Source organism: Hyaena hyaena, unplaced genomic scaffold, assembly GCF_003009895.1.
Source record: "Hyaena hyaena isolate Hyena2069 unplaced genomic scaffold, ASM300989v1 scaffold_280, whole genome shotgun sequence".
Taxonomy (NCBI): Eukaryota; Metazoa; Chordata; class Mammalia; order Carnivora; family Hyaenidae; genus Hyaena; species Hyaena hyaena.
This window is the reverse complement of record NW_024080912.1, coordinates 1,674,512-1,745,601: the sequence shown is the minus strand read 5'-3', so window position 1 is coordinate 1,745,601 and position 71,090 is coordinate 1,674,512. Positions and strand designations below refer to the sequence as shown.

At 48.7% G+C, this 71,090-nt stretch overlaps 1 protein-coding gene across 2 annotated transcripts; it reads left to right on the top strand.

The window, feature by feature from the left end:
* The first annotated feature begins 11,195 nt into the window (after positions 1-11,195).
* On the top strand, positions 11,196-48,891 carry NCF4 (neutrophil cytosolic factor 4). Of its 2 annotated transcripts, XM_039246166.1 has the most exons (11): positions 11,196-11,280; positions 13,360-13,564; positions 36,329-36,413; positions 37,034-37,187; positions 38,882-38,952; positions 41,931-42,058; positions 43,180-43,237; positions 43,900-43,998; positions 46,885-47,015; positions 47,242-47,307; positions 48,636-48,891. In XM_039246166.1, the coding sequence occupies exons 2-11, from the start codon at positions 13,467-13,469 to the stop codon at positions 48,829-48,831; spliced, it is 1,086 nt and encodes a 361-aa protein (XP_039102097.1). In that variant the 5' UTR covers positions 11,196-11,280; positions 13,360-13,466; the 3' UTR covers positions 48,832-48,891. The 2 variants fall into 2 exon arrangements, with proteins under 2 accessions (XP_039102097.1, XP_039102098.1); XM_039246167.1 differs by lacking the exons at positions 11,196-11,280; positions 13,360-13,564 and adding an exon at positions 30,565-30,716.
* The last annotated feature ends 22,199 nt before the right edge of the window (positions 48,892-71,090 follow it).

Below are 71,090 nucleotides of genomic sequence, written 5' to 3'. Positions count from 1 at the left end.
TCCAAAGGGTCTACGGGGTACTGAGGGCCAGACAGCTTTCCAGGGCACAGATCTCCTCATGACAACTCAGCGACTCAGGCTGGGGGAGGTCCCACTGCCCGTGACTGCACCATCCAGAACACAGGCCTATTGGTTGCCACATTAGAGGAACACAGGGCATGGAGAATACTACCATGGCCCTTAAACTCTTTCCCGTAAAAGGGACACCCATTTCATTGGCCAAAGCTGGTTACATGGCCCCATCTGACTTCAAGAAGCAGGAAATGCAGTTCTTCCCTGTGACTACTACTACACTAGTGAGTAGTAAGGGTATCTACTCTTCCATCCCTCGGCCGTTCATCTTGGAGGGTCAAGACCATGTACCCATATGGCCACTGGAGGGTCACATGTATGACAGCAGGGTGTTCTCAAGGTCAGGGAGCTTCATCCACCGAATGGCCATGACATACACGCAAGACAGCCAGCTGCTGTTACCTCTCAGATAAGCTCTGGGCATTGGGAATAACAAGGCTCATACCCCATGCTTCTCATTAAAATTTTTTATGAATATAATTTATTGTCAAGTTGGTTTATATACAACATCTAGTGCTCATCCCAAAACTGTTTTAATTTGTATTTATTTTTGACTAAAATTTTTTATGCTTATTTATTTTGCGAGAGAGACAGAGTGCAAGTAGTGAAGGGGCAGAAAGGGAGACACAGAATCTGAAGCAGGCTCCAGGCTCTGAGCCATCAGCCCAGAGCCCAACATGGGGCTTGAACTCACAAACTGCAAGATCAAGACCTGAAGCAAAGTTGGACGCCCAACCGACTGAGCCACCCAGGAGCCCCTAACCTTGTTAAATTCTTATTAATAACCTTGTCAGGGAGGCATTTGATCCCCACTTTATGGATGAGAAAACTCAAGTGCAGAGAAATTAAGTGAACTATGCCCAATCCCATGACTAACAAAAGGCAGCATCAGGATTTTTTCTTTTTTATGAATGGCTATTTGTTTATTTATTTATTTATTTATTTTTTAGAGAGAGAGAGAGCGTGAACTGGGGAGGGTCTGAACTGCCTGTCAGCACAGAGCCTAACGCTCAAACCCAAGAACCGTGAGATCATGACCTGAGCCGAAGTCAGATGCTCAACCGACTGAGCCACCCAGGCGCCCCAGGATTTTTTCTTTTAAGTGGACTTGACGCCCAGCGCAGAACCCAATGTGGGGTTTGAACTCATGACTCTGAGATCAAGACCTGAGTTGAGAGCAAGAGTTGGACATTTAACTGAGGGGGCCACCCAGACGCCCCACCATTAGGATTTAAACTTAGGTCTTTCTGCCCCCAAATCCTGTGCTATGAGATGCCACATCGCACCAGAGCCATGTAGGACCAATGAGCTGGTCCAGTACCTTGTCCAGGGGACAGAGGGGGCGGCAGGAATAGTCTCCTAAATGAGGCCAGAAATGAGCACGTCCATCCCTCTGTGAACCAGGACCCGCCGGTGTAATGAGGCTCCAGTGTGTCCTTGCTGATTATCATTAAGAATCTTTCCCAAGCACTGTCTCCTGGGATGGAAATAGACTTGTAACTGTCACATCGATGGAGCAGGTATAACGAGAAAGCAATTTTTCTCCCCCCACCCCAACCTGATGCCACGGGGCTAGACCCTGTCCTGCTCCTAGAGGAAATTGTCCCACTCATAGGTGACTGGTAGTCACCTCAAATCTGCCAGTTCAGTAACTAGCATGTCCACTTTTATTTAATAATCAAAACTCCAGGCTTGACTCAGAGGCAAACTTTTACCCCTCCTCTGGCTAGAGTGCGATGCGGGAAAGGGGGGACAGGGCCCACCTTTTTCTGGCTCCTTGCTTTTCACTTTTACTGCTCATCCCTGACTTGCTAGGAATTGAACAGGAGGGGGCAGGGAACTTCTTACCTCTCTGTTACTCCTGGGAACGGATGTTGGCTCTTCCTGAGTTTGGCAGAGGTTCAAAGCTGTCTTTCAGGAGACCCTTATGTGGGTCCTTTGGCCATGCGCACTGCTGGTGACTCCACCCCCTTATGCGGGTGATGCCTCTCAGGAAGGACAGTCCCCTCCTGATCCTCGACCCCTCCAGCAGGGGTCTGCCGAGGCCTTTTCACCCTTCCAGGCCATGGCCAATGGCAGGATCTAAGATGATCTCATGCTTGTTCGTTCTCCTGTGTGAAATAAACTCCCTGGACAGCATGAGACTTTCTGTAGTTGGGAGTACAGTGACTTGCCGGTCAGAGTCCTGTGCTCTCTGCCTCTGGCCATTTCAGTATAGCAGACAGCAATCCGCAGGCCCATAAGTATCCAGGATACTTGGGCCAACTTTTCCCACCCATCTGCTTGGAGCTTCTCAAGCCCTCCATGGTGGGTTAATCTGCAAAGAGCCACAAATAGCCCCTCCCACCTGTACATGCTGTTGATCTCAGCAAGAGATAGTCTGTTCTTCTGCTCCTTTGACGTGTGGGGATGAGCATATGACTTACTTTGACCAGTTGAAATGGCACAAACAAATTGTATACATTTTGGGGGCGCCTGGGTTGCTCAGTTGGCTAAGCATCTGACTCTTGATTTCAGCTCAGGCCATGGTCTCATGGTTCTTGAGATCGAGTCCTGCATTGGGTTCTGCGCTGACAGAGTGGAGCCTGCTTGGGTTCTCTCCCTCCCTCTCTCTCTCCCCTTCCGACACACACTCTCTCTCTCAAAATAAATAAATACACTTTTTTCTTAAAAAATTGTGCAAATGTTGGAACCTGGCCCCGAAGACACCGTGTGGAGTCACCCTTGCTCTTCTGGGATCCAGCCACCATGGACAGAAGCTCAGGCTAGACTGCCGAGTAATGAGACACCACACGAGAAAAGAGAGGGCCGGCTGCCCCCCGCCATGCCAACTTCCCCAGCTCTCGGGGTGAGGCATGAAGGGCTGATGCCCTGTGGAACAGAACTTCCCAGCAAAGCTCAACTGACCCACAGAGTCATGAGACATCATACATTGCTGTTTTAAGCCACTAATTACAACATTAGAAAACTGACATAGAAATTGGCACCTAGAAGTGGGTGCTGCTGTAACCAAACCTAAAAGGCAGGACATTGGCTTTGGGACTTGGTGGCAGGTGGAGCCGGGAGGGTGGGGAGGAGACCATAAGATCAGAGAGATACTTGCTCCTGGAGGTGACAGAAAGGGGGTCCTTTTATGTTAGCAGCGAAACTTTTAGCAACTCTGTTCCCTCCAGTGGTACAGACGATGAACACATACCTCATGAATGCGTGGGTCCTCTAAGGAGATTTTCAGGCAGAATGTTGAAAGGGACAGCTGGCTTCTTTTAGCGATATATAACAAGGGATTGCAAGAGAGGGATAATTTAAAGAAGGAACTGATCAGAATTTTGAGGAACTGAGGGCCCAGGAGAGTCTCTCCAATCTGCAAACACTTCTCAAAGTAAGAAATAGTCTCAGGATAAAGATAGAACACGGTGCGGGGTGGGGGTGGGGGGGTTCCTGCCCATAATATATGGCCTCAGGACAAAGATCATGTCAAGGCTGTAAAACCTCTTTTCAGATTTTTTGAAATGTTTAAAATTGTTCTTCATAGACCCTCTCAAGTAGACAAAGGGTTTTAAAAATCTTAAGGGCGTTTTCCCACACAGCCCGCCATGTTCAAAGTAGAAGAACTCTGATATGGAAGGAACTATGGCTGGGTCTTCACAGGCACAGAGTAAATGCCAATACGATTCATGGAAAACGTACAATGTTTTTAAGGAAAGTGTTTGGTGATAGAGCCAGTAGCCTGGACTCAGAGACACAGTTCAAGTGGAAAAGAAGTCTCTGGAATCTCAACTTTCCATAGTTAAGAAGCAAGTTGAGAAAGCTACTCTGCTGCAGATATGGGCCATTTCTTCTAGAAAATGAAAGATGACTCAGAGGGTAGAGCTAAGAGCCCAGAGGGCAGACCAAGAGCCAAGGAAAATGTGGATTAGGGAATTCCTCCCTAGTGAGGTGCCCTCGGTTAAGGGGAAGCATGTGCCCAGCTGGATTTCCAGATTTTCTATGAACCAGTGACTGCTACGTGCTTCTCTTTACTTCCCATTTTGAATGGGGGTGTCTATTGTGGCTATTTCATTGCTGTCTCACTATCGTATGCTGGGCAGAGGGAGGGGAGGCAAGAAAGTTGTCTTTTTGGTTCACAAGTCTGTGAATCAGAGGAAACTGAACTTGAGGAGCTATTTCTGAGGGTCTTCATCTGCCCTTTGGACCTGACTGAAACCATAAGAACCTGGGCTGAAAGCCTGATGTCAAAATGAGATGAGAATTTGGAGTCCAGGGAGAGAGTGTGCCTCACATGTGGGCTATTTCTGGCCAAAGGGCAGACTAGGATGGATTAAGGACAGTTGAGAACCCTTTGCATCTCCTCTCATCAAGAAGTAGAGTCTATTTCCCCTCTCTTTGATTCTAGGCTGTTCTGTGACTTGCTTTGACCAATACAATGCAGCCAAAAGCCCATCACCTCGTGTAGACATCTGATCACCCTGCTGGATTCAGTGAGAGACCTTGGCGGGTGAGAGACATCAAGGGGGAGAGAGAAGCCCAGCAAGCCCCCAGCCATTCCAGGCTGTCTTTGTGGTGCCAGAGGTGCTAGCAAAACAGCTCGGAACCTGTAACCCTTGCTGAAGCAACTTAGCCAGTACCCCATGGAGTGGACATGAGCTGTTCCCACCAAGCTTTGCCCAGTTGCATAATAATGAACATGTGAATAGTTGCTGCTGTTTTAAGACACTAGATGTAGGGCTGAACACTTATTCAACAATAGAATACTGACACAGAGGTTGGCAATAGAAGTGGGATATGAACTCAGATGAGTATCAGTTCTACTGGCAGCACATGCCTAGTGGGATTTCAAGTCACCATGGCCCGTTGGCTGCCATGCACCTTCCATTTGTTCTCTTCTCACTTTTTTTTTTTTTTTTTTTTCTAGGAGAGAGAGAGAGACAGCATGAGCAGGGGAGGGTCAGAGAGAGAAGGAGTCACAGACTGAAACAGGCTCCAGGCTCCGAGCTGGCAGTCAGCACAGAGCCCGACGTGGGGCTCAAACCCACAAACTGCGAGACCATGACCTAAGCGAAAGTCGGACGCCTAACCGACTAAGCCACCCAGGCGCCCCTCTTCTCACTTCTTAATGATCTTATCCCGGTCTCACCATTCTGCGTTCGGTGTGTGTAGATACAAGACGGGTGCAGATCCTTTTAGTTCTTCAGTCACTGGGTCAGGAAAAGATGTATCTAAGGAACCTCATCTGCCTCTGGGCCTTGAGTGGATGTCCAGATTGGATGACGCTTTGTGGGGATCTTGAGAGAGAGTGGGTGTATTTTGCCTGCTGGAGAATTGTAAACTTCCAGAGGGAAGACTGTAGTAGATTATCTCCAAATATGGCCACCAACAATTTCTCCCACCTTTGCATGTGTACACCACTCCTCCCATAGAAAGGAATCTATTTCTCCATCGCCTTGACTCTGCGATGTCCTTGTGACTTGCATCAACCAACAGAATGGGCAGAAGTCACACTCTGTGAGTTTCAGAGCCCAGGCAACAAGACGTCTTACAGTTTCCACCATTGCTTTCTTAGGATCCAGCCGCCATGTAATAGAGCTGGAATCAAACCAATGAATGAGAGCCCATGTGGAGAGAAAGAAGGAGGGAGGCCCAGCGTATCCATCCACCTCAGACTTGTGTGTGAGGCCTGCTTGGGCTTGTAGTTACAGCCAGAATCCCAGGTGAGTGTAGCCCACATGACTGACCCCAGACGACACCCCATGGAGTAGAAATCTACCCGACTACCCAATCCAAAGCATCATTAGAAACAGTATTATCATTGAAGGTTAAGTTTTGAGATGGTCTTCCCAAAATAATAGATGATCAAAACACACCTCAACAATTTCTCTTTGGGGTTGGGGCACGCAACCTTCCAAAGACTTCCTCTAAAGAGAAATCTACAATCTTCAACTTCTCTGTCTCTCTGACTTTAACCATTTTAGAGGTTCCAAAGGATAGGCTAAGAGTCACAAAACTGTTGACCTTCCCGTTTCTGTAAGACCAGCATCAGGGTCTAGTACAGGGGATGGCAAACTGTAGTCTAAATGTAGTCAACTCCTTCTAAAAAAAAACAAAAAAAAACAACAACAACAAAAAAAAGATTGTGAGCTCTGGCTCCACGAAGCCTAAAGTATTCACTACCTGGCCCTTGAGGAAGAAGAGTGACAATCTAGAATCCCACTTTGGAACGTGAAAAATAGTTGGCAGCTCTTGTCTTGAACCATCAGCTAAAAATTAGATGGAAATACTTTCATCTAATACTTACTGTTAAATTTTTACTTAAGTAAGTAAATACTGTTTCCGGTGTTTCATGAACAGAGCATTCCATGGCCCAATAAACTTGAAGAATATACACTGCAAAAGCAAAAGTTAACTAAGATTCTTTTATTGCAGGCTTCTCTCCACCAGGGCAAGATGCAGCCTACAACACACTATCTTCCTAAATATTCCAGAACTTTTTCTGCTGGGGCGTCTTACCACCGGATTTGTGTTCTCTACGACATGCTGTGGGAATTCCTGGTTCCTAATACAAAAGATGGCAGACGTCCCGAAAAACGCCATGGAGCCAGGCTGAATTCTTGATCCTATGTCTTCATCTTAACCTTCTTCCCTCTTTTTAGGGATTTATCTGGTTTAAGATTATCTGGTTGTCCGGCCCTCTGGTCATAAATAGTTTAGTAAAACTTTTGAGTTTTCAATAGTATTAGGGCTCTTCTAGAAGAGTCTAATGGAATGATTTCTGGTTATAGTTTAATTCATACTAGGCTGTGAGAGACTTATAGTTCTTTGGCAGAGATGAGGAGAGGGTTGGGGATTTAGCTTTGGAAGGATGACAGGGAAGGGCAAAGTTGAATCCAGAGATGCTCGCTTTCTCTCTCTCTCTCTTTTTTTTTTTTTTTTTGGTCGCCATCAAAGTTGTGGTTTGTCACTCAGCACCTCTCCTGTAACTGCTCTGTGATTGTCTGGAGTTCCTTCCAAGCAGATTTCTTTATCATCAGAAGGGATATTTTATGCCAGGAGGAAATGAATCTGCACAGACTCGCTGCCGATTCCCCTGACATGACGGGCTCCTCTGTCAAGGGATGTTTTAACTTCCAGTTCTTTCTTTGATTACATCTAAAAGGCCCTGGCAGTCCTGAGCCGTCATTTTGGCTTCTGTTAGCCTTTCTCTCATGTTTGCCGTCATCCCCATAACTAAAAAGAATGAGCTTGCACTGGACGTGGTAGACAGATGCTCTTCTCTCTTTGCGAAGCTAATTTTGCATTGAGGGAGATGTATGCAAGAAGATAAAAAACTTGTTGAAAGATGCCATGGTTGTGTCTATGTGTGGCTCAATGAAGAAGTGCATTTGCACATATGTCGTTTCTGGATGCTTCATGCAAAGAACCTAGACATGGAAAGTGGTCATGATTTACCCCCAAGAAGCAGGATTTTCTACAATTGGCACAAAATTTCTACCTCTGATTCAGTGAAGCACCGTGAGTAACCAGGAGGCAGCTTTATTGTCATACACTGCTCTGTATGTTCAGTGAAAACCACACCGAGTGAGGCGTGGCCATGGCGACATATGTGCACAGTGTGGTGGTCCAAGTGAGACTTCATGGTGGAAGTTGAGGCTTAACGATGGAATCCTTGGGGCGATACCTGGTCTGGGGGCCCTCTCTCTGCAGAAATGAATGATGGACCTATTTCTGTGTAGGGGACTCTGCGTGTGTGTGTGTGTGTGTGTGTGTGTGTGTGTGTTTGTTTGTGTGGTTGTCAAGTCACTGAGCTATAGGTGGACTCCCGGGCTGGTCCCAACACTCCTGTCTCAGCCATCCCTAGAGGTGTCTATGTGCCTCACCTGTCACGACTGCAGAGAGAGCTGAGAGAGGGCAGTGTGCTATGATCTTTTATAATCCCTCCTCCCGTGAGCCCACGAGCCAACACTGGCTTGCACGGTTGGCTCAGCTCTGGGTGTGCCGATTGATCATTCCACTTCTGGAGCTTTCTAGCCCTGAGAGTCAGGCCTGATCTGTGGTGTCTGCACAAGACAGCCACTCCTGCCCTGTCCTCAGAGACGAGGCAGAGCGGCTGGGGCCGAGCCCCGGGACGCAGGGTCACGGCAGGGCCCACACAAGGAGCTTGCTGGGCCTGAGCCCCTGGTTGTGATGAACGGGCTTCCTCTCTGCAGGTGAGAAAGGATGCAGTTTGGGCTGGGTGGACCTTGCTGCATGTGACAGTGCCCAGAGCGGGGAGGGCCTGGTGCAGGTCCCCAGGATGGAACGGTGGCGGCGGTAAGCGCCTGCAACACCACCGTCAGAGCTTGCATGTAGCTACCAGAGTCCCCTTAGCAAGAATCCCTGTCTGGCTTTTCCTGCGTGCAGGCTGCCAAAATGCAGGCCAAACCCCGTGAAGATGGAAATTAGATCGCTTTGCTCCCAATTCACAACCTTCCATGACTCCCTGTCACAGGTGCAAAGAAATCACTGTTCTCGCCCATGACCGACACCTACAAGTCCCTGGGTGTCCCAGCCACTGTCCCTCTGACCTCACCGCCCACCCCACGCTTCTCCTCCACCTCGCTCTGCCCTGACAGCCTGCTGGTCCCACTACACACCATGCGTGTTCTGATCTCTGGGCCTTGGCTCTAGCTCTCTCCTCCTCCCAGACTCCCCTTCCCCCAGATACCTAGGCTCGTGGCTCTACTGCTCTGTGCAAACATCGCCTCATGGGAGAGGCCTTGCTGGCCTCCATGTTTTCTACAGCATTAAGGCCTCCTCTTCTCCACTTCTCTCTTTCTCTTTCCTTGCTCTCTTCCCTTCAAGGCTTTTCTGCTACCCAGTGGGGGATCGCATACTTACCTGTCCATCATTTGTCTCCCCGCCCCCAAGAAAGAAAACCTCAATGGTTCCCCCACGCCCAGCATGGTGCCTTGTAGACAAAGTACTCAGTAAATGTTTGCTGGACGGATGAATCCTTGAGATGGGTGGGTGGAACTCAGTGAGAGTGGCTTCCTGGTGGGGGGGGAGGGGACAATGGTGTTTCTGAGGGAAGGAAGATGCTGGGAAGGACAGGGAGAGCTTGACCCTCAGCCCTCAGAACAGATGGGGCGTGGCTGCTCCCACCGCTCCTCAAAGAGGTGCATCTGATACACCAAGTTTAATTTAGCCGATGTCTTGGCTGCAAGCAAGAGCTGGTAAATTTAGTTGGAGGATTAAGGAATGTATAAGATGTGTAGCTCCTTAAAAGGAGCTGGGTGTCAGGGGAGAAGCAATACTGGGCGCACCCCTAAGTTGGCCGTGAAAGGGGAGGCGTTGCTGGGGGAGCAGACCACAAGGTCACGGGTGCTGAACCTCCTGAGGGAACAGTATCTCCGCGTGCCGGAGGGGTGATGATGGCCAGCCCAGGGACACAGCCCATTCCTGAGGGGCCTGGCAACCCAGAGCAATCCCTTCAACCCGCTGACAAGGGGGGGGGGCTTTAAAGCCATGGGGCTGCCCAGACATCACAAATAAACAGATCACCAGATGTGACCCTACAAAAATGTAAAACTTCTGCTAGGAAAAAAAAAAGCCATCAGTAGAGTCCAAAGCAAACAACAAAATGGAAAGAAACGTATTTGCCACACACACCGTAGAAAAGTGCCACTTGTCCTTATAACAAGCTTGTAATCAATGAGAAAATGATGAACAGTCTAATAGAACAGAAGGTGTCAGGACATAACAGGAGGGTAAAAGGAGAAGAGATACACGTGGTCAATAAACGTATAAAACTATGCTCAGCCTCATCTAGCATCAAGGAAACACAAATCAAAATGAAATACGGCAAAAATTTTACAAGTGTGATATCCATTGATGGCAACAAGAAGAGGAAACATAAATTTCCCTGTTAAGAGGGAAATTTGGTGATTTCCATGCAAGTTAAAAATGCAGAAGCCCTGGGATGCCTGGGTGGCTCAGTCGGTTAAGCATCTGACTTCAGCTCAGGGCGTGATCTCACGGGTTCGTGGGTTCAAGCCCCATGTCGGGCTCTGTACTGACAGCTCAGAGCCTGGAGCCTGCTTTGGATTCTGTGTCTCCCTTTCTCTCTGTCCCTCCCTTGCTCACACTCTGTTCTCTCTCTCAAAAATAAATAAATATTTTTTTAAAAAATGCAGAAGCCCTTTGATCCAGAAATTCTACCACTAGGCGGTCACCCTATGGATTTTTATGAATATGTTCCAAAAGGAATATTTCTTTCAGAATATTTTGGTAAGAGTGAAAATAAACAACTTACATTTCTGTTAATAGGAGACACTTATGGATACGATGAAATATACTGTGGAGTTTTTTCTTTTTAATGATATACGTTATTTATTTTTATTAAAAAATGTTTATGAGGTTAACCTGGATCACAGAGTGATTAACCCATTTTATTTTCTGACTTAAAAAAAAAAGCCTATTAGATGAGCACTGGGTGTTATATGGAACCCAACTTGATAATAAACTATTTAAGAAAAAAACCCCTATTATGTATAATATAAAATAGAATATAAAAACATGCAACTGCTTTGGGACAAGCCAAATTCCAGACAAGTGGTCTGAAGACTGTATCTGAATGACTTTGCCATTTGCTAGGTTGTGTGATGATTAGGGGTAAGACACACCATTTCTTTGGACCTCAGTGTTTTCATTTGTAAAATGGGAGGAATGTTCCTGTTCTGTATTGTGATTTGGGGTGAGTGATTTTACTCTCTGAGACTTGGACTTTTAATCTGTAAAATATGGATAATAATTTACTCACTTTACTGGATTGTTATGAGGGGTAAATAAATTCAATGCATGTAAAGTATTTAACACAGCATCTAAGTAGGAAGTGCCAAATAAATGGTGATGTGGTGATGTTGGTGATGAGGAGGAGGAGGAGGAAAATGATGGTGGTGATGACGGTGATGATGATGATGATAATGATGATGATGATGATAGATGATGATGATATTGGTGATGATGATGGTGATATTGGTAATGGTGATGATGGTGATGTGATGATGATGGTGATGTTGGTGATTGTGATGATGGTGATGATGATGGTGATGGTCATAGAAGAGGAGATGGTGGCAGAAGAGGAGGAAAAGAGGGAAGATCAGGAACAGAGGAGGGACCACGATGGGGAGAATGAAGAGGAAGAGGGAAGGAAAGACCAGCTGGAGACCCCTGTATGTGAGTACTTTACATTCCTTAGTTCATGCAGTTGTTCTAATTATGCTGTGAGGTCTACACACAAGCTGACCACTTGTGTGCATTTTGTGATCAAGGAAACAGAAGTCAGAATTGTGACTTGCCTAAGGCCACCCTCCAGGCAATCGTCAAGCCAGCATTTGGCTTGTAATCTTTTTTTTTCTTGATAAAGAGACAATATTTAGGGGTGCCTGGGTGGCTTAGTCGGTTAAGCGTCTGACTTTCGCTTAGGTCATGATCTCCCGGTTCGTGGGTTCAAGCCCCGCGTCGGGCTCTGTGCTGACTGCCAGCTCGGAGCCTGGAGCCTGTTTCAGTCTGTGACTCCCTCTCTTCTGACCCTCCCCTGCTCATGCTGTCTCTCTCTCTGTCTCCTAGAAATAAATAAACATTAAAAAAAAAAAGAGAGAGAGAGACAATATTTGAAGACACAACCTTGAAGGTCCTTTTGGTTCCAAGCCTCCCCATGGCACCCAGCACAGTGCTTGGCACATCGTAGGTGATCAATAAATGATACACGAATCAGAATTTATTTCTAAAAGAATTGTTATTCCCCCTAAGTTATGCTGTGGGAGTTGTCCCCAGGGCTGTGGGTCATTTCTTTGCAAGTCCCAGTGGGGAAGGCGGTCTTCCTTCCAGAGCGTGCAGGTCTCTAAGCTATCATCTCAACCCCAAAGCCACCCTTTTCTATGATTCACACTGTGGCATAGGGGCTGGAACTCTGCAAATCCATTTCTGAGCTGCCAGGCTCTCCCATTAGTGGGCACTAGAGGGAGACTGTGAGGTTGGAAAGGAGAAGGGGGCCTTGCCCTTTCCCTTCTGCTTGCAGTTCTCCTGAGCGGCACCCAGCCTCACTCCTTCACCTTAGCAATGACCCTTCATCTTGGCGGCAGCGCTTGGTAACCATCTTCAATTTCTTCCAGCAACCCCCGTCCCCCCAGCCCCACTGCATTCCCTCAAGGTCCCGGAGCCAGTTGGGTAGTGTCCCCGCCTCAAGAAGTCCAGATCCCAGCTCTGTGGGGTCCCCACTCTGAACTTGTAGATTCTAACACCTGTCCACCTGTCCAAACAATTCCCTGTAGCAAATTCTGTGTATTAAAATAATTGGTGTGCTTTATTATTTGGGGCTAGACCCTGGCTGAGGCACAAGGTAAATTTGATTTGGGAAAAAGAGAAGAATCAGGTTGTCTGATTTTTGCATTTTGCATCAGACATAAGCCTTCACCATGAAGAAATGAGATGGATGTTCTCATATGATTTACTGAGCTATCTCCCACTTCTTGGTTTTGGTTCTCTGTTTTTACCACCGTGACAGATAAGCATGTGCACATAATGAGACAAAGGTAGAGCCTGGAAAGTCCAGTGTCCCACTAGGCAATGGACAGACTTTCCCTGGGGTCTGGATTTGACCCCTCCCAGCACCTCCACTCTGGCCTCAAGGGCGGGAAGGGGTCACTGCTATCCTTTCAATGTTCCCAACCAAAGCCACCAACTCCTTCCTACATTTATCCTTAGAGTGGTAGAATCAACCTGAAACTGTCAAAAGACTTTAATAAACCCTAAAAGAGGGCAGCTGAGAATTCACACAAAGAGGGCATGAATTTAAGCAAGACTTGCACGGCTCACCATCTAGGTTTGGAAAGTGCTTGCAGTCTGCCCTTCCAGAGAACCCAGAGAAATAAGCCATCTTTCCCTCAGTGACTAGCTCTTGGCCTGTGTCTGTGAGGCCAGTGCCATTTGCCTCCAGGTGTGTGACAGGGATGCTGATAATGGTAAGTTCACGTATTAACTCAATTAACCACCCTATGAGATAGACAGTATTCTTAGCCCCATCTTACAGATGACAAAACTGAGCCACAGCTAAGTGACTTTCCCCATGGCAGTCTGCTGGTAAGTAGCCATCTGGGATTTGGACCCAATTAGCCTGGCTCCAGAGCCCCCCTCCTATCCAGACCTCTTAGATCCTCTCTCAGGGATGTTCCCCCTTTCCAGGTGGTTCACCCTTCAGAGGCATGGCCTCATTCTTACAAACCACCATTGACCAAAAATTTACTTCTTCACAAGGCTGCCTAGATTGTTGGAAAATTCCTTATATTGGGCTGCCACTTCCTCCTACTCGCTTCCACCTTTTGTTCTTGGAATTTCCTTGTGAAGACACACAGAAGGAATCTATGTTTCTTCAAAACCAGCATGAGTCTCTTGCTGCGTTTTCTCATACTGTCTGGGACCATCCAGAGCCACCACCGCCAAGCAGCATGACCTTGGACAGGTACGTACCCACTCTTTGCCTCTGTTTCCTCATCTGTAAAATAGGAATCATAAGACTGTATACCTCGTTGGGTACCTTATACGCAAAGCCCCTTGGAGCAGTGATGAACGTACTCTCTTTTTTTTTTTAATTTTTATGTTTTATTTATTTCTAGGAGAGAGAGAGACAGCGTGAGCAGGGGAGGGTCAGAGAGAGAGGGAGACACAGACTCTGAAATAGGCTCCAGGCTCTGAGCTGGCAGTTAGCACAGAGCCCGATGCGGGGCTCGAACCCATGAACCGTGAGATCATGACCTAAGCGAAAGTCGGACGCTTAACCAACTAAGCCACCCAGGCGCCCCTGAACGTACTCTCAATAAAAGTGGGCTCCTGGTGTTTTTCTGCAGCCTTAACATCCCCAGTCTTCCAGACGGGAATGATATTGAACCTTGCTCAGTGCACAGCCAAGCATTTTGTGATCCTGCCCTCTGTCTGTCTGTCTCCACTGCTTGTCTCCTCAGACCCTATCAACCCTCCCCTGGATACATACTCAGCCCACTCCCCAATCTGCCAGCTTCTAGTCTTGCTCTGCTCCAACCCACCTTCCCCTCAGCTTCCATGTTGTTCTCAATGAAACATAAACCTGATCTGGTCCTCCCCTGCTCAGATCCTCCCAGGACTAAGTTCAGCCTCTTTAGTGGGACTTACAAGGCTCTCCTTGGCCCGTCCCGTACTGACCTATCTGCCTATCCTGTCCTCCCTCCCGCTCCATTTTCAGCAAAATGAACAAACTCCTGGATCTCTGAGCCTCACCTGACTCTGAGCCTACCCGCCCCCTGCTACCCCAGGGCCCAGCACAGAGCCTGGTATCCAGCAGGGACGCTGTTGAGCTCTGGTTGATATATGTGTGGGAGGGATAGCGCATCCAGTGAGTGCTCAGTAAGCTGGCTTGGCATCTGTGTCAGTTCACATCATTATTTTTTCCAGGGGTCATATTCAGAATCTGTAGCCACAGTTGTTGGGTTTGTGAGTAGTGGCCTGCAGGCCTTCTGATGTACCCGGCATTAACCCTTTAGTTGATGGATTGCGAGGAGGACCTGGGGGTCCAGGGGGAGAGTGGGGGAGGCCCGGACACCAAGAAGCAGGGCTTTTTAACACACTAGTAGAAGCATCTCAATATTTTACCAAAATACAGCTGTGCCTGTTTTCCCAGAAATCTCCTTCCCCATCCCTGGGCCCTGCTCCCTCCTCTCTCCACAGCCTCCCCTGGCCTTGTCTTTCTCTCTGCCCCACCCCCAGCCCATCACTATCCAGAGGCTTTTATTTTGAAGCCTTCTCAGGGTCCGGATGACCCGTTTTTTCCCAGAATTTGTCCACAGGGCTTGGAAAGGCTCCCTCCCAAATGGCACTGTGGACACCCATCTGGCCTGGTTCTTTAGCTTAAAGGTCCCTCATCCCGGGGCTGCACATGCAGGGTGATGACAGGGAGCACTCAGCCTGTTCCTCTCATCTTTCCCAGCACAGGCTACATGAGGAACAGGGGGTGGCATGCACGGCAATTTGACACCCAAGACCTTCGTCTAAATAGGTTTGCAATTTGCATTAACCTTTGAGACAAGAGTTTAGTTTAGTAACCACGTTTAGTAACCACATTTAGCAATCATGTTAGAAAATGAAGGGGGTGGGTCCTCAGGTTGCAAGGATGGAGAGGTCCTGGGCTGCCTGGGAGCTGAGTGACCTTGCACCGGCCTCTGGGTGTCCACAAGCTCAGGTAGGATGACTCTCCAAAGGCAGCACCCCCTCTGCTGTGTATCTTCATGTTCTTCGTGGCCAGTGCACTGCACCAGATTCAGGGCCCCAGCCACGTGGTATAGGGAAACGTAGGCTTCAGGCAATGAGAAGGGATTTTCATCCCACCTCAGGACTCTGGGCAATTCATTCTCCAATCCAAAAGCCACAGGTTCCTCATCTGTGAAAAGAGAGGCATAACGCAAAAGAAATTTAAAGAATGTACATGGCTAGTTGGAAAAATGAAATACCTTTCACTCCTGGAGTTGGTGGTAGCGGATGGTTTCCTAGTTCAGGAAAATGACTTGATTAATTTTGGGGTCATTACAAAGGGGCAGCCTCCTGCACACCATCTGGACGGAAGACATTTGCACACACACAAAGCGAGAATCCCCTTTGCAGAGAAAAGGCAAGCATCGGTCTCTCCTCCCTTCTGAGCATTCGCTGACATTAGAGAGAAAAAAAAGGAAAAAGCATAATCCCACAGAAACACAGGGACTAGAAAGGGAGTATCAAGGGATGAGAGATTGCAACACATTTTTGGAGTGGGCTTTGTTTGGAATGATGGTCATGTGTTTAGAAAGGCTGAAGAGACTCTGCGCACAGAGGGGCACAACGGGGAGGTGGGAAGACAGTGAGCCTCTAGAACCCCAATGGGGTCCAGAATGCAAGGTGAGCAGGTGGAGAAGATGATAGCGAGAGATGAGAGCCAGCAGCCAGGGGTTTACTCTTGAGCTTCTTGCAGGAGCTTATTCTCTGGAGATGGTAGAGAGTAGTCTTCAGGACACCAAGGTCGCCGGCATGACAGAGGGTGGGGGCAAGACATGGGGCTGAACACAGGGTATTCATTGGAAGTCTGCATCCCAAATGGTCAGAACATCTTCCTGGCCCTTCTGCTCTCAATGCACCCTAGCCTGCTCCTACATCCCAAGCAGAGAATGGGAGCCGCCAGACAAGTTCCTGGAGAATTTACTAGAGAAAAAGACTTATATCGGCTACTGTTTCTGGGACTTCCCAACACTGTAGCTGCTTTTCTGTCCCAGCATTTAAATGGATGTTTAATGTTGGAACAAGTCAATCCACAAGTCCTCACCCACCCTTGCAGAGCTTCTGACCAGCTTTTCTCGTACCTATGTCTTAAATACTAGTGAACAACCAATGGGCATTATTGGACACATAAGGAAAGTTGCCAGTGTGGAACAGAGACACCAAACTAAAAAGATAAGAGAAGAGCCTGGAAGAAACACTGCCCCTCTCATTTGGACTCAAGAATGAATCACCTGATCCAGAATGATCAGTCAAGCCACAGAAGCGTGAGCACAAACAAATTGCCTGTAGTTGTGCATCACTGGAGATTTCCGTGGTTTTTGTTACACAGCGAAAGCTGACTGATACAACCCAAAACCAAAAATGGGATGCTATGACAACCGAATAATCATAAAATAAGAGAGAGGTCTTAGAAATTTAATATAAGGTAGTTAAAAGAGGAATTTCAGGGACAGATTTGAAAAGTATGTCACAAAAATATCTTCAAGGATCTAACAGGAAGAAATGAAGATGGAAAATATGAAGAGAAGAAACAGAACACCAATCCGGGAGGTCTCACATCTGACTTAGAACATTTTTTTTTAAAAGAGAGAAAACAGAGAAAATTATTCAAAAAAACAATTCAAGAAAACTTCCCCAGACTGAAGATCATGAGTGTCAAGACTGAGTACGCCCACCATAATACCAGTAAGATGAACAAGACATAATCCACACAACATCATGTAACCCCAGAAGACCAGAGATAAAGAGAAGGTTCCAAAATGTTCCAAAGAAAAAAGATTGAATGCAATGCAACAAAAATAAGAATACTGAATTCTCACTTTTACTGTAAAAGGAACCTGTTGCATATCTAACAATCAATGAATCAATCAAAAATAGCAATATAAGCTTTTCATTTAGAAATACAGAGGAATTTAGGGGGAAAATGGAAGGGGGTTAAGTAGTTCCCTTGGGGTGGGAGCTTTTCAATACTCCTCTTCCTTGCTGCCAACCAAACGCCTACACTTCTTATTCAAACACTGACAAGACAGCAACGAGAATTAACAGGTTTATTTGAAACCACTGGTACGGTGAAAAGTTGGAAGGAAGGGTCATGTAATGGGCAATGCTTTGAGCCCAATGACAGAGACAGCTGGTGAGCAGTTTCCTGTTTCTGTTTTAGAGTATTTTTAAGCTTATTTATTTATTTTGAGAGAGAGAAAGGGAGAGAGAGAGAAGGGAAGGGGCAGAGACAAGAAGAGAGAATCCCAAGCAGGCTCTGCACCGTGCAGAGCTCAATGTGGGGCTCGAACTCGCGAACCATAAGATCATGACCTGAGCCAAAACCAAGAGTCAGAACTGTAACCGCTTAACCGACTAAGCCACTCAAGCGCCCCCTGTAGAGTAGTTTCCTGCAGCAAGAGTGTGCAGAGCCCCCTGCCCTTCTGGTCATGCCTCCACCTTCCCTCCAAGTCTGTAAATGTGGCCTGGGGAGACTGAGGGGTGGGGCCCTGCCCCACGTGGGATGCTGCCTGACTCAGGGCGGCTGGGGGGTTCCAGCGAGAGGATAATGGCTGCAGAGGAGAGAGGGCGCCTCTTCTTCCTCTTACTAGAGGGAGGAGGGTGCTGGAGAAAGTCTAGATCCTGCTATTAAAGTGAAATGGGAAAGGATGTCCCCTCCTTTCACAGCTACACTGGTCTGAATGGTCTGAGCATCAGATGTCATCATGAGGGTTGGGGCTCCTAGGTGGCTCAGTCGGTTAAGCGTCCGTCTTTGGCCGAGGTCATGATCTTGCTGTTCCCAAGTTCAAGCCCCGCATCGGTCTCTGTGCTGACAGCTCAGAGCTGGGACCCTGTTCCAATTCTGTGTCTCCCTCTCTCTCTGTGCCGCCCTTCCACTTGCACTCAGTCTCTCACTCTCTCAACAATAAATAAACATTAAAAAATGTCATCAGGAGGGTAAAGCCCACCATAAGATCTGCATGAAAGCAACACAGGGATCATCCTTAGTGCCCCAGGGGCTCTAGGGAATCCCACATAACTTCTGGGTCTTAAGCACCTACTGTGTGCCAGGCAGATAACTCCCTTTCCAGGTGGTGGTATATAGTCTTTTAGGAGCAATAGGAGTTGGTCAGGCAGAGAAGGTGGGCGTCATGGGGCACCCCCTCCTACGACGGGGGCTGGAGTTGGAAAAGGAAAGGAATGAGATCGGGGTCAGCCTGGAGCCTGGCTTAAATGAGAACACTCTGGACTAGTTCTCTGGTGAGCTGGAGGATTAGAAGCCTCAGAATTGGTTATTTTTAGGAAGGGCCACCTGCAGCCAGTGTGCGAGACAGACTGCAGGGCTGAGGTGGCACGGGAAGACCGGTTAGGCAGCTGCTGGAGCAGGGCAGGCAAGAGAGAAGGGAAGGCTGAATTATGAGCAGGCTGTAGGGATGGAGCGAGAGGGCAGCTGCGGGGACGTTCGGAGATGCAGCCCATTCCTGAGGGTTGGACGTAGCAGCCAAGGGGGGACGAGAAGGCTGCGGTGGCTCCCAGGTCTCTGACTCTGGTGACGGGACAGATGGGTGCTCTCCAGAGCTGGGGGGCATCTGGGTGCAGTGGGGGGCCCGGAGGCAGCTGGGCAGCCTGGGAGACGATTGGGGTGCAGCTGGTAATGGAGGCACAGGAGTGGATGAAACTGGCAGCCACAGAGAGCATAGGGGTGGGAGGGAAAGGAGGTTGAGGAAGTAGATGAAGAGGAGCCCAGGAAGGGGCCCCCAGATGTGGAGGGGAAACGGGGGAGCAAGTGGTGGGGGGCAACTGAAGCAATCAGTGGAGATCAGGGCTGGAGAAGGGCCAGGATGGGGTACACGGAGGGCCTCCGTGGGAATGGGGGAGCAGATTGCCAAAGGGTGACAGGAGGAAAAGGAAGTTACAGAATTTCCAGGACCTCATGTTGCAAAGCTCTCTGGTTCCTGGGTGTGCAATTCTGCGGCTATGGGGCGCTCTGGGCAACTACTGCTCATTGCGAGCTGGGAGAGAGGATGCTCTTTCCTTACCTCGAAGGGCAGAGCCCCTGAGAAGGAGGAAATACAGTCTGCAAGCCCGCTCACCTGCTTTGCCCCCAACCCCCACAAACACTCATTGGTCCCATTTTGGACACTGGAGATTCACAGATGAATGTAACAGTCCTTGACCCACAGGTGCCCCTGGTACATAATCCTTTACCAGGAAGGGGTAGCAAGTCGACACTCCGAGGGACTCCCACTTGCAACCCAGTCTTCAAAGAGCCATTGACCAGCTCTGCATGTTAGGTGGTGCAAAGAATCCAAAAAATGAAGAAAGCCCATAGAATCGTGGAGGTGGGGAGACAGCAGAGAGAATCAACCAAGATGCACCAAGAGAGGCTGCATTGAGCTATGGGATCAAGAGGCAGGAGAGAGGAGGAAGACATGCCTTGGGGCTGAGGCTAGAGGGAGTGTGTGGAGGGGCTAGAGGCTACAGAGTGGCTGCAGGGTGGGGAGGATGGGGGAGGAGAAGGGGGTTAAGAGAAGGGAAGGTTGGCATTCCTCTTTAGTTCCTACCTGGAGGCAGTACTGATTTTCAAATAGAGCCCCTTGCAGACATGGGCAGCCTAGAGCCATGGCTTTTCTTCTGGTTATATTCTCCCCATCACCACCCCACCCCACCCCCTACCCTCCGCTGTTGGTACCCTCAGGAAGGTCAAGTTCTGGCAAGTCTAGGCTGTCAGAACTGCAGTCAGGGGGGCCCTCCTTTCCCAGGGCAGAGTTTTAGAGGCAGTGGTATCATAGTAGCATTAAGAGGTAGAGGGAGACCCATGCAGGGAGAACGTAACCTTGGGCCAGTGGCTCAGTTTCGTCCCCACCAAAGTGTCACCTTCCTGAGCTCCTCACAGATTCTCCTACCCACAGCCTCTGTGAATTGTTACTAGGGAGACTCTTGGCTCTTATCTCTCGTTCAGGGGTCTGCAAACTGCGGGTTGAGGGCCACATCTGCTGCCTAGTTTTATAAATAAAGTTTTATTGGAACACAGCCACACCCATTCAATGATCTACCGTTTATGGCTGCTTTCATGCTGCAAAGCAGAATCCAGGAGCTGTGACAGAGATCAATGCCCTGCAAATCTTAAAATATTTACTGTCTGGCTCTTTAGAGAAAACATTTGCTAATCCTGCTTTTCCATGTGGAGTAGGGCACAGTTTCAGCCAAAAGAAGGTGGTGACATGAATTCTAGGGGGGTTTTAGCAGTCTCTGGTCAAGCAGAACAAAAACATAGAATGAAGATAGGGGGAATTTGCACTCTCTATAGGAATAAAATTTGCAACGTGTTCAAATTGAGTGGGTGTCAGCAACTAATAGAAAATGCTTCCTTCTCTCAATTCCTTCCATAAATATTTATTGAACTTTCAATTATATCAAGCTCTAGCTGAGTGCCTTTTTACAGAGAAAGAAACTGCCAGTCAGAGTGATTGGGTGAGTTGCCCAAGGGCCCATCCCTCTGCTCTCAGCATGGAATGCTCCTGCCTGAGGGTCCTGCTTCCCTCGGGATGCCCCAGCCCAGAGCTGCACTTGTGTCCTGCTAGGCTGGCTGGGTGTTGGGAAGACAGAAAGCACACAAGTTATTTTAGCAGTGAGAATTTAATATAGGAAATTGGTTGATCAGATCTTGAAGGACCAAGAAGCAAAAGGAGATATTGAGGTAACCAGAGATAGGAAGAGCTTCCTATGGCCATGAGAACAGAAGAGAGTGGGCTTATCACAACCTAGAAGCTTGGAGGAGATGAAGGGGATGTTGCTCAGCTGGGATTGGTGCCTCAGAAGCTTGGAGAAGGGCCCTCAAGGAGTTGGGACTCAGAACTTCAGCCCTATGAGGAAGGGGTGGGGTGAGGCTCATCTTGAAAATGTGAAAAAAAAACTAGAATTATTACTGGAACCCACTATGGCTTCCAAGGCGGTGCTGTTGGGTACAGTGAGCAAATAGAAAGGAGCAAATGCCTTCCTCTCCATCCTTCTGGTCTCCTGGGAGTAGCCGCTATTGACAGAAATGAATGGGAATCAGTCAATAAAGCAGAAATGTTGTTTGGAGACCCAACACCAGCACCAGAAAGCTGAGCACGGAAGGTTTGGAGCTGAGACGATATAGTTTAATAACCAGTCCAGAGGCTATGACTGCATTTAGACAACCAGTGTTTATAGACCTGGAGCCACAGTCTCTGAGCCAGTGTGGACCTGGAAACTAGGCACATCTTCCCGATACACTGGCTGGTGGGAATGTAAATTGGTACATCCCTTTTGGGAAACAGTTTTCTTATAAAGGTAAATATGTACCTACCATATGATTCAGCACCTGACTTTTATTTTTTTATTTATTTTTTTTTAATTTTTTTTAGTGTTTTTATTTATTTCTAGGAGAGAGAGAGAGAGAGAGAGAGAGAGAGAGAGAGAGAGACAGCGCAAGCAGGGGAGGGTCAGAGAGAGAGGGAGTCACAGACTCTGAAACAGGCTCCAGCCTCCGAGCTGGCAGTCAGCACAGAGCCCGACGCGGGGCTCGAACCCACGAACCATGAGATCATGACCCAAGCAAAAGTCGGATGCTCAACCGACTAAGCCACCCAGGTGCCCCCAGCACCTGACTTTTAGATCTTCACCCACGAGAAATTAAATGCATGCTCACACAGGCCTTAATGCTTGAATGTTTTTTTTTACTTTACTTTTTAAATTTATTTTGAAAGAGAAATAAAGAGCAAGTGGGTGAGGTTCAGAGAGAGAAGGAGACAGAATCCCAAGCAGCACTCCGCACTGTCAGCACAGAGCCCCACACGGGGCTCGATCCCACGAACTCTGTGAGATCATGACCTGAGCCAAAGTTAAGAGTCAAGAGTTGGACGTTTAACTGACTGAGCCACCCAGGCGCCCCTGTAGTAGATCTGTTTTTAATACCCCTAAGCTGGAAGCAGCCCTGATGCCTATCAGCTTGTGAAAAGGATAAGAAATCGTGGCATATCCATATAATAGAATACTACTTGGCAAAGAAAAGAATAAATTACTGATGTATCCATCAAACATCGATGAATTTCAACAGCCTTCTACTATGTGAAAAAAAGCCAGACTCAGAAGACCACGCACTCTGGTTCCATTTGTATGACATTTCAGAAATGGGAAACAGAATGGTAGAAGGCAGATCAGTAATTGCCAGAGCCTAGGGCAGGGAAGGGAGGAGGGTGGTTACCAAGAACACGACTCTTGTCCCTTTCCAGATCATGGAAATGACCTATGTTGTGGAGTGGTCACTACCTCATTGTCAAGACCCACTGATGTGTACACTTTAAGTTGGTGAGTTTCATCATATGTAAAGGACACTTGATAAGGGTGATTTTTAAAAACTGAACCAGAGGGGCGCCTGCTGGTTCAATCGCTGGATCAATGGCTCAATCGATTGAATGCCAGACTTTGGCTCAGGTCATAATCTCACGGTTCATGGGTTCAGGCCCCACATCGGGCTCTGTGCTGACATCTCAGAGCCCACCTCAGATCCTCTGTCACCCCTCCTGCCCCCGCCCCTCCACTGCTTGTGCTCGCTCTCTCTTCCTCTCTCTCTCCCAAAACTAAATAAACTGAATCAGAAAGCTTTAGTAGGGAGCACTTAGTCTACTTACTCCCAATGTTACCTCCTAGGAACCACGGCCCAAGAGGCAAAGAGATCTTTAAAAAACATTAATCAGATTACATCACTCTATTTAAACGCTGCAATGGAATCTCTTTCTTCTTTGAATGAATGCCAGAGGATTACTGTGGCCCACGCGTCCCTCCGCCCTACTGACCCCAACACTTGCAGGGACTGGAGCTATGGTATAAATGGAGGCCCGCATACTGGGTCTGTGAACACATAAAGCTGAGATCAAGCCAACAAATGCCACTACAAGTTCTGTCTTCCCTCAACAGGCAGACCCTTATGGAAAGCTGGGAGGCCATGTTCAAATTTCAAATTTCTTGGAGTCCTTGGAGTTCTGTGCAGCAGTGATGGCACAGAGAGGCAGACCCTGGCCACAGCCGCCCCTCCTTCTGCCTTTCTGCCCTGACCTGTGAGGGTCCCTCGCGAGGCCTCTGGGGACATTTGCGTTTGTAACTCCTTGGGGGGCTGAAAACAGCCCTGGGCACTGAACTAGGGAAACTACGTTCTTCCGTATCTCCCAGCTTCTTCCCAAATTGTGCTTTGCTCTGTATGCATGTATATGTGTGTGTATGTGTGTCCATGTGCATGTGTGTGAGTGCACGTGCCTGCATGTGTATGCATGTCTGTGTGTGAGCATGTGTGTATGCATGCATACACATTTATGTGTGCATTTCAACAGCAGCGTGAGCTCATTGAGGGCAGCGACAGCACCAGATTCCTCTCCGTATCCTTTATACTGCATATAAAGGTATCTATCTGTGTACAGAGTGGATGCTAACTGAATGCCCATGAAAGAAATAAAAAAAAGAATGGGGGCCAGTGCAACACATTTAATAAGTGTGGTTTTTTTTTTAATTTTTTAATCTTTATTTTTGAGAGAGAGAGGCAGAGTGTGAGCAGGAGAGGGAGACACAGAATGAGAAGCAGGCTCCAGGCTCTGAGCTGTCAGCACAGAGCCAGACCGGGGGCCTCGGCTCACGAACCACAAGATCACCACCCTAGCTGAGGTCAGAGTTCAACCGACTGAGCCACCCTGATGCCCTGATAACAGTGTGTTTTGAAGTCATCCTGATTTAAAGTCAAAATATCACCATGTTACTCACTCACGAAGTCACTTTGGTTCAGTCTCCTAATCCTGTAGAGCCTTGGGTCCCACATCTCCAGAGTGAGCATAAAAGTATGACCTATTTTGGGGCACCTGGTTGGCTCAGTCAGTTGAGTGTCCGACTTCAGCTCAGGTCATGGTCTCACAGTTCGTGGGTTCAAGTCCCACGTCAGGCTCTGTGCTGACAGCTAGCTCAGAGCCTGGAGCCTGCTTTAGATTCTGTGTCTCCCTCTCTCTCTGACCCTCCCCTGCTCATGCTGTATCTCTCTCTCAAAAATAAAATAAAACATTAAAAATATTTTAAAAATATATGACCTATTTTATGGGGGTAGGTGTGAGGATTAAGTAGCAATAACCACAGCTGACGTGTACTGAGCTGGACTTTGAGCCAGGCGCTTTACAACTCATATACTGCAATTTTAGGGTGGAGGGACGGTTAAACCGTAACTCGGGGCATCTCAGTGCATCTTTCTGATCATAGCTCACAATTTGACCCTCTGTTCACGCTACTGAGTTTTTTGGACATTTCTCCTGTAGGTGGCGCTGCAGAGCAGGAACCGGGATGCGGAGTCGCGGCGCCCCCTGGTGGTCTGTTTCCATCCACATTTTGACTAACTGCAAAGCCGTTTCCTTAAAGTCAAGTGCAGTGAGAGTGGGTTAGATGAATGTGGGGGAGAGTGTAGAATTTAACGTGGTAACTTTTAAGACACAAAGAAGCAAAAGTGCCCACGGAGACATAGACCGAGAGGGCTCCAATCCATACCAAGCACATTATCACCAAGAGTAACAACATTAACATCTGTAATTTACGGATTTACCTTCTGCGCGCCAGTGCCGGCCTTGTACTGAGCACTTGGCATTCGCGGTCTTATTTAATACCCCTCCAGAGAGCATGTATCACGGGAATAATTACTTTTATCTGGAACCAGGCACACGCTAGGTGTCTAGCACGTAACGTGCTCCATACATTTTAAAAACAATGAACAATGGGGGCGCCTGTGTGGCTTAGTCGGTTAAGCGTCTGACTTTCACTTAGGTCATGATCTCGCGGTTCGTGGGTTCGAGCCCCGCGTTGGACTCTGTGCTGACTGCCAGCTCAGAGCCTGGAGCCTATTTCGAAGTCTGTGTCTCCCTCTCTCTCTGACCCTCCCCTGCTCACGCTGTCTCTCTCTCTCTCCTAGAAATAAAAATATTAAAAAAAAAAAGAAGAAGAAACAATGAACAATGTAGTAATCCTAGGAAGCCAATAGCATCTTCACTTGGGAAAATGAACTGCCGGTCAGCCACAGGCGGGAAGAGCCAGGGCACCTGAGCTCCAGACCCAGCCCTGCTGCAAACCGGGGCGCCAAATAGAAGGCAGAACCTTCTGCCTTCAGCGAGCTTGCTGTCTCATTGGCTTCATCCACAGCCTCTGTCTTCAAATACCTCTCCCCGGGGCTTCCAGGGGTGGCTATTTATGGCTCAGGGAGGAGGTCTAGTGAGGCTCCCCTCATAAATTAGAGGGAGAGACACATGTGGGTCAAGATTGGGGAATTCAGTGCGTGAGGGATCCCCAGGAATCTTGCTCAGTCTAATCTGGGATTTTCCTTGTCTTCCCTAGGAGGCCCGCTGACTCAGGCAGCGGGCATTTGCTGAGCGCCCATGCAGGGTTCCTGGGGCTTTTTCTGGTCCTGCCTCCTCCCCAACCCCGGCCTGTCACTGCGCCCCGTTTCCCACGGCCCGGGGCTCTCAGGCCTGACCACCGGCTCCTTGGAGGAGGTGTCCCTCATCTCTGAGCCCAGGGCTGTGCTTTATCCTGGGGACACCAGCACTCGAATCCGTCATGGTTGAGAGTACTGTGCATTGTGTGACTTTTAGAGGCAGCCCTTGGTCCCATCCAGTCCTCTGGGAATCCCTCGCGGGTGGCCTGAGTGTCTTGAACCCTTCCTGGGAGACGTGGATCTGAACGCAAGCTGGCTGTGTTTCGTCATGCCGCGATGCCCCTTCTCGAGTGTCCCCTACCTGTTGGTTTTGAGTTCTTGAAACTATTTTTCTTCTGGCATTTCATCCTCTTCGTCACTGTCACACTGTCACTTAACTGTCATTTGCTTCCCACCGTCCCTAGCAATTTTCTTCCCGGATCAGATTCTCCGGGCCGTTAGGTTTGGGTTTGAGCCCAGAGTGACCTGGGGAGGAGAAGGCCTGTGCCACTTTCTTCTAGGAATGAACTATCTGAGCCTCAGTGCCGGGTTGGGAGGCGGCTACCGGTCTGGATTGTTCAATGACTCTGATTTGTTTACTCACAGGCTGGGAAGGGGTGGTGGAGGTTATCAGAAGTCAGTCCTCGATACACGCGAGAGGTCACATCAGGCATTTCTTTGTACCTCCCCAGGAAGGCTCGAGAAATACTTGCTTAATGGAATGTGTGAAGCGCTTGGCTCCCTCTTCCTGGCTATTCCCCTGCCTCGTTCTCCGCCCCTGCGGCAGCAGCAGGATGGAAACCTTCTGCTGACAGAGTGTCTGGCCTCAAATTACACTGTATCAGAGCTTGGGCATAAAATTAGCAGCAGTGTTCTGTATATGAGGGAGCCAGAGAAATACCCGTATTCAGCAGAACCACGGGCAGGGAAGGATCAGGAGAGGGAAGAGCTGGCCCCCCACTGCCCTGGGGCCTTCCCTGGACAATCTCTCCTCCCCCCCCAACTGCTCACCCTCTCTTTCCCCCTCCTCCCACTGCAGAGGCTGCTGCCCAGTGGCTGAGTCAGGACCACAGGAGGCTTCTTAGGGTGGAGGGAGTGGGGCGTGGGAAGGCAAGACCTTAAGAAACCTGAGAAAGTGAACTTGAGGGCTTGTCCTTCCCGAAACACGCCTCCCCACCCACCCCACCGCCCACACACGCACTGAAAACTATGAACAGGAATCAGAAATTCTGTGTCTAGGTACTTTTCATACATTTTCCTCATTAATTCTTGTTCAGTAAGGCTGTTTTATAGATGGATAAAGAAAGGATCAAAAAGGGTGTATCAGCTGCCCATGTTCCCATTATAAGTGCATTCGTGTTTACTCTCATTATGTGTCCACTTAGATCCCATCATCTCCATATGGCCTCTCACCACAATGCACTTCACTGCATGCTTTAACATTTTCTTTAACATTTATTTTTGAGAGAGAGAGCATGTGTGTGTGCATGTGGGAGAGGGTCCGAGAAAGGGAGACAGAGGATCTGAAGCGGGGCTTGAACTCACACACCCACCGTGAGATCATGACCTGAGCTGAAATTGAGTTGGCCGCTTAACCAACTGGGCCACCCAGGCGCCCCAACACTGCGTGCTTTTGTGTGGACATAACATAAACATGCTCACACTTCCCTACACTGGGTTGGATGTGTTTACCTACACACTCATAGGCACCCCTAGGTGTTTCCAATCATACGCATAGGATGAGACACACAATCACATGCCAGTGCCCTGTCACACTTGCTTGCTAAAATGGTCCCTTCCTGTCTTTCCTGACCAACTCAAAGCCAGCTTCGTCCTGACTCCAGCCATGGCTGAGTGCTTGCAGCCCTTGGTGCTTCCAGACACTTGTCACGTCTGCCACTTCACCCTGTCCCGATACGATGCATTTAGTTGTTTCATCCTGTAGACCAGGAGCCCTGAGACATCTTGAAGTCTTCGTTTATATTATTTCTAGTTCCGCAGGTGTGAATTCTTCAGTGTGTTGAGTCTATGCTTTCACGGTTTAGGTGTTCTTTACAGAATTTGTAATTTTGATCTGCGAGCTCATAGGCAGTTTTGTTATTGCTTCTACAGGTTCATGGGCTCCAAACTATTTTGATGTAATGCCTCAGCTTGGGATTTCCACACTGTGGGGTTAGCTTGGATCCGGGCCTCACGTCAATGCGTGTTTCAGGCTTGAGGCTCTAGTGTACATATCCCTTGTTCGACCCATGACCTGGGAGAGTATCTCTATTCCTAGGGTGACCCCAGGCGGATAGCTGAAAAATTCTTTTTTTTTTTTTAATGTTTTTTATTTCATTTTTTTGAGACAGAGAAGGAGACAGAGCGTGAGCAGGGGAGGGGCAGAGAGAGGGAGACACGGAATCTGAAGCAGGCTTCAGGCTCTGAGCTGTCAGCACAGAACCCGATGCGGGGCTGAAACCCACAAGATATGAAATCATGACCTGAGTTGAAGTCGGATGCTTAACAGGCTGAGTCACCCAAGTGCCCCGTAACTGAGAAATTCTGTTCCTCTAAATCAGTTCTGACACCTGGTTTCACACTAGTCAGACTTGACTTCTTGGTAACAGCAGGAAATGCAGCCCAGATCTAGTCCCAGATCAGGCATTAAAATCTCAGTCCCAATAACCCATATTCACCCTTAGTTTTCCCATAGAGTGGGAGGCACCAGCCCCCCTCTGTGACGTAAGTACTCCCTCTCTTAGAACCTGAACATTACACTTTCTTCCTTTTGAGCTGGGCTCCATATGTTTAAAATGCTAAAAAAAAAAAAAAAAAAGTATTACCCAGCTTTTTTCATATGTCTGGAGTAGGATGGGAAATTTCAACTTGGTTTCACTCTGCTGTCTTATCTCTGTATTCTAAATGCCTTATTCAATAAGTAGTTGTTGATTGCCTCTGTTTTTCTCCTTTCTTGTCCTCTCCTCTGTCTTTCTCCAACTGCCCCTGCCCCCCAAGCAGAGTCCATAAAGGATCTTGGTTTCAGAAGAGCTCTTGGCTGGATGAAGATGCAGGGCTGTGGAACTGAGCCCAGAGAATTTCCCTCCTGGGGAATGGGGTTTCACCCTGAACTCCATTTGGGGCAGAAGGTCCCTTGGGGTGGCTGGGCAGAGCTGGGACAAGGTTCAGAGGAAGGGCCTGAGGCTACCAGCTGCCCTCCTTTCTAGCAGCCAGACAGTACTTGGGATCCTGAGAATGGCTCCTGCCCCCCATTCCTTTGTCTGGGAGGTAACAAAGGGACTGTTGTAGAAGATCCTGGCTCTGGGTGCCACACAGCTGGCTCTGTCCCCACAGACCCCTGTCCCAGTCCTAGGAGCCCTGACATAGCATGGGCTTCGGGACAGATGGAGTCAGAGGGGCCCATTCTGTGATACCCATGGATGGCGAGGCATGAAGACCTCCCCATCTACATCCTCTCTCTGCTGTCTCTCTGCTTTGTGTCTGCAGCGCATGACTGAGTGTTGGGCGTGAATGAGATGTGTTTGTGTGTAAGTGACAGGTTGGGGTTCCTGGGTGAGGCTGTGGATTTCCAGAGAGCTCCCTTCAGAATCCAGTAGCCACACCTGTTAGAGGAGCCACAGAATCACCCTGAATCTCAGCTGCGTGCTTTTGCCCTGTGCTAGGCGCTGTGCTAGCCAGGAAGACGGTTGTTAAATGTATAAACACACCAGCAAATATGAAATCGTAATAGTTCTGAATGCTCAGAAGTAAAAGTACAAGGAAGTGGGAGAGAATATGACAGGAGGCACTTGATTTAGGTGAAGGGTCAGGGAAATTCTCACTGAAGAGGTGACTTCCAAGCCAAGTTCTAAAGGAGGCAGGGAAGAACATTCCAGTAGGGGAAGAGCATGCACGAAGGCCCTGAGGGGCAGGCACCTTGGAACATTCTAGATGCTCCAGTGTGGGAGTGTGGGAAGGAGAGAGCCAAGGAGGGGGGGACCGGGGAAGCCAGCAAGGCCTTCAGAGATTTGGAGGCAGAGGAGGCTGCGAGTCTGGACTTTCTCCTTAAGTGCAAGATGAAGCAGTGGAAGAGTGTAAGCAGGGAAAGATGTGATCAGGTTCATAATTAAACTCACCGTGGTTGGCAGATCCAGAAAGGACCGGCTGGCTGTGCCAGGCCTGGGGATCTAGAGATGCGGAAGGTGTAGCCCTGAGCTCCCGGGGTAGGGGAGGACAAAAGCATAAACTGACCCTCACACTCTGTATGACAGGTAACTGAGTGCTTACTCTGTTGGGGAAACCGGGAGGCTTCTTGCAGGAGGTGGCATTTGCCCCGGGCCTGAGGGGTGATAGAAGACAAGGTAGAAGCTGGCATCCCAGGCCTAGGGAATAGTTTGGGCAAAGGTTTGGCAGTCAAGATCAGAGGGTTTGGTGTGACGAGCCTGAGGATAAGATGTCACTCTCCAAGTTCATGAGGCCCCTTGGTGGTTGAGGCAGCGCCGGGACGCCGTCTCTGATCGAATGGAGCTCTCTGATGCCCGGTGGAGGACTGGCACCAAGAAATCCTATCAGGGAAGGTCTCAGAGCCCCAGAGTCAGTGGATTCCTGCAAACCCAGCATCCGAGGGTGGGCACTTCCCCAATTGCAGTGCAGCTGGGGGGGGGGGGGGGGGGGGAAGGGCAGGGAAGAGGAAGTGAGGGCCAGACCTAGAGATCCCAGAGGCGGAGCCTCTTCTAAGTGAGAGAAGCAAGGGAGGGGCCTCCCCTGGGAGGCCTCCTGGGAACTCCCTGGGCCAACAGCAGAGACGCAGGGTGGCTAGAGGTGAGAGGTGAACCTGGGCCTGGCTGGGTGAGACTCTTGCTGCCCAGTCCCCGGGAACACTGGTGGCCATGGCCGTGGCCCAGCAGCTGCGGGCTGAGAGGTGAGTGCAGGGGCGGTGCCCTCCCCGGGCCTCCTCACTGTTTCCCCGCAGGCCTTGGGGCACAGAGGCCTGACCCTCCTGCAGCCCCTTATCAAGGGCAAAAGTTAAGAGGCTGGAACTGAGTCAGAACCCGAATGCTCAGCAAGGCAGATTCTTAGAAGGGTTTCAAAGAAGCTTCCAGTTTTTGCTCACTTCCCTCAGGCACGGATGAAGACACCGAGGCTCAGAGAGGGGAAGTAACTTTCCCAGGGTCACACAGGAGTGTCGAGTACGGCCAGGATCAGGTGTCTGGGGGCCCATGCCCTGCTCGCTGCTTTGCATGGCTTTTCATCTTCTGTTCAAGCAGAATCACAGCATCCGGCTTCTTCCTTTTTACCCAGTACTTGGCAGCCTCAGTGCTCTCTGACGGCTCACCCGGTTTCCTTCTTCTGCATAGTCCTTAAACTGCTTGCAGGAAATCCTGTACTCTCTCATTTGCTTTTGTCTCACTGACTCTTCCGTTAGAAGTAGGCTCCATGGCATTATTTGTCCCCTGATCACTGCTGTGCCCCCAGAGGGAGACCCCGACCAGTACAGACTAAATGCTCAGTAAACGCGGCTCAGTGAGTGGATCCTTGAGCTGGAGAATGTCCTGAGGTCCTTCTAGTCCAATCCCATCATTCGACAGATGAGAAAAAACAAGGGCCACGAAGGGTCAAGTACTCACTCAGGGTCACATGCAGCACGGCCTGGTCAGGGCTTCGCCTCAGCTCTCAGCAAGCCTGTGCTCTGAGCTGTGCGGGACCTGGGGACATGGGGCTTGGCTCCTGCCCTTGGATTGGAACAGCAGGTGACATCAGGAAAAAAAGCACGCTAACCGTGTGATGGTGACGCAAGAGTGTTGTTGGAGATCGGGTGGGCTTGTCTGGGGTCAAAGCGGGCAGCAAAGGGTTCACGGCGGAGTCTGGGGTTACAGGTGGAACTTTCAAAGGCTGCAGGTCAGAAGAAAGCATGTCAGTGTGTGTGTGTGTGTGTGTGTGTGTGTGTGTGTGTGTCTGTGTGTCTGTGTGTGTCTGTGTCTGTGTCTGTGTCTGTGTGTGTGTGTGTGTGTGTAGGAAGGGACCGCAGGATGCTTGCAGTGCGGCTCCAGAAGGCCTTGGTGAGCCGGAGGGGGGTGCAAGGGCTGGCTTGTCCCACCAGATTCCCGCCACTCTTCCCCACCAGCTCTCACTGGAGCGGAAGCTGAACACACAGGAAGTGGCTGCCGTGTGAGGCTCATGGCACTTCCTGTTTCTTGGGGGACAATGTGTCAGAAGACAGGACACCCCCCAAGAGCTGCCCACCCCCAGACTGTGCTCCCTTCCTCTCATGCTCTGTTTCTGTCCAGCCACCCTTCCCTCCCCTAGAGGAGGAAGGGGCGCCCGCCTCCCTCCCTTCATGTGGCCATGAAGCCAGGCCCTGGGCCCCCCGCCGGTCAGGTGCCCTGGACAGGCTGTGTCTGAGGCCAGCGCAGAGGACACAAAGGGACAGTGAGGGGACAGCAAGACTTCTTAAGGCCTGAGACATCCAAAGCTGGAGACGACTGCCTTGGGGTAGCAAGAGGGGTTCCAACAAACATGTTTTGAGCACTTACTGTGTGCAGGAGCCACAAAACCCAAGCTAGCTGCCCCGCCCCCCCGGAAGTCTGTCCAGGCCTCAGCCCCTCCCACCCAGGATCCAAAGTGGACTTTCCGAGAAAGACATGAGTGCGTATGAACCCAGAGCATCTCCCGGTCCCAGGAGGCCCTGGGGCGACTTCAGTTTGGAGGGGTCCTGAGTCGGGGATCTCCGGGAGGTGGGGGGGCAGGTCTTCTAGGATGGCTCCCAGTCACCGTCGCTGCCCACCCCCATCCCCGCCTCTGCCCTGGTGCACAGCTTCCTGGCTCAGCCCCCAGCACCCAGCGGGGTCACTTGCTAAAACACAAGACGCGGGAGCGGCCCTGGGTGGGGGCACCTGTTGTGTGGCCGGCGCTGTTCTGGGCACTGGGGGTGCAGCAGTGAGCAGGCCCCCTGCTTTTGCGGGGTTTCTCAGGCTGGGCTCCTTACAGATGAGACCTCCTGACCCTCCAGGGGTCCCCGATTAACAGAGGGAGCAAGGAGCCCAGGCACAGAGGGGAGTCTTCCCAAGGTCCCCGCTGGCCATGGCGGAGCAGGGATTCTGAGGGTCACCTTCCCCCCACACCCTCCCGCTCTGATCCTCATGCCCTCCCAGCGTGACCCCCTTCCTCGCCTGTGCCCCCCCTACCCCCAGCGCCAGGCACAGGACCTTCGTGATGGGCCCTGCCTGTCTCGCTGGCTCTGTCTCTCCTTCCTCTCTGGCTCCCGCTGTGTGTTCTGGCTGCACTCAAACTGCCCCTGCCCTGAAGTTCCTTGAACTTGACCCTCTCTTGCATGCCTAGAGCCTCGGCGCTCAATTTCCCTTGCCTGCTGTCCTGTAGCCAGCTCCTCCTCGCTTCTCCCACAGAGCCAGCCCCACTTCCTCTGGGAAGCCCTCCCTGACCACCCTCGATCTGAGCGAGCTGAGCCCTCGTAAAGCACCCTGCTTTTCTCCCTCGGGGACATAAGTCCCATCTTTGAAGTGCCTGCTTGCCACGCTCTCTTGCCCACATCACTACTAATTCTTGGAGGGAATATAATAATGCCCGGCTCCGTTACAGCTCAAAACACCGTGTGCTTTTCTTTCCCAGTCTCTCTGAGCATTGACATGACATCATTACTTGGTTAGGCATCAAACTCCTCCACTTAGCCATGAGACCTGGGAGTCAAGGGGCGCCTGGGTGGCTCATTCGGTTTAGCTTCCGACTTCGGCTCAGGTCATTATCTCATGGTTTGTGACTTTGAGCCCTGTATCGGGCTCTGTGTTGACAGCTCAGAGCCTGGAGCCTGCTTCAGATTCTGTGTCTCCCACTCTCTCTGCCCCTCCCCTGCTTGCACACTGTCTCTCTCTCTGTCTCTCAATAATAAATAAAAACGTTAAAAAAATTAAAACAAAAAAGAAGAAGAAAAAAAAGAGAGAGAGAGAGAGAGAGACCCAGGAGTCAGAAGCCACATCCTAAGGTGCTTAGAACAGTGTCTGAGCTCCGTGAGGTGCCAATGAGGGTTTGCTATTATTATCATTGCTGTTGCTGTTGTTGTGATTATTACCTCAGATGGGGAAACTGAGGCCGGGAGGAGGGCTGGGATTTGTTGAAGGGCCTGCAACGAGCTGGTGGGGCAGCAAGTGAGGTGCAGTGTGGCGGTGTTTGGGAACAGAATTCTCGAGCCAAACAGTTTAGGCTCAAATCCCAGCTTTTCTATTTCCTTGGGCAAGTTCTGTAACCTCTGTGTGCCTTGGTTTCCCCGTCTGTATAAAAGGTGGCAGAAGGGCACATGATTGGGAAACAGATGAGCATAGTTATGATCACCCAGCCTTCCTGATTCCCTGCCCGGAGCCATGTCTATGCTCTGGTTCCTTCCTGTGCCCTGCCATCGTACTGCAGATGAATTACCCATGAAACCCACAGCCTCGAGGGAGAAAGTGGGGGCAGAAGCTTCTCCCAAGGGTGTTGGCCGTGGGGAGCATGTGTGGAAACTGAGCGGGGGGCGGGGCGGCCACTGGTCACTGAGTCGCTCAGGGAGTGGCGGGGATTTCCTCTGTCTGCCCATTGCCACCCTGACTCACCCCCTAGTGGCAGCCACCAGCGTCCTGAGGTAGCCAGAAGTCCCCATGGGGACCCGCGGCAGCTGGGACTGGGTATGCAGACTGGGAAACCCATCTCCTCTGAGTGCCCCGCCCCCACTCCCACCCTGTCCCCCAGCTGCTCTGAGTTCTGTGACCCCTGGCTGCCCTTCCTCTGTCTCCTTGCCTGTCTGTTTTCTCTTCCTCCACTTGTCCCTCTCACCCCCCTCTGCTCCTGGATTGCTTTTCCAGGGGCATCACGGGCACGTGGCTCTCCCCTCTCCCACTCCAGCAAAGACCCCACCCCCAGCCCCTCTGAGCTCCAGAGCCACACCAGCTCTTGCTACACCTTGACCCGGCAGCCCAAGGGACTCCCAAATTAGCATGCCTGGGACTGAGTCCACCAACCCTGCCCCCCTCCCACGCATCCTCATCAGAATATGGGTGACACATGGGTGTCACTCTAGATGCTGCCCTTTCGTTCACCTCCACATCCAAAGAGTCCCCAAACCCTGCTGGCCATAGGCCAGGAATGACTCACAAGTTGGTAGTGTGTCTGCTGGAAATGTATAAGGCTGCTGGGCACAGAGGAACTGATGGGTAGCTCACACACACAGGGGCTTATTTTTTTACATACCAAGGAGTCCAGAGGTAGACCACCGCTGGTTCTGCAGCTCGATGACCTCAGCGCCAAAATCCCAGAATTCCTTTGGTCTTCCTCATGGATGCAACATGGCTGCCGTGGGTCCACGCAGCACACCTACTTTTTTTTTTTTTTTTTTTTTTTAGTGTTTGTTTATTTTTGAGAGAGAGGTAAGCAGAAGGGGGAAGGAGAGGAAGCCGTGCTGGCCTGGCTCTCCCTCTGGATCAGGAAAGCAGATGCTCTGAGAGGCCCCTGTGACTGATTTTCTCTTAGGTCTCATTGGCCGGAAACGGTTGCATGGCTGGTCTTAGCCGCAAGGGAGGCTGGGAAATAGGAATGAGGTTATGAGGTTTGGCTCAGACTGATCATGGTCCATCTCCCTGAGGCCAGGCACGCTGCTGCCCTAAAAAATTGGAGCTTGATTAGCAGGAGGAAGCAGAGGACCCAGCAATGACACAGTGTCTGCCAAGGGTTGTATCTCTGGGTCTGTTCTCCCCGCCTGCCCCTGCTGTCTGGCTCTGGTCCCCATCATCTCTCTGTTGCGCGGAGGCACTCCAGGGCCTCACAGCGGTGCTCTGTTCACCTTCAGCCTCTGTCCTTTTCTTCTCCACACAGCTGCTTGAGTTGGCCTCCTAAACCAGGATCTTACTGTGTTTTCACTCTCTTCTGGAGCCTTCTAGAGCCTTCTGGCTTCCTGTTCCCTCTATGAGTTACTTGGCTCAGTACTGCTAACCTCCTCAGCCTGGCCTCACCTGACTGGTCTCTGATCACAGCTGACTCCACTCACACTAGACCCAAGTCCCCTCCTGGGGCCTTGGAACCTTAGCATATGCTGTTCCCACTGCCTGGAAGGGAACTACCTGGGCCTACCTAGTGGATTCCCCTTCGACCTTCTATTCGACGACCTTCTGGACCTGACTCAAACGTCACCTCCTCTGTAAGGACTTCCCCACGCTGAGTGTGACGAATCATTCTCTCCGTGGGACACACGTTGACTTTGTTTACCCCTATGACCCGGGGCCCAGGCCAGCGTCTGACACAGACGTTACTTGATGTGCTGTTCCTGGATGAATAACATGGTCACAGAGCAATTTGCTGGACTGGAATTCGGCCGTGGGTACATGGTCCCCTCTCCAAATGGGTTCGCTCTCAGGGTCTGGTCTGAGTCCCGGCCTGCTCCTAGAAGGGGTGCTGACACACACCCAGGGTTCACTTTGCACACTGCCTCATGCCCGATGGGCTCGGCCGGCCACAGGTGGTAACCAGGTTTCCTTTCCCTCCCGCCTCCCTCAGCGACTTTGAACAGCTTCCCGATGACGTTGCCGTCTCGGCCAACATCGCCGATGTCGAGGAGAAGAGGGGCTTCACCAGCTATTTTGTAAGAGAGATCCTGACCTTCAGCCTCTGACCTCTAAACCTCCAACTCTCTCATCCCTTAACTTCTATCCCCGTGCTTCTCAACAGGGCGATTTGCCCTCCAGGGGACATTTGGTAGTAAATATCGTTTTTTACAACGCTTTTTTAAGTTTATTTATTTCGAGAGAGAAAGAGAGAGAGAGAAAGCACATGCTCACACGAGCAGAGGAGGGGCAGAGAGAGAGAGAGGGACAGAGAGAATCCCAAGTAGGCCCTTTGCAGCCAGCACAAAGCCAGACATGGGACTCAATCCCAAAAACCTTGAGATCAGGACCTGAGTCGAAATCCAGAGTTGATTGCTTAACCGACTGAGCCACCCGGGCGCCCCTGGTAGTCAACACCCTGAGACATTTTTGATGATTACCGGTTAGGGCAGGGCGTGCCACCGGCTGCACGGAGCCCAGAGAGGCCACTCGGCACCCTCGGGTGCACAGCACAGCCCCCACCCCAGAGAAGCGTGGCCCCCGGTGTGATGCCAAGGTTGAGAAATGCCGCTCTAATCCTAGGACCTTCGAACCACCACCCCTATCCCCACCACGTCTGCCCTCGGCCGCCCTACACCCTGGCCTGTGTCCTCTCTAGGTTTTTGTCATTGAGGTGAAGACGAAAGGCGGATCCAAGTACCTCATCTACCGCCGCTACCGCCAGTTCTACGCCTTGCAGAGCAAGCTGGAGGAGCGCTTCGGGCCGGAGAACAAGACCAGCCGGTTCACCTGCACTCTGCCCACACTTCCGGGTAGGCGGGCCCGTCCCCTGCGCTGGGGACCCTGCCCTCCTCTCCCAGCGGTCACAGGCTGCCCCCTCTGGCCTTATGGCCCTTGACCTCCTGTGCTGCGATGAGGTTATGGCCACCCTGTCTCAGCCACCCGCCCTTTGTCCAGCCCTCGGACTCACGAGCGCCCCCTCTGGCCCTGGCCCTCTGATCACAGCCCCCCCCCCAGCAGGGGCTGGCTCCTCACGGCTTCCCCTGCCTCCCCTCTCTGATGCTGTGGACATCGCGTCTCTGCCTCTGGACAGTCCCCTAACCCCTCCCCTCCTGGCCTTTCTCCCCAGCTCCATCCAAACATGCACCCCGGACAGGCGCCCTCTTGAGCCCTGCAGGGGTGTAGGGAGCCGGGAAAGCGGGGTGGGCTTGGAGGGTGGGGGCGTGCCAGGCAGGCAGGTGGCACACAGGCACCCTTCTCACAAACAGCAGAGAAACTTCCTGCCCTTTCCTTCTCCAAGCTCCTCACTCCACCTCCGGCTTGCTCTTGCTTTCTGTCCCCGCAAAGGTCCACAGAGGAACTGCACTGTCCCCCCTACCCTGGGGGGTGGGGGTGGGGACGCCTGGCTTCTCTTTTCCTCCTTCAGAGCCAGTTCTGCTCACATCTGCCCCATCGCGTCTCTGGGCTGCCAGGGACAGGGACCCTCCTGTTTCCGGTCCCCCTCCCCCGCCCCCTCCAGGCTCCAGCCTGTTTTGTCCCCTGTCTGTGTGGCGTCCCCCTGATGGCATGTCGCATGTCCGTGGCCTCCTCCTCGCACTGGCCTCCTCCCAGTTCTCTTCCTACCTCACGGCGGCTCCTCCAGCCCCTTAGGAAATCTGTCCCCTCTTCTGTCCCTTGGAAGGTGGGCCATCCTCTGCCTTTCTTCTTCCTCCAGACACCCTCCCCCAAGCCAGGCAATCTGAACTCTGACCTTAACTGCTGTCTTCTTGCCGCTGAGTCCCGACCGCCTCCCTACCCCAGACCTCAGCCACTGCCCTGCTACTACCACCAGGCACCAGCCCCTGCCCATCTCACGGGCGGCGGGAGCCAGACATTCACCTTCTGGTGGGGGTTCTTCGGGAAGACGGTTCTACCCGGGGCCCCGCCTAAGACGCCTGGAGAGGACATTTGCCTTGGGTCAGCCGTCATCAGTTTCCCTTTCCCTCAAACACGCTGCCTTGCTTTTGAGGAATGATTCCTTCATCTACTCAACAAATATTGATGGATTTGGGTCTCATTGGCATATTAGGAGCACCTCGAGATTTAAAGAATTTTGATGCCCAAGTCCCACCCCCAGAGACCCCGATGTAATAATTCTGGGGCGGGTCCCGTACAATTAGACTTTTAAATGCTCCTCGGGTGACCTAGGTGTGTAGCCAGGGTTGAGGACCCCTGTGTTAGGTCATGCGCTACAGTGTGAGCTGAGCAAAGTCTCCTTTCTCTCGGTGCCAAAAATCGTGTATGTGTGTGCGTATGTGTGTGAACTGGCAGTAAGTAAACAAGGAAAACAAGAGAAATATCAGCTGGAAACGTGCAGCCCAGCTGGAAGGGAAAGGCGGCGTGGGCTGGAGGGGCCTCTTCGGCCCGCTGGCACGGCGGGGAGGTGCCCGGCCTGGAGGGGCAGCCCCGGGCCCAGAGACTGCGTTCTTGGGCGGGGCTCCCAGCACAGCTTTTTGCATTTCCTCAGCCAAAGTGTACGTAGGCGTGAAACAGGAGATCGCAGAGGCACGGATTCCTGCCCTCAACGCCTACATGAAGGTAACGGGGGCCGTGCCGCCTGGGCGCCTGGGTGAATACCTGGGAAGGCATCTGGGGGGGCATCTGGGGGGGTGGCGCCTGGGAAGACACCCGGAAGGCCACCTCGGAGGGCACAGAGGGGGAAGCAGCCCATGGACCATCCCCGAGCACAGCTGTAAGGCTGCTTCTCCTGCTCTGATGGGCCCCCATCTTTGATCCTTAAAGGCCTGGCCTGGGGGGAGAATCAGGATGTGTTCTCAGAGTTCCAGGGGCTGGGGCAGAGGCAATCGAGAAGGTACAGGAACACACTTTGAGTCAACAAATCTAATGTCTGTGCCGAGTGTTTGGAGAGCGAGGTGAGTAGGGTTCAGGCTGTGCCTCCCGAGGTACCTGCTGTCCAGTGGGGACACGGAGAGGTGGGTCACGAAATCACAGAACCGTGGCCTGTGTAACGGGGGCATGATGGGCCAGGGCCACAGCTCTCACATGGTGCCTTTGTATGAACTGGAGAAAGGCCCTCCCTTGCCAAGGCACAGGCTGGTTTTAGTTGCATTCACGAGCCTTGCCCAGGTGCCCTTGGCTACTCCCTAGCCTGTAAATGGTCTGCATCCCTCGGAGATAGAAACACAGAGAAAGAAACGTCTTGAAGGCAGAGACCAGGCTGGTTAGGAAAGTCCTTCTACCATCAGGACTGTGCAAGAGAGCAACAGGGTGCCTCACTAGGTAGTGAGCACCGTGTCACTAGAGGCATCCAAGCCATGGCTTGGTGGCAACCAAAGGAAACTGCAGAGGGAAGCCCTCCTCTTAGCACAAAGACCCCCTCACCATCAGTGAGGGCTCCCCCCGCCTTCTACTCTCACGGCTGAAGAGCACAGAATAGGCGTCTTCAATCTTCACTCTGACATCGACTGTTTGGGTGATGTGGGGCAAGCTACTCATCCTTTCTGGGCCTTGGTTTCCTCACCTGTGAAATGGGGCAGTGCCTCCAGCTCTCTGGTCTACTGGGAGAGGAGTGATGTTGGAAGCTTCCAGAATGTGAGAGATCATAACTCCTAGTGGAGGGAGCGGCAGGAGGAGCTCCGAGGAGGCACGAGGCGAGAGGAGAAGACCCCTGCCCTCTCCAGTGGCTAAAGGAATCCTGGGCTCTGAGCAGAGAAGAGGGAGGGTGGGAAGCCCCTGGGCTGCGGCACTGGAGACATCTCCCCTCAAGGGGGCGCTGTGACGCCTGCTCCTTCAGAGTGGCTGGAGGCTCCTGTCTCCCTGCAGGGTAGGAGAGGGGAGGGATGAGGCTGTGGAGCTGGGGCTCATGGTCCCCCACCTGGGCTTAGCCACCAGCAGCCTGGAGGGTGCCCTCTCTGCCTATCTCTGTGTGACTTGGTTCCTCAGAGCCCAAGGGTCCATCAGGGCAGGAATCTGTGCTATGGTCCAGGGCCGGGGTGCTCACTACCACTCTTCCCCGCTCGTCCCTTGGAAAGCTATTAGAAAAATCTGATTCCTTGGAACTTCCACTGCGGTCTCACCACTGTCCGCGTGGAGAAAATGGGTCATGTGATAACGACAGCCGCCTGGGGGGCTGTGCAGTGCTTTGACTGGCAGCCAGGAGGCCCTTGATTCAGATTTGTAGGGTAAACGAATAGGCTTATTTACTTCCCTCAATAACATGTGAGTTGGATGCTATTATCCCTATTTACGGCTGAGAGGGTGGAGGCACAGAGAGGTGGAGCCACTCACTTGGTGCCACAGAGCAGCTAGAGAGGAGGGCTGAGATTTGAACTCCCATCTCTATGACTCTGGGGCTGTGCTTTCACCCCCTGTGCTACATTGTGATCAAAGTAACAGCAACGATGATAACTTCCAACTCTGATCGGGCTCTTGCTAGAGTTGTAAGCATTGTGCACCTACTCGCTTATTTAATCCTTACACCATCCCACAAGGCAGGTGTTATTATCATACGTTTTATTAATGAACATCTGGAGGTGCACCTGTCCGGGGTCGCACAGCTGGCCTTGATCCCAGGTGCGGCCTGGCTCAGCGTCTGTGCCCTTAAACCCACCTCTGGGCCGCCTCCCAGTCCTCCCCGTATGAGAGCCGTGTCCTGTGTAGGCTCTGCAGTCCTGGCCCCTCTGGGATGCGCTTCCTGGCCCCTCTCCATCCGGCTGCCTCCATGGAATTCTTGGAAGGGGGCTGGAGCTATAGCCCAAGGCCAGCCACAGAGCTCCTGGGGACCCGTGCATCGTTCAGTGCGGGGGAATGACCCTGCCACATTCTGGGTACTCTGCGTCCTCGCACCTTGGACCTTTGCACTGTGGCCGGTGTAACCAGCATCAGGTGGAGTGGGAGCCCGACCCCTCTCCTTCCTAGCTCTGCCAACTGGGCCGGGCCCTTTGCCTCTCCAAGCCTCAGTTTCCCCAACCCCGGTATGAGATGAAGTATCAGAAGGCAATTTTTAGGCTGTAATGCCACCAACTGTTGTTGGTATGGGTCACTGGAGGTATCTTTCCTCCCACGACTGTCTCATTTTCATCTCAGGGATGGACCTCGGTGGCAGATGGCTCTGGGTGCCCCAGCTCTGTCGCTTGCCAGGCCAGGTGGCCTTGGGCAGGTCCCCTAACCTCCCCGACACTAACTTTCAGGCTTTTGGTGAGATGGAGAGAAGCCACACCACCCCATCATTTTTACCTGTCGTCACCATTATTGTTGGGTCTGGGGGCCTTTAAGGTCTTTTCCAAATGAACTATTCTCAAGCCAGCCTGTCCTCTCCTGATCTTGAGCCCAGGAGTAAAGCTTATGAAATGTCACACATCTTGTATGAAACGGAATATGTCTTGTTGCTGTGATCAGGCAGAGAAAGGGTTAAGAGAGAGACAGACAGAGACAGAGGGACCAGTGTGGAGAACGGGGACGGAGCAGATAGGCTGGGAGGAGCAGATAGGCTGGGAGGTCCAGACCTTTCTGCTGGCCACCCACCCCACCTGTGCTGTCTCCTCTCCCAAACACAGAGCCTCCTCAGCCTGCCCATCTGGGTGCTGATGGATGAGGACGTCCGCATCTTCTTCTACCAGTCACCCTATGACACGGAGCAGGTGCCCCAGGCCCTACGCCGGCTCCGGCCGCGCACCCGGAAAGTGTAAGTGACAAGTCCCTGCGCTCCTCTGGGCCAGAGCCCCGGGCCGCCTCCTCCTAACCAGACTCTGCCCCACATGAAAAACACATCTTTTCCCTGGAGGAAGAGAAGAACCAGAGATCAGTTCCATCCCTGAACACCCCAGGATGTTCAGGTTGTCAGGTGGGCTTGAAAAACCAAGCCCGGGGCCTGGAGGGATAGGAGGTGGGTGCATTTTGATGTGTGTGACAGTGCGGACCGGAGGTCAGGGGCTGGACCACAGACAGGGAGAGTCTGGAGCCACAGCGCCCGCTGGGGATGCCGCAGGGCTCTGGGTGCCTGGAGAGAGTGGGGGCAGGGAGGGGAGGGAGGAGCTGCTCTCTCCAAAGACATTCCCAGAGCATCTTCTGGGGTGCCCTGTCCCCCCCAGTCAGTTGCACCTCCTGGTGTATCACACTGACTCCCCAGGGGGTGCTGCTGCTCCCTCTCTGATTCCAAACAGCCCACTACTCCCTTCCAGCCCCCTCCTCAGCAGGAAATAATCACGGAGCATCCAAGCCACTGAAATAGGGCTGGGTTTCTGAAGCCAGGCTGCTGCTGCTGCTGCTAAGAATTCCAAGGACAGTGTTCCTGAGCCCTGGCTTCCCTCCCTCACTGCCTCCCCAGGCCAGTATCTCTGAGTGTCCCCTTGGTGCCTGGCCATCTCCCCATGTGCGCAGGCAGGCATGGTCTCAATTTCACCTGAGCCTCGCGGCAGCCTGGGCCCAGAGCCTTGGAGCAGAGCGCCTCTCCAACCCGCTTCCTTGGTTGAAAAGTTAGAAGCGGGGTGTGGGGCATAGAAGGAAGAGCAGATGTGAAAGGGCTGGTATGTTAGGGCACTACGCGAACATGTGTCTCCCTCCCCACCCTCTTGCTGAGCCTCTGTTTCCTGGCCCACAAAAGGGAATACAGTCCCTCCCCCAGCGGCAGTGGGAACGAGGGAGCGAGTGTGATGGCCCAGAGGAGCGGCTGTAGCTGCATTTTTAACCTCCTCCCCATCCCGCACCCTTCCCACCCTTGATGAGGGGCTCCTCTGGGCACCGAAGCAGGGAGCTAGGCCCCGAGAGAACCAGGAGGGCTGACTGGCCTCCCTTCTCTCTCCACAGCAAGAATGAGGCCCCACAAGGCGCCATCTTTGACCGCATGGCGGCTCCGCGAGCAGAGGTAACCCTGCCGGGCCAGGCCTCCCTCCTCATCTCTGGGCTCCACGTTTGGCCACTCTGCCCCTCTTGCCGGGCACCCTTTGTGTGCCTAGGATGGGGCTGGGTGCCGCGAGCAGGAGGGGACTCAGCCTCAGCCCCAGGACGCCCAGCCCTGCTGACAGGAGTTGGTGTGGGGAGCACTCAGAGGCAGAGGGGAAGGCGGCCATCCATCATCCATTCGGCAGCCTCCCGGGCCTCCTCCCACCGAGCCCACCTTGGGCCTCAGAGATGACTCACACCGGCCCCGCCCTCAAAGAGCTCACGGCTCCCTGGGAGACACACATGTAGAAACAGGATGGCCAGCGCCCTAGCATTATGGGAGCACTGAAGCCCACACTGAGGCCTGAGGGGCCCAAGAGGGTACTCAACCCCGGGAATTTAGATGCTTGTCTCTCTGTGCTCATCCCACCAGGTCTGGAAGGAGCACCTTTTTGGACTCGGAGGGACCAGGGTTCTAATCCTGGTTCCTCCACTAATGCATGAGTGGCCTCAGACAAGTCAGTTATCCTTCCTAAGTCAGTCTCCTCATGTGTTCACTGGGACCCCGAGGCATGTAGAGCACGTCAGTAGGAACTCAGTGAGTGAGTGCTTCCTCCCTCCCGCCTTGCTCCACTCTTCTCCCAGGCCCTGTTTGATTTCACCGGGAACAGCAAACTGGAGCTGAATTTCAAAGCTGGAGATGTGATCATCCTTCTCAGTCGGATCAATAAAGACTGGCTGGAGGTGAGTTTGGGGTGAGGATGGGGGTGAGGTTGGAGGTGAGGATAGAGGTGGGGTTGGAGGTGAGGTTGGAGGTGAGGTTGGAAGTGAGGTTGGAGGTGAGGTTGGTGATAAGGATGGAGATGAGGTTGGAAGTGAGGATGGAGATGAGGAGGGGGCGAGATTGGAAGTGAGGTTGGAGTTTAGAATAGAGATGAGTTTGGAGGTGAGAATGGGGGTGAGGAGGGAATAGGGGTGGAGGTAAGATGGGGGTCAAAATGGAAGTGAGGTTGGAAGTGAAGTTGGAGGTAAGGATGGAGATGAGGTTTAAGGTGAGGATGGAGGTGATGTTGGAGATGAGGTTGGAGGTAAGGATAGAGATGAGTTTGGAGGTGAGGATGGGGGTGAGGAGGGGGTGAGGTTGGAGATGATGTTGGATGTGAAGTTGGAAGTGAAAATGGAGATGAGTTTGGATGTGAGAATGGGGGGTGAGAATGGCGGTGAGGCTGGAGGTGAGGCCAGAGGTGAGGGGGTGAGGTTTGAGGTGAGGATGGGGCTGAGGTTGGAGGTGAGGCTGGAGGTGAAGGTGGAGGTGAGGTTAGAGATGAGGTTGGAGGTGAGGCTGGAGGTGAGGTTGGAGGTGAGGATGGGGGTGAGGCTGGAGGTGAGGCTGGAGGTGAGGTTGGAGGTGAGAATGGGGGTGAGGCCAGAGGTGAGAGTGGAGGTGAGGTTGGAGATGAGGTTGGAGGTGAGGCTGGAGGTGAGGTTGGAGGTGAGGTTGGAGGTGAGATTGGAGGCTGGATTGGAGGTGAGGTTGTTTTGGGTCTCGTGGAGGGGGATCAGAGGAGGCAGTGTCAGGCAAGGCCCCAGGGAAGAGGTGCTCTCTGAGGGTAATCCTGGAAACCCGAGCAGCTGGGTGGAGGCAACGTGAGGAGTCCAGCCGCAGGGAAGGCAGGTGTCAGACCCTGGAGACCACACTTGCCTTTGGTTCTGGCCCCGACAAACAGTTGCTTCGGGCACGTCAGTTAACCTACTGAATTTAATATCTTGGTCTGTCACAGGGTTTCTCGGCGGTGGCGCTTGTTGACATTTGAGGACAGATAGTTCTTTGGTGTGGGGCCATCTGGTGCACTGCAGGGCATTTAGCCGCATCCTTGGCCTCTGCTCACCAGATTCCAGCAGCACCCCTGCAGTTGACAGTCAAATATCTCCGGACATCTGGCTCGGGGTGGGGGAGGTTGCAAAATCCTCTGCGGTTGAGACGCGCTGGTCTGTCACCTGGGATCACTGTCCTTGCCTTCGCGCAGCAAGGAGAGTTAGTGACAGCTCCGGGGTCGGCCTGTCTGGTGTCATTTCCTAGTTGTTTTTAACTGGTTTTGCATCCCTGGGAAGCTTGCTCAACCCTGTGGTTTCCTTTTCTGTAAACGAAGATAGCCGGCAATTTCTTCATAGCGGACCTGGGAGGGCGGGCGCGGCGCAGCTGTTCGGGGCCTGGCCCGTGGAGGGCCCGCATGTGTGGCCTCCGGCTGGCGCCAGGGACACTGGGAAAGTGAAATGAGACTCTGACACCAAAGTCTGTCTTGACTGTTGCTTCGTCCCCCCCAGGCGGCATGTGTGGCTCATAGTGACTCGGTGAATGGAGATGGGCAGCCCTGGCCTGATTCTGGCCATTTCGATCGGATCCTGCTGTCCTTAAACAAAGTTCCCTTTTGTTGAGGCTCCTGAGGCAGGGGGTGTCTGAAGGAGATTGTGGAACGGGCCCCAGGGGGATTCGAGGGGAATGGAGGGTCCCTAGTGTCCAGGGGCTAGACAGAGGCAAGGACCAGTGGTTGCAACTGACTTGGCAGCTTTGATCTTACCCTGTCCTGGAGCTGCATCTCGGGACTCGGCGGCTCTGAGAGCTGTCGGGCAGTGCTGGCCACTCTCCTTCCTGTTTTCTGAAAAGTTCTGTGTGTGAGTATGCTGGCCGACTTCCGGCCTCAGGGTACGGGGAGGGCCAGGGGAGGAGCGAGGCGGATACTTTGAGCCTCAGCTTACATGTCTGTGAAATGGGATGTGGATAATATCTCTTCTAAAGGGTTGTAAAGATTAAGAGGATGTGTGGCAGTGCCACAGGCAGTGGCTGGGTCTTGGCCTGGAGCTCAGGAGAGACACGTGGGCTGGAGAAAGGTTTCTGGTTGTCCGGTCTAGAACCGACACTCGGTGGTATCTGCAGATGCGTGAATGAGTGAAGAGAACCACCCCTTCGTTCTCTCCCCTGTTCTTTCTTTTTTAATTTTAATGTTTATTTATTTTTGAGAGAGAGAGAGAGACAGAGCGTGAGCAGGGGAGGGGCAGAGAAAGAGGGAGACACAGAATGTGAAGCAGGCTCCAGGCTCTGAGCTGTCAGCACAGAGCCCGACGTGAGGCTCGAACCCACGAACCGTGAGATCGTGACCTGAGCTATAGTTGGATGCATAACTGACTGAGCCACCCAGGCATCCCCTCCCTCCCCTGTTCTGTTTTCCTCCTTAACACGCATGGCTATTGGCTCAGCGCGAAGTTCACCTATGTCCCTGCACATTGACTGTCACCCCCCATTATAAGGTAGCTCCAAGAGGGAGCCCAGGAACTGCCATCCATGCCGAGTGCCCAGAGCCTGCCACCTGGCTGGTGCTCATGAACTCTGTGGACCAATGACTGAATTAGGTGAAAGCAGATAAAGCAAGATGATTGTTCTTGACTATTGTTCTATTCTAGAACAGAAAGAGCAGTCTTTTGGGGGTCAGCAGCACGGTGACCTTGATCACTTTTTCTCCTACCTTTGCATATGACCTCATCTGCATCATGACAAGGGTGCCAGGGGCCCTTGGAACTCGACCCTGCTGTCTCTCTTCCCACCGACAAGGCAGCCCCTTCTTTTCTCCTCAGGGCACCGTCCGGGGAGCCACGGGCATCTTCCCACAGTCGTTTGTGAAGATCCTCAAGGACTTCCCGGAGGAAGACGACCCCACCAACTGGCTCCGCTGCTACTACTATGAGGACACCATTAGCACCATCAAGTTCAGGGCCTGTCCACCCTCCCTGCCCCTCCCCACCCCCATCCCATCCCCCACATCGCACCCTGGGCTCTGAGATCTCCCTTCCCCCAACTAAAAGCCCACAGTGGCTCCAGAGAAGCCATAACTCGGTAACAGGATGCCAAGATCCTGCGTGGTCCCATCAGCCTCCTTCCCATGTCCCTCTTCCGGCCTGACGCCCCCTCACTGCTGCCTGTTGTTCCCTTAGGGACATCGCGGTGGAGGAAGATCTCAGCAGCACTCCGCTATTCAAGGACCTGCTTCAGCTCATGAGGTGAGTGGTTGGAGGTGGGAGGGCGGAGTTAGGGGGTCAGAGACCCCAGAGGAGAGAACAAAAGGACGAACGTGGTGCATTAAGGTGCATCTGCTTTGCCTTCTTGTTTTGTCCCCAGCCCAGCCCCGCAGGGCAGATATGTCTTCCTGTGACAGAGACGAGCAGGGGTCTGCAGAGACGTACAGGGGCTTAGATGAGATCACATGGATTGTGAGCATGGATTTGCAGCTAGAGCTAGGGTCTCGCTAGCTAAAACCCTTGGACTTGGGTCCTCCATCAGCCAAGAACCACCACCTCCCAAGGTCCAGCATATTCATGGACACCTATTTTATAGAATGGAAATAACATTGTTCAATTCCTGACTACAAATGTCATTCCTATTAAATACATGTATATATAAGAATGTCAGAAATCACAGAAGAGCATAAAGAAGTGAAATCGCCTCATACATCACTCTTCTCATTATTAGATGTGCAGATTTCTCCAGTGCACACCACCACGCTGTAAATATGGCGTTAGCTAGCTACATGGTGTCATCTGAGGGTGCGCCAGAATTAATGTAGCCACCCCTCCTCGGCCATTTACATTATCCTCCACTTCCTTACGGTCATAAATAATGCCACGATTCTCATATTTTGTGACTTGCCTGATTATCGCCTTCAGATGAGTGTCTAGAAGCGGAATTTGGAATTAAGGTGTTTGCAAGTCTGCTAGGCTTCACACCCCTTTTGTCAGATTAACCATAGAAAGGTTCTATCACGTGAGATCGAGCCCCACGTTGGGCTCTGTGCTGACAGCTCAGAGCCTGGAGCTGCTTCAGATTCTTTCTCTCCCTCTCTGCCCCTTCCCTACTCTGTCTCTCTCTCTCCCTCTCAAAAATACACAAACATTAAAAAAAATTTTTTTTTAAAGGTTACATCATTTTTCACTTTCACCAGCCAGGTCCACCCCATGTCAGACAGTCCCGATCCTTAAAGAATCCTTCTCCACGGGGACACACAGCTCTTGGGGGCTTTATTCTCTCTACTCTGCGCCCGACCAAGCCCACCCCGCTTCCTCACGATGGTTCCTAACTCTTCACTTTTGTACACAAGGCATCTCAGACTGTGCCCCTGATTTGTGTGAAAGCCTCTTCTCCCCTGTAGGTCCCAGTTTCCCCATCTGTACAGTGGAAGATTGGACCACACGGATGATAAGGCCTGTGTCAGCCTCTGACTCTTCGGATTCTTAGATCCTGGCTTTAAACATCCCTCCACCCCCTCTCCCTGTCCCTACGCTTAGGCCTAAGGCTGCCGGACCTTTTGTTAACCCTGATCTTTTCCTCCCAGGCGGGAGTTCCAGAGGGAAGACATCGCCCTAAATTACCGGGATGCCGAGGGGGATCTGGTTCGGCTGCTGTCAGATGAGGATGTGGCGCTCATGGTGAAGCAGGCCCAAGGTCTCCCCTCCCAGAAGCGCCTCTTTTCCTGGAAGCTGCATGTCACCCAGAAGGATGACTATAAGGTCTACAACACTGTCCCCTAAGCTGATGGGGTCTAATAAATGAATGAATGAATGAGTAAATAAATAAACAAACAAACAAACCTTATACATAAAAGTATCTTTTATTTATTTTTGAGAGAGAGAGAGAGAAGGGGAGGGGCAGAGGGAGAGAGAGAGAATCCCAAGCAGGCTCTGCACTAGCAGCACGGAGCCCAACATGGGGCTTGAATCCAGGAACCACGAGATCATGACCTGAATCCAGGAACCATGAGCTCATGACCTGAGCCAAAATCAAGAGTGGAAGCATAACCGACTGAGCCACCCAGGCACCCCTAAAAGTATCTTCCGAGTACATTCCTCAGGAAGAAGAAAGCTGATCCTTGAGGGATAGTCTGAGAGGCAAGAACATGCCATAAGCAAAAGCAGTGGTAAGTATGGTGGATTTGTCTTGCAGTTGACTGAGCTAAGCTGAAACCGTGTTTCCAAGAATGTCCTCCCCTGTGTGGATCCAGACTGGTGTGGGCCGTAAGATACACTGTGCAAGAGAATCAGAAGGAGAGTGTAAAGGAACTTCTTTTTAGTTCAGGGATGCCAGTTGCAATTCCTGCACACGGTTGCTTACGTGTTGGCTCAGTTTGGAACTTCAGAACACAGAAGTCAAAGAGAAGACCTGGAAGTAGTGAGAGAATGTTGCAATTGTCACAAAAGAACAGCACTGAAAGGGATAGCAGGCTGCTCAGTGACACCTTTAATGTCAGGTCCCAGATCCTACGCTGGATGTGTGTTTAGCTCCCTGCCAAAGGGCATCAGTTGCTTTTGGTTTCTGTTTGTCCTTGCATCTCTCATGGCGTGTGCACCTTCTATTTTTGACAGCTTTTGTCACCCGACCTGACACGGGCTGACGTGATGCTGATGCTGGAAACAGCGTCTTATAAAAGGTTTAACCTGGGGGCACATGGCTGACTTTGTTGGTTAAGTGTCCGACTTCAGCTCAGGTCATGATCTCGCCGTTTGTAAGTTTCAGCCCCACGTCGGGCTCTGTGCTGACAGCTCGGAACCTGGAGCCTGCTTCGGATTCTGTGTCTCCCTCTCTCTCTCTGATCCTCCCCTGCTCGCACTCTGTCTCTCTTTCAAAAATAAATAAACCTAAAGCAAATGTAAGATTTAACCAACTTCCACGACTGAGGAAGACTGAATCCTCAAGACAAATCTCTCCTTATATCTTTCCTGCTTCTCTGATGGAATCCTGAGACACACATGCATATGAATTCAAATAAATATTCTCAATATAAGTTAATAACAAGGTCTCATTTCTATAATTAAAAAAAGGACAGAATTAAAATACTGGATGATAATAATCATACATGCATTGGAAGAGGTGGAATTAAAGTGTTCTAAGGTGCTTACGCTATCCATAACCAGAGTGGAAAATTGTTTAACGTTGGGCTTTGCCAAATTGAATATGCACGGTAAAATTTCAACCAAAATTATCCAAAGAATAGAAGGAGAACATATGTATTTCATCTGCATCAAAATGAATAAGAAAAAAGGAAATCAATTTAAAAGAGGCAAGAAATGGGGCGCCTGGCTGGCTGAGTTAGTGGATAGTACAACTCTTGATCTCGGGGTTGTGAGTTCAAGCCCCATGTTGGGTGTAGAGATGACTTAAAACTAAAACCTTGAAAAAAGGGAGGCAAGAAAGAAGAAAGAGGCAGAATTCAAAAGTCACTTGTCCAAATAGATCATTTTGATACTTTAAGCTTGTATGAATTCAATGCACCAATTTAAAGATTGTTAGATTAGATTTCTTAGAAACTAAGTCCATGTAAGTGTCATACATGCGAGAGGCTCCCATAAAACCTAAGAATGTGGAAACATCGAAAAGAAAAGCATACAAGAGGGTATTCCTGACAACTACCAAGCAAAAGACAGCTTGGTGGCAGGGTAGGGGATGTGTGTACAGACCTGCAGTCTAAATTTAGTGACAGACAGCTTCTGACACTAAACTGATAGTTATGCTTACCAGCCTCACTGGTATACTTTGTTGCTTTGAGAACAATGTGTGTTTTTTCCCCCTTTATTTTTGTCTTTATGTTAACTGACGTACGAAAATGTCAAAATTGGAGGTGAAAAACTTGCTGTTAACGAAGCTGCTGAAAATTGCATCAGGGGATTTGCTATGTTATTAACTGATTGGAACTTTGACTCTGATCAATCGACAGTGGGAAGGAAACTGATGACGGCCCACCAATCGGTTACACCCTATGGACTTTTCTTGGTGTGCCAATCACTGCAGGTGCTCACAGGATACTTTTAGAACCAACTGGGGAAAAGCCAACATGTGCCCCCTTTGAAATGTGTATACAACTTACTGTCCATTATCATGCAAACAGGACAATGCCAGTGACCAGAGATTTCTTTTCTGATTGACTAGTAACCACTTTGCACCAGTGGCAAAAAATCATTGCAGGCATTCTGGATTGGAACAAGAGAATTGTAAGATGTTAGCATCATTTCTGGAAAACTGCTCTGCACACCTCCTTCCGGAACTTCTCATAAAAAGCAGTGTTTCAGCTTTTATTTCTCCCTGTGAGATATGCATATTGTAGCCCGAATACAAAGAATTTTAGAGCAAAGGTAAACACTGTTTTTTCGGGCTGTGTGCTTGCTATAATCACAGAGCCTGAGACTCCATGACTCCCCAAAAAGAATTTACTCTTAAGAATGTTATTTGCACAGTTGCCCATGCTTGCATTGATGATGACAAATCAACATTCCCAGATGCTTGAGAGAACCACTGTTTACAGCAATATTTGAAAAATGAACTGGCCTATAAGGGCCTGGAAGACTTTTTATGTGACTGATGGGAAGATGGTAATATCAAACTTCATACCTGCACAAGAAGTTTATCAGCCTAAAATAGAAGTAACGAGGAGCTGATAACAAAGAAATGGTCAACTCTATGATTCATCTATTGTTCATTCTTTGCGTGATGGGGAAATTAAATACAGATAAGAGTTGACTGGAGGATCATGATGTCACTGATAAAGACACAGACGAAAACATGCCCCTTGCCAATGTGGTGAATACGTGTGATCAGGCAATAGCCTTGAACATTTTGCAATTAATAATGTGTAGAAGGCAATGGCAAATTGCCCAATTAGAAACAGACTTCTTAGGAAGAAATCTAAGTTAACGGAATATCTCTGGAAGAAGTCATTAAAAAGAGTATCAGTTGCAATGCTGCCTCTTCGTTTGAGAATCCTATTCCTGACTCATCATCAAATATCCAATAGGAAAATAATGGCATCCTCAAATTAGGATGATTCAAGGAGTGTTTGATAAAGGAACTATTTACAAAGATAGATGCAGCATGTGGGAACACAGAAAGCATGGCTCAATATCTCCAGGCTCAATAGTCAGAGATAGGACTGCAGACATGTTACATTCCTGGGTCCATAGGAATAAAGGGAAGAAGCGTTTGCAAAACTTGGAAGGAGAGAGTTGTGGGCAGAAGGCCACCTTGAGAGGGACAGTGACCTTTGCTTGATGGACATAACCCGAAGTAACCCGTCAGGGAAAGTATCAGAGAAATATATACCCTATCCTCCTCCTCCCTCCTCCCTCCCTCCCTCTGATCTCCCCCTCTGTTTCTCCATGGCTGGAACTACCTGGAAGCCAGAGGACTAGGCTATTATAATCCACTCAGATAAGGTTCCTAAGGTAGAAAGCAGTGTGGAGAAGAACATAGAGTAGATAGGAATGGGCAAATGAAGATTCTGGTACAATCTACCCATTTTGCCTCTCATCATCCACTCTCATCCTTCAACCCGGTGAAAATCCCACGTCCCCCGGGAAGGGAACGTGGAAAGTATCATCAGCCACAAAAATCACTGGAGGGCGATATCCACACAAACATACACCCAACTAAAACCTAAAACATTCACTGCCACAGATATTCTTCATATAAAATAGGGGGAGAGGTGGTGGTTTAAATAGCACACATATGGTTGTTACAGTCATAGGTCATCAGTCCTAAATTGATAGTTCAAACTCTTTCTTTCCACCATTCATTTCATTGTTCCCTTACTCTCTGCCAGCACACTGGCCAAATAGGGGCCTTTATTTGGTGGGATGGCCCAACACTTCATTCTATGGGATCTGAGTTCTTGGAAGCCTTGTCTTTATTGAGTTGCCTCAGTATCCCACTGTCCAAGACTAGAGATAAGGAGATACCATAAGACACACACATGAATCACTGCATCTCCAGATATCACCTCCTTTGTGTAGAAACTACTTAATCTCCCCTCTGGCAATAGGCATCAATCACCCTAGTCATTATAGTGACTCCTGTCTCTGCCTGTTGGCTCAGTGGCACAAGGAACCCCAGATGGCTGTAATTTTTAAAAATGTGACTTTACCATATCCCACAAGTTTTGATGCCCCATTGTTACCCAATCATAAGTGTTCTTTAAATTCAATTATAATTTTATTCTTTCAGCTTTCAGTTACTTAGAAGTGTGTTTTTAAATTTCTAAATGTGTGGAGCTTTAAAAAAGGTTAATGGTCAAATACAGAAAGTGCAGAAAAAGAAAAATACCTGGAAATTAATAAGCTAAGCTTCTAGTAGCAGGAGTTAAAAAGGAACAAGAATTAGCATGAGAAAAGGAAGAAATAACAAAGATAAGCACAGAAGTCAACGTTAACAGCAACAGCAAATATGATTTTAAAAACGATTTTAAAAAAAGATTTTAAAAATGGGTTCTTTGGAAAGATTCTGGAATGACAGATGAAGAGCAAAAGAAGGGATAAAAGAAAACTGTTAGGAATAAAAAGGAAGCATAATGACAAATAAAACAGATTGAAAAGAAATTTACAGAAATCCATCAAAAGCCTTAATCCTAATTTTAAATTTTAGACAAAACAAATACTTAGAATAGTATATCTTGGCAAGACAATTTCATCGAGAGAACTAAAAGTCTGAATTTTCCTTTAAAGCTGTTAAATAAATTGAAGCAGAAGTATTGTGCCTCATTAGGCATGTACCACAGGCTTATGGGCAAATTCTGCCAAACATTCAAGGAGCAGATCATGCTAGTATGACAAAAAGACTTCCAGAAAATAGAAGATAAAATACTTCCCCATTCATCTATGTGGCCAGAATTATCTTGATGTCCAAACAGACAAAGATAGTACAAGTAGTAAAAAAGTATACGTCAATCACATATATGAAATAGATAAACATTTTGGCAAAGAAATGTGGCAGGGTGCAAAAAAAAAAAAAAAGATAACTCAAATGGCTACATTAGGTTTAAGCCAGGCATATAAAAGAGGTCTAGCATTTAAACCTCTATAGATGTTCACCACTGCCTAAACATTAATGGAGAAAAACTATATGGTCATCCCAACAGATGTGGGAGAAAGAAATTGAAACTATTAGAGATTCATTCATGACTTAAATCACATGAATATTCACATACTCACACAACTGTTAGTATACTGGGAATAAAGAAAACCTACAGCAAACATCATTATTAATCTGGAAATATTGGAATATTAGCAGTAGTTTCTTCAAAAGGCAGGGAGAAGGCAAGAACACCCATTACTGCCCATTAATGCAACACTAGAGGTTGCCAGCTCAGTAGGGCAACAAAAAGAAATTAAAGTATAAGAACTGGAAGGCAAAAGCATATCTGTCATTATTCACATTTGATATAATTGTCTTTATAGACATCCCAATAGAATGTACAGGCAAATTGTTAGGTCTGATAATAGGGTTTAGCTATGTGGAAACTTATATTAATACTAAAAGTTGATTGCCTTTTTACATATCAACAATAAACAATCTGAAAATAATTTCACAATATCAGTCAAATCTTTAAGCAACTTGGAAATAAACCTAAAGGTGTACAAGACCTGTATGTATAAGATTACAAAACTCAACTGAAAGATTAAAGACTAAAATAAATGGAAAGACAGTCCATGTTCATGGATAAGAAGCTAATATCATATAAAGACGTCATTTCTTCCCATTGACCCACAGATATTCATGGGTTAATTCATGCAATTAGAAAAAACCCTCCAATAATTTTTTGTTTGTTTTTGTTGGTTTGTTTAAAGTTTCACAAATTTATTCTAAAATTTATATAGAAGAATAAAGGACTTGGAATAGCTAATGTACTCTTGAAGAAGAATAAAGTGATGAGACATGCCCTCCAGAGACCAAGACTTCTTATAAAGCATTAGAAACGTAAAACAGAGTAATATTGGTGCAGAAATCTACAATTTAGCAGTGGAACAAAAATAGAAAGCCCAAGAATACCATGCACATATCACATACGGTATTTGATATGTGGGAAGAGGTACCTTTGCAAATCAGTGGGGGAAACCAGGAACAAAATTTTGAAATGGTGCATAGACAAATTGCTCTACCATATAGAAACCCAAAACAAAGGAGATTAAATCCCTAATTCAAACTATCCCAAAGGTACTTCTAGATGTGTTAAATCACAAGAAGGAAAAGCAATACTTTGAGAAGCTATATAGGATACTATTTACCTAATCTTGGGATTGGGAAGGATTTCTTAAGCAAAACAAAAATAAATATATATTAATACATTTGACTTCATTAAGCTTAGGAAGTTCTGTTCACCAAAGACACAAGGGAAAACATAAGCCAAAATCTAGAAAACATTTGCAAGACATATAATTGACAAAAGATTAGTACTCAGAATATATGAAGAGATCCTACATATCAGTAAGAAAAATACAGACAAGTATATTTTAAAATGGACAAAAAACATAAATAAATATTCCACTAAAGAGAAAATAAATGGTCAATAACATATATGGAAAGATACTGAATAGAAATAAGAGAAATGTAAATTAATTCAATCACTTTGGAAAACTGTTTGCCATTAGTTTGTAAAGTTGAACATTCATGCATTTTATGACCCAAAAAGGATCTCTTGCATGTGAGATAAGCAAGATGACTTTGCAAACCACCCCCACAAATGTAAACAACCCAAACATCAGTCCAGAAAACAGTAGTTTCATCCATTAATTACAACACAATGGTGAAAGACACATAAAGACATTAATAATTTTAAGAAACATAATTGAATGAAGAAATCTAGTCTCCAAAGATATGATTCTATTTTCATAAAGCTCAAAACCTATGAACCACAAATAGCAAACACAAAATTCAAGAGAGTGGTTACTCCTGGTGGGGAGGTAAGGAATGCAGACAGAAGAATATAGGAAGATACAAATGACCGGTACTGTGTTCTAGTACTTGGGTTTGAGCGATGGGTTCTCAGCTGTTTGTTATATTATACTTTATAGCTTACATACACATTACCCACATTCTTATCTATGCATCAAATATGACATTAAATATATAATTTAGATTAAACGTTTAAAAATCAGTTTCCATGAGAAGTTTATATTCTCCAGTTTTCAGAACTTAGGCTTTATCTTGTGTGAATTAAATTATTTTAAAAGCATTCACTCCCTCCCTGCCTTGGGTCACTTTGTACGTTTTTAAATGTTGTGTGAGACTGATCAGTTCTTTCTTTCCTGGCTCCAGATGGGACATGACAGGAGTGAGGATGACATTTTCCTTCTCTGCTATAATTGGATGATGCCAGTATTTCCCAGAGGGAAATGGCTTCTATTCTTTGTAGTGCCCAAGTCTGCAATAGGCCATCTATGAACATATTGAATTACAGTATGTTTTCTCCACATTCCAGCTGACAGATGTGATGGAGTGGAGGCTTTCCTGAAAGATTGGGCAGGGGGAGACTGTAGACTAGGGAAGCTGACCTTGGGAGAAGAAAGGCTGGGCAGGAGTCCAAGTCAGCACTAGTGTCAGGGAGGGATTCAAAGCTCTTCCCAAGCTAAAAACTTTGGGACTTTCCACCTTTGCAATTCTGGTCAATGTTCCATTTCTCTGGAAGCAAGCGCAGTAAAGCCTGACAGTAGCTTTCGATTAGAGGTTTGTCTTTAGGGGCAAAGAAGAATGGAAGTAGAGGAAGGAAGGGTGGGTGCTGCTGGGCACTAGGCTGGGGGGTGGGGGTAGGGAAGTTCATGCCAAAAAGGAAAGGGAGACAGCTCTCCACCTGGAGGCTGCTGTGAAGAGAAGGAAAGCAAGGGAGACCCTGTGGCCTGTGGGTGAAAACATGGGTCCCCTCTCTATCACTTCCTAGCTGGAGAACTTGGGTAAAAGACTCAGTTTCTTCATGTGTGAAATGAGCTAATAATAGTATCTTCCTTTGTCACAGTGTTTTGTGAGAATAAGGAGATATATTGGGGCACCTGGGTGGCTCAGTCAGTTAAGCATCCAACTTCGGGGTCAGGTCATGATCTTGGGGTCCGTGGGTTTGAGCCCTGCATCAGGCTCTGTGCTGATGGCTCAGAGCCTGAAGCCTGCTTCAGATTCTGTGTCTCCTTCTCTCTCTGCCCCTCCTCCACTCATGCTCTGTCTCTCTCCATCTCTTAAAAATGATTAAACATTTTTTAAAAAGAAGGAGATATATCTTGCTCATTTGCTTGGCACATAGCAGCCACCCAGTAAATGCAGACCTAATAAAAAGAAGACCATCTAAAAAGAAATTTAATGAGAAACAAAGGTTTTGAGGCAGGGACTGGCAAGGCAGGGAATAGGAGCACAGTGAGGGCTGGCTGGAGCTGCAGGCAATCCCAGATGCTGGGACCAGATCACACTCTCCCAGCACCCCCTGCCCAACCTGTCCCGTAGTAATTCCTGTAGGGGAACACAAAGCCGTCCAGGAACCATGCTGTGGCATAGTTATTATTGTTAACCGGGCTTTTATAAGCTGTGTGCTTTTCCTCCCACGCCTTACGAGAACTCATGAGTTTCCTGTAAGACAGGATTGACTTGAACGAGTCAATATGACATTTAAACAATGTACACTTGGACTCAAATAGCACTAGTTGGGATGTTTGGTCTGGTGCTCAGGTCCTTCCTGCTTGGAAATTGGGGCCTTTGAGAAGCAACATTTGGTCTCGCAGATCCTTAAGTTTTATAACCACTATCACCCAGGCAATTGGAATCCTAGAATCTCCATGATTGAATCATAGAACCTCTGAAGATCAGTAAGTGTGTGTGTGTGTGTGTGTGTGTGTGTGTGTGTGTAAAAGGAGGGCAGAGAAAACCAAAAGCAAAACCAATGTGGGATGGAGAGATCAAAGTTGCACAACAGGACAAAGCACTTCTGAAGCCTGAAGCAGAAGTAGTGCTATCTTCTGTGTCCCGGGGAAGGCAGAGGCCATCTGGTAGGCACCATCGCTGCTAGCCTTCTGCCCTGTCAGGGGTGGTCCAAGGATGAAGTCAGATGAAGCCAGATGCTTAGTTAACAATTAATTAACAATTGTTTATGTTCACATCTCTCAGGTCAAATAACTGGTGTAATCTCTGTCTCTGGATTATAATTATTATAACCTATAATAATTATTATATTACTTACATTTACTGTATAAGGACCTAGAAGTCATTGTCTGGCATGTAGAAAGTCAGTATCCCAGACCTAAGTCTACCACTAGTCTATAAAGTGATCAAGTAAACAATCCCATGAATTGTTCTCTCTTGTTCTGCTCACATCCTCTCAGGTTACAAAGTTCTACCTGCTCAACTGTCCTTATTTCCAGGAAATAATAATAATGATGATAGCTTCTATTATGAGTATATTATGTACCATGTAGTTCCTTATTTCCACTTCTCATTTAGTCTTCAAAACAACCCCATAAAGTAGATACTCGTATCATCTTCACTTTATAGACAAACACTGAAACCCACTGGGAGAGGTTAAAAGACTTGCCCAGGGACTCAGAGCTCTTGATGGTAGGGCCAGAAATCAACTCCACAGATGGTGATTCTGGAATCCATGTGTGCTTCATCTGTTGGCTGCAGTGTTGTGGAAAGAGACAGGCTCTGAGTCACAGCCCTGTCACCAAAGGAAGGAAAGGCTAGGGAGCCAAGCAGTGGATGGCTCCATCTTGTGAAATGGTGACCTAATGCAGTGGAGCCAGGTGCTCGAGTCAACATGATTGGAGGGGGTTGACTGGAGCACTGGTGATACCAGCAACACGGAAGGGCACAGCAGACTCTGTGTCATGAACTTCAAATGAACTGGGATTGTAGAAGGGATGGGGATAAGCCCTCCTCTGCTGGAGAAAGCTACCATGTAATCAGGGGAGTAGTCAGAGCTTGAAGTCAGAGCTCAAGCTATAGTAGTTCCCTGGGGCAGACCCAACAGAGTACCACAGAATGGGTAGCTTAGCCAACTACAATTTATCTTCTCAGTTTTGGGGGTCAGAAGTTGAAAATCAAGGTGCCAGCAAGGTTGGTTCTTTCTGAGAGCTGTGAGGAATGTGTCCTCTCTTCTTTTTGGCTTGTAGAAGGCCATGTTTCATGTTCACATTGGTGCTTTCTGTATGTGTGTCTGTCTCCAAATTTCCTCTTTTGATAAGGGCACCAGTCATATTGGATTAGGGGCCCATGTGACCCATGATTACCTCAGTTTAACTTGATTCCCTCGGTATGGAGTCTATCTCCAAATAAGGTCACATTCTCAGGTTTTGGGAGTTAGGACTCCAACATTTGAATTTTGAATGGATGCAATTCAACCCATAACAAGGGTAAAGGGAACCGTCAACAAAGAGACCAAGAGAGAGTGGGCTCTTGCTAGACATGAGTCCCCATGGGTCCAGGGAGGTGTTTGGAAAAGCTGAGGGGTCAGACAGGGGTATGATTAGGAAGTATACAGAGCCCTTTGAGATAAAGGCTGGGACTTCTGACAGTGATTGGGGTGACCCAGGAAGTTGATGTGTTGGGCTTGCTCTAATGGTCTCTTGGGGAAGGTGGTAACCAGCTCCATATAGATTAGGACCACCAGACAGACACCCTTTCTTCCACACTTGTTAGTTCAGTGCCAAGTGGGGAGTGAAAGCCTCCTTAGCAACTTGCTCTCTCAAGAATCATTAAAAGTGAGTGGGTTTTCTCCTTATAGAAACAAAAGAACAGGAATTCTTCCCCCCCCCCCAAGGACATCAAAGCAGAATTAGCATAACTGCCCACCACTGACCATTCTGTGCAGGGTAAGGGCAGGGTGTATGTAGGTTCTGGAACCTTTGTGACTTTCCTCAATTAACCAGATTTATTACCCATTTTTCTCTTGTAATCAGGAAAACAAAAATCCTAAGAATGTAGAATGTCATCATGGAAGTTTTAAAGCATCCTCCCTTAGGAGGTGTTGGGGAAACAGGAACCTCTGGGGTTGCAGAGGGAGTAGAAACTGCAGAAGAACCAGACTGGGTTAGAAGGAAGGAGCGATGCTGGAGATCAAACTTCTGGGGGAGCTCCCAGATGGGGGAGGCCCCGATTGCCTTGAGTGCAAGGGCTGACAGATGGCCCTGGACCCCAGGGCTGTTGACCCCATACAGGCTGAATCTACTCAGCTTTCCTCATCTACCTCCCCACCAAATCCCAACCTCTCCCTGCTTCATCACCTGAGACCGTCTGGTGTGAGAGAATGCATGTGTCCAGTCAGCACCCCCACTTACTTACTAATCACCCCAAGACACATGTTAACCACTTCCTCTGTCATACTCAAGAGTGTATCAATTCAAAGGAAACAGTTACACAAGAAGGAGAGAGCAGTCTACAGACCGGAATAAAAACCACAAAACAGGAGAATCTCATGCAAGGAAGATGCATTTGAAACTGAGGACAGAGTCTGAGCACTCCGTGAGTTCTAGAGAAATCCCTGCAATGGTGAGGTGTGGTAGCAACTCCCAGTGTGGGGAAAGGGGCCGTGTGGGCCTCAAGCTCCCTCTCATCTCTCCGTCAGCTCCCCCAACCAGGGCTAGTGCTCCAAGTTCACCATGACTGAGCAAGTTCCCATCCCAGCCTGCCTTCTCTGAACCCAGCACTCTAAATCTACCTCTTCTGGCTCCTCTATCCATACCTCCACTCTCAGACTGTCCTCAGTCAGAGGCAGTTTCAGGCCTTGAGTCACACTCACAGGATCTGTCTGTCCAGGCCTCTCTCTGAGATGCCTCCCAGAGGTCCTTGCCTGGGGCATGGCCTTCAACCCCTCAGAAGAGAGTTCTTAGTAATGCCCCCAAGTCCTCCTTTCCCATGGCTCAGCCACTGTCCCCTCTCTCCCCAGCTGGAGGCTCAGATCCATCATCAGTCCTAGGACTAGAGCTGACCTAAGACATGAGGGATTCACAGGGTCACAAATGTTCCTTAACCTTCTGAGATTCTGTTCTAGCCTTGTTTTTGAGAGCAAGGGCCCAATTACACCTGGCAGCTGAATTCTTACATAACCCTTCATGCCAGAGTCCCTATCCTAAAAAGCTCTAGATGATCCTCAACTTTATAAAGAATATCTACAAAATCCTACCATTGACATAATACCTAATGATGAGAAACTTGAAGTTTTTCAGGTACAAGGCAAGGATGTCTCTGCTCACTATCCCTTTCCAGGATTGTACTAGAAGTTCTAGGTTATGCAATAAGACAAGAAAAGAAAATAAACGGTATACAGATTGGGAGGGAATATATAAACTGTTTTGTTTGCAGACGGCATGATCATCTATGCAGAAAATCTGAAAGAATTTTTTTAATCTCCTGGAAATAAGTGATTAAACAAGTTTCAGGATACAAGATTAATATACAAAAGTCAATCATTTTCCTATAACCAGCAATGAACTAGTGGGATTTAAAATAAAAAACACAGTACCATTTACATTAGCACCTATAAAAATGAATACTCAGGTGTAATATATATATATATATACATATATATATACACATATATATACACATATATATATATGTATAATCTGTATGAGGAAAACTACAAATTTCTGATGAACAAAACCAAATAATAACTCAATAAATGGAGAGATGTTCCATGTTCATGGATATGAAGACTCAATGTTGTCAAGATGTCAACTCTTTTCAATTGATCTATAAATTCAATTCAATATCGGTCAAAATCTCAGGAAGTTATTTTGTAGATATCAATAAGCTGATTTTAAAGTTTATATGGAAAAACAAAAACCCCAGAATAGCCAAAACAATATTGAAGAAGAATAAAGTACTGACAGTACCTGATTGTAAGGCTCCTTGTAAAGCTATAGAAATCAAGATAGTGTGATATTGGTGGAAGAATATTCAAACAGATCAGTGGAATAGAATAGAGAGCCAAGAAAAAAACCCACAAAAATATAGTCAACTGATCTTTGGCAAAGGAACAAAGGCAATACAATGAAGCAAAGATGGTCTTTTCAACCAATAGTGCTGGAACAACTAGACATTTACATGGAAGAAGAAGAAGAAGAAGAAGAAGAAGAAGAAGAAGAAGAAGAAGAAGAAGAAGAAGAAGAAGAAGAAGAGGGTTTGGTGATGACTTTTTAGGTGCACCAAGGGCACGATCCATGAAAGAAACAATTGAAAAGCTGGACTTCATTCAAATTAACTTCTGCTGCAAAAGACAATCTCAAGAGAATGAGAGGACAAGCCACAAATTGGGAGAAAATGCTGACAAAAGACACATCTGGTAAAGGACTGTGATCCAAGATATTTAAAGAACTCTTAAAACTCAACAGCAAGAAAGTGAAAAACCTGATTGAAAAATGGGCCAAAGTCCTTAACAGAGACTTCACCAAAGATGTACAAATGGCAACGAAGCATATTAAAAATGGCCTGCATGATATATCATCAGGGAAACACAAATTAAAACAACAATGAGGTATTTCTACATATTAGAATTGCTGTAATCCAGAATGCTGATGACACCAAATGCTGGAGAAGATGTGGAGCAACAGGAATGCTCAGTCAGTGCTGGTGGGAAGGCAGATGGTGCAGCCACTCACGAAGCAGTCTGCGGGTTTCTTCTAAAGGATTAAAAATATGTATGCTCACACAGCAACATGCAAACAGATGTTTATGGCAGCTTTATTCATAAATGCCAAAACTTTGAAGCAACCCAGATGTCCTTCAGTAGTGCATGGGTAAACAAACTGCGGTAATCCACACAAATGGAGTATTATTCAGTTCTAAAAAGAAATGTGCTACCAAGGCATGAAAAGACATGGAGAAAAGCTAAATGCAAATTACTAAGTGAACAAAGCCAATTTGAAAAGTTTACACACCGTATGACTCCAACTATGTGACATTTGGCAAAATTAAAAGGAGATAGGAAAAAACTCCAAAAAAAAAGGAAGGAAAGACCAAACTATGGAGACAGTAAAAGGGGCAGTAGCTGCAAGGGTTTGGGAGAAGGATGAGTAGGTGGGGCACAGAGGGTTTTCAGGGCAGGGTTCTCTATGATACCATAATGGCAGATACATATATACATTTATTCAAACCCATAGGATGTAAAACACCAAGAGTGAACCCCAGTGTAAACTATGGACTCTGGATGGACAATAATGATGCGTCAAGGTAGGTTTGTTCATCAGTTGTAGCAAATGTATCACTCTGGTGGGAGATGTTGATTGTGGGGAGAGGAGATAGGAGTGGGCATGGGGGTAATCTCTGTATTTTCCCAATCTTCATGTGAACCTAAAATTGCTCTAAAAATTCTTTAAATTTTTAAAAAATTTTTAACATTTATTTATTTTTGAGAGACAGAGAGAGACAGAGCATGAACAAGGGAAGGGCAGAGAGAGAGGGAGATAGAGAATCTGAAGCAGGCTCCAGGCTCTGAGACGTTTGTCGGCACAGAGCCCGACATGCGGCTCAAACTCACAAACAATGAGATCATGGCCTGAGCTGAAGGCGGATGTTCAACCAACTGAGCCACCCAGGTGCACACAAAAAAATTTTTTAAGCTCAAGATGGAGGCCTGCCTTGTCCTGTCCCTCCCCAGCTGGCCCCATAACCTTGCATCTGCTGCTCCTAAGATCCAGCCCGGAGGCATGGAGCCCAGCTCCCTTGTTGACAGCTTGTCCCTCAGAACAAGCCTGCTTTCCCTGTCACTGTAATCAGCCTGGCATGGGGACACCCCTCTCCTTGGGCAGCTATGGCTGCCTGCCACCAGTAATTGCCTGAAATCTCTTAGCTTTGCACTATCCAGAAAAACGGCTTGTCAGGCGGGGGTTTTCCTGCAACTCCTCACTTGAGGGCAGTTGTTTTATCTGTCTCTGCACAGATGAAATGCTGACAGGCTCTTATCTTCCTCATGACTCCAAACCACACAGTTCCGTTCCTGGTATCTCCTTTACCACCTTGCCCACCTTTGAAAAACAGCAAGTGGTTTCAGGGCAGAGATTTGCGTTTCCTCTGCAGTTCCCGATCTTGGGCTTAGAACACCCTGCTGGTGAGGAGATGTGTGTTGGGTGCTTTTCTGGCCTTGGAAGAGTGGTCCAGGGCAAAGCCACTGAGATTGTCCATTGAGGGGCGTGGGCAGGGAGGAGGCAGGATCATCAGGTCCTACGTAAGTTCTCCAGCTCCAGAATGTAAGACCAGCTTGTCCTGCCAGGAAAGCCAATTCCTTCCACAAACCCTGAAAGAGCATCTTCCACGTGCAGGGCTCAGCGCTGGCCAAGAGCAACTACCCTCCGATGCTGTGTCTCCCACAGACCTGCTGTCCGTCTTTCCATCCACCTGGCTGGTGGCCACCCCTCCCAGCAATGTGGGGCTACCATCAGCAGACACTGTGATCCTATCCTTTAAATATGTCCAAAATCTACTCACTCTTCTCTCCTCACTGTCACCACCAAAATCCCAACCAGCATCATTTTCCTCCTGGCAATTGCCTGCTCAGCGGTGTTCAGCATGGCAGCCTGAGCCACCTCCTCAAAAATCAAATCTGATCATATTAATCTCTGTTTGAAATTCACATACTTCTCAGTGCCTATAGGATAAAGTACCAAATTCCTAGTGTGGCCTCAAAGTCCCCCAGAACCCAAGTTGTCATCATACCTCCATCTCCTGACATCTCTGCTCTTCCCCCCCCTCCCTCTCTGGGCTCCACCCCCTGCCCTTCCCAATTCCTCAAATGCCTCTTCTCAGAGGCTCTTATTCAGCACTTTCCCCCTACTCACCAAATAACTCCTGCCCACCCTTCCCGTCTCAGTTTAAAGGGCACTATGGGGATGAGCACTAGGTGTTATATGGAAACCAACTTGACAATAAACTATTAAAAAAAAAAAAGAAAGAAAGAAAAACATTTAAAATAAATAAATGAAACCTCCTTCAGGATGCCTTCTCTAAATCTCCAGGCAGCTCTGCTGTCTGCTTCTCACAGCAGCTATGCTTCTCATTTTTCAAAGCTTTGAAGTGTTCATCATACTTTTTGGGCTTCACAAAGGCAGGATCGTGGCTGTTTTTATTCAGTGCTCTGTTCTCAGTGTCCTGCACAGTGCCCAAAAAGTTGTAGGAGTTTAATATATTGTTCAGTTAGGGTTGTATTAGTTTCCAATGGTTTAAGTTTTTCATTTTCATAACAAATCAGAATAAATGTATATATTTTTATTTTCAGAATGTATCCAGAATGAATCTAGACACCAGTGTTGGTCTGGTACCTTGATAACGTCAGGGTTCTCTGGGCTTTCCCCTCATTTCTATTGTTCCATGGTTGGAAGATAGCTATGCTCAGGCTTCAAGTCCAAGTTCAAGGATGGAAGGAGGGGGAAGAAGAGAAAGGCAAAAGGTCATCTCCTTGTAAATTGATCTTTTTATTTGTGAAGAGGAGCTCTCCCCAGGGCAGACCATCCTTTTTGTTTTGGGTCAAAACTGGGCAGAAATTCATCCTTGGGCTAATCACTTCCCAAACAGTAGGAGGTTTCCAGAACTTCTTTATTAAATCATTTTTCTTCTTCCTTTTTTTATTTTTAAAATCAAGTTTCTTCTTATGGGTTGCAGTAAAGAACCACCTTCCCTAGTTCAAGAGATTTTCCTAGAGACCTAAAAAAATAACGAGTTCTGTCAGAAGAGAAGAAATAGAGTGAAAACAATATAGATATTATGTATTGTGCTTAGCAACTTAAAACAATGAACATAGTCTCACAGTTTCTGTGAGTCAGAAATTTGGAACCAACTTAGTTGTGTGGTTCTGGCTCAGGATCTCTTAAGCTGCTGGCTGGGGCTGCACTCATCTGAAGGCTGGCCTGGGGCTAGAGGATCCACTTGGAAGTTGGTTCATATGTTTCCTGGCAAGACTTCAGTTCTTTTTCATTTGGGCTTCTCCATAAGGCTGTTTATAACATGGCAGCTGGCTTCTCCAAAGTGATCTATCTGGGTGAGGGTTGGGAGTGTGTGTGTGTGTGTGTGTGTGTGTGTGTGTGTGTGTGTATACATATATATATATAGAGAGAGAGAGAGACAAAGATAGAGACAGAGAGAGACAGAGAGACAGAGAGAGACAGAGAGAGAACAAGTGAGCCAAGATGGAAGCCACAGTGTCTATTATAATATTAGAAATGACATGCCATTTCCTGCTCTCTTCCATCACTCAGACAGACCAGTCCTGCTGCAGTGTGGGATGGGATTATGTGAATATAAATTCAGGAGATGGGAATCATCGGTGTGATCATGAAGGCAGCCAAGGCAAACCTGTAGACAACACAGCAGACCTTGGTTGCCACAGTGTGTGTTTGTTGAGTAGAACTGCACTGAAAGGAAGGGAATGAGTTGGAATTAAGTGTTCCTGTTTTCAAGGTGAAGAAAAGGAACAAACTTTAAAAGCTTACACTAATCTCATGCCTGCTATATGCTAGCCATGCTATACAGGTAATTTCACTGACTTTTCCCAACAGTGCTATAGCAAATAGGTGACAATGTCTCCATTGTGTGGAAAAGAACATGAGGGGAGTCAAACCTCAGCAACCTTCTCTACATCTGACACTCAAAAGCCATCCTAACTCACAACTGGCTATGAATCTGTGATACTTGGATTAACTGAATCTGTTTGATTCTCTTTGGTGATCTTAAACAAAAGAGGCATAGTGAGAGAGTGAGGATCTGGTAGTGGATATTGAAACTGAAAATCACTCCATGGTAGACACTGATAAACTACTGAGATGCCCTGTCAATTGACTGGTACCCCATGGGCTGGGGATGCTGTTGGCTCAATTGGCAGCCCCTTGAGGGACAGCACAGCAAAATCTATGATACTGGAGGTATCCGTGGTGGGGGGAAAAGGTAAATGTGGCAAACCCCAGTGAGAGTACCATAATGGAGACCCCTAGAGTTCTGGGCAAGGCTATGCCATCTACAGCGGAGAATTGTATGCTTTTTGAAAAATAATCTTTTGCATGTTGTGGGGTCCTAGCAGAGACATTGCTTGATTATGGGACACCCCATGACCATGTGGCCATACCTGGCCTTCATGAATTGGGTTCTGTCAAACACACCAAGTCATGATTTGGGGCAGGTCCAGGGTATTATGTCATCAGATGGAAGCAGTCCATCTGGGATCAAGCATGAACAGGACTGGAGAGCATAAAATAAGCAAGCTGTATGAACAGGTTGCCCATCTTCACCAATGCTTCTCCCTTAGCTCATGCTTAGGCTGCATAGGGTGGGAAGGTCCCTGTTGGGCAGGCCAAAAGAGGAAAAAGCTTGATTCAGGTATGGGTCAGAGCATATGTGGGTGCCATCAGAAAAGGGAATTGTGGTTGCACTGCAGCCCTGCACAGGAATGGTCTTGAAAACAGTGGCAAGGAAAATTCCTCCAATGGGCAGAGTTCTGAGCAGAGGATTCAACCACTTACTTTGCAAGAAAAGTAGAACAAGTATAGACTTATGGGCAAGGCTATGGTTGGACCTGCATCACAGCTCAGCTTCTGTTGCCAGTCCTTTCTTCTTCTCCTTCCTTCTTCCAGGCTTTGATCCCAAGAGCACATCTTTTTTTTTTTTAAGTTTTTATTTATTTATTTTTGAGAGAGAGAGAGCAGAAGAAGGGTAGGGGCAGAGAGAGAGGGGACAGAGGATCCGAAGTGGGTTCTGCACAGACAGCAGAGAGCCAGAGATCCTGATGTGGGACTCAAACTCATGAACCGTGAGATCATGACCTGAGCTGAAGACAGACGCTTAACCAACTGAGCCACCCAGGAGCCCCACTGAGTGCACATCTTAATAAACACCCTGCAAAACACCAAACTTTATCTGAGAGTCTGCCTATCAAGAAGCCCAACCTGTGGCATAAAGAGTGAGGGCAGCAGAGACTCCGAGATGGAAGAGCCCATGGGAGCCATGAATAACAGTTCAGGGAATCGGGTGCAGGGTGCCCATGGCACTGGCAGGAGGAATAGGGACAGAGATAAGGAAAGAGTGGCCACAGTGGTGGTAGGTGCTGCTGCTGAGTGGCTGGCAGTGAAACCAGAGCCTGCTCCTGTTCTCAAGCACCTGCAACTCCCCTGTTGCATCCCCAGTTCTGTAAAGCTCACCTCTGTGGGTTCCCAAGAACACCCATCAGTGTTCCCCAGTGTCTGTACTCTCTTCTTCCTAATAAAAGGTTTTGTGCTGGATACATAGTATAGTGGGTTGAATGGTGGCCTCCCAGAAGGTATGTTTATATCCTAACTCCCAAAATATGTGAATGTGACCTTATTTGGGAAAAGAGTCTTTGCGGATGTAATTAAGAATCTTGAGATGAGGGACACCTGGGTGGCTCAGTCAGTTAGGCGTCCAACTTCAGCTCAGGTCATGATCTCATGGTTCGTGGGTTCAAGCTCCATGTCGGGCTCTGTGCTGATAGCCAGCTCAGAGCCTGGAGCCTGCTTCAGATTTTGTGTCTCCCTCTCTCTCTGACCCTCCCTTGCTCACGCTCTCTCTCTCTCTCTCTCAGAAATAAATAAAACATTAAAACATATTTTTAAAAAAATAATCTTGAGATGAGATCACCCTGGATTATCCAAGTGGGCCCTGAAGCTATAACAAATGTCTTTATTTTTTTAATTAAAAAAATGTTAAGTTTAATTATTTATTTTGAGAGAGAGAGAGAACACATGAGTGGAGGATGGGCAGAGAGAGAGGAGAGAGCGAGAATCCCAAGCAAGCTCTGCACCACCAGTGTGGAGCCCAATGCAGGGTTCAAACTCATGAACCATGAGATGATGTACTTGAGCTGAAGTCAGATGGTTAACCTACTGAGCCACCCAGGCACCCCAGGACTATTCCTTATTCTGAGATTATATACTTCACTGAAAACAGCAACATTCTTTCTCTGGTGAAATCAACAGTGGTAGATGGTGTGGTGACTACTTTTTGGCCCTATAGTCCCTTGTATTTACCAAACTTTCCAGGAAGGGAACTAGAAGAAGAAGTAACATCCCTGATTTAATAACCAAGAATTGATAGCAAGTTCAGTGAGCAGCCTTAACCCAGAAGGGAACTAACTGGCCTAAAGTTGCTTTTGTGCCCCATCCCTCCACACAGATGTTGACATCCCCTCACTGGTCATTGTAATAATTTGGGAAAATGTGGGGTGGGGAATGTTACTGGTGTCCAACTTTCTAAATCTGAGACCTCCAAAGTAAAGCACAATGTAGGGCAGATGTCAACGTATTATTCCCAGGATCCACATCTTACATATTTCTGTGAGGGTTAATGATGGGAAAAGATATCTGGGTGGGGAATTAAGGAAAGAGAAGTGAAGCGAGTTTGAAACTGATTCAGGAGAGAGAGTTTGTTTCACATCTATTTTGGAGACATGGAAGCCTGCAACTATGGCGGTCTGTACCTCCATAACACCAGCCACAAGGCTGTGCTGGCTTCCAAGGTAGGAAAGACTGATCTGCAACCCACCTTGGGGGAAAGTGGGCCTGGAGAAAAGTGGATATCTGGGATCATGTCAAAGTAAATGGAAGGCTTACAATGCTGCCCACTTCGTGAAGTCCTATCCAGGGTCTTAGCTGGATACCTTGATCAATCAAGGAGAAAAGGTCCAATTCCTTTCAGAAGGATGATTGCTTCCTGATAACTTCATAGCTATCTGTACAGAACAAAACATTCCCATTGTTTTTAGATTGGAAGGTGGCTATGAGTGTAGCTACTACTTCATTGCAACCTTTATTATTGATCAACTCAGACATTATGCAAAGTAGCTGAAATGCATGAAAAACATATACTAGTATCTTGGGATGATAAAAGTAATACACAGAATTTGGGGGAGTTAAAAAAAATGATGTCCCTTAGATGGACACGAGACAGCAGTAGGGCCCAATGGCACCTTTTGCACAAGGCTCTGTTGGGGGCAGAGCTACTAGAGGTCTGAGGCTCGCAGAGGGGTTGCACCAGGCAGGAAACACTGAAATGCTGGAGCAGGTTTAGGGTATTGGTCAGAGGGAGAAATTTATGATAGGCAGAGAAGGAAAACATCAAGGAGTTAAACAAGTAAATTCAGGATTTTAATTTAAGTAGGTTAAATGTAGGAGTTTAAGTCATGCCCTGGCTCTGCAGGCAGATCTCACATGGAGAAAAAGACACAGTGAGGCCAGGAAACAAGGCCAATAATTGAGGATTGGCTTACATTCTCCTACCTTTGGGAGTGAGGGGCCCTGAAGCAGAGCTCCAGCCTGGTCAGGTAGAATCAACGAACTTGTTCAGGGCCACCCTGCACATGCTCCACTCTGGCTGCCCTCTGGTAATGGCATTATAGGGAGACAAGTCAAACATAGATGAGAGGGACAGTTATCAAGGTGAGGCCATATGTGGTGTCAGTCATTGCTCCTCGAGCTTTCTTGTGCTCACACATCACCTGGGGATCTTGTTAGAATATGGATTCTGGTTCACTGGGTCTTCAGTGGGGTCCCGAGATTCTGTTTTTGTGACCAGATGCCAGGTGATGCTGCTGGTGGCTGTCCAGGGACCACACTTTGAGTAGACGGGCCTGGTTGGCATCACCCTAGGAGAAGATGTGGGAGGGTTTGTGGAGCAAACAAAGATGTCACAAAGGGGAAAGAATATACAGTATGTAAAGGCAGTGCAGTGAGGCCCTGTCAGCTGCAAGCAACCAAAAAAACCACTGAAAGTAGCTTAGCTGTAAGATAAAGAGCCTGGAGGTTGGGAGGCACCATGTGAATCTCAGCAGGTCTCAGGGTCTCAACCTCATCATGAACCCATGGGCTTCCCCTCCTCCTGCTCTAACAGCTCAGAATGTAGGTGATGATGGCTAGGGTGGCTCCAGATGTCACTAGCAGAGGCCGAGGGGCATGTCCAGAGGCAAGAATGATATTTTTCCTCACAAGGAAAGGTTTACCCACATGCCAGACTGAGTACACATGCCCCTTTCCAAGCCAATCACTGGCAAGAGAAGAATGAT

Excerpts from the sequence above, each read along its gene's own strand:
- NCF4 (XM_039246166.1), top strand. The coding sequence starts at position 13,467 with ATGTTTCTTCAAAACCAGCATGAGTCTCTTGCTGCGTTTTCTCATACT. Across the intron at positions 13,565-36,328 it reads AGCAGCATGACCTTGGACAG|CGACTTTGAACAGCTTCCCG; the intron begins GTACGTACCCAC and ends CGCCTCCCTCAG. Across the intron at positions 47,016-47,241 it reads GACACCATTAGCACCATCAA|GGACATCGCGGTGGAGGAAG; the intron begins GTTCAGGGCCTG and ends TTGTTCCCTTAG.